Source organism: Oncorhynchus masou, chromosome 31, assembly GCF_036934945.1.
Source record: "Oncorhynchus masou masou isolate Uvic2021 chromosome 31, UVic_Omas_1.1, whole genome shotgun sequence".
Taxonomy (NCBI): domain Eukaryota; kingdom Metazoa; phylum Chordata; class Actinopteri; order Salmoniformes; family Salmonidae; genus Oncorhynchus; species Oncorhynchus masou.
Window position 1 is genome coordinate 1,877,391 of NC_088242.1, and position 63,096 is coordinate 1,940,486.

Below are 63,096 nucleotides of genomic sequence, written 5' to 3' on the forward strand. Positions count from 1 at the left end.
TTATATTGGTGTATGGTGTAATAGTTATATTGGTGTATGGTGTAATAGTTATATTGGGGTGTATGGTGTATAGTGTTATTATTGGTGTATGGTGGAATAGTTATAATGGTGTAATAGTTATATTGGTGTATGGTGGAATAGTTATATTGGTGGTGTAATAATTATATTGGTGTATGGTGGAATAGTTATATTGGTGTATGGTGTAATAGTTATATTGGGTGTATGGGAATACCTATTGGTGTAGGATAATAATCCTAATCTCAACCCCCTTATATTTAGGTGTATGGTGTAATAGTTATATTGGTGTATGGTGTAATAGTCATAATGGTGTAACATTTATATTGGTGTATGGTGTAATAGTCATATTGGGTGTAACAGTTATATTGGTGTATGGTGTAATAGTCATATTGGTGTATGGTGTAATAGTTATATTGGTGTATGGTGTAATAGTCATATTGGTGTATGGTGTAATAGTCATATTGGTGTATGGTGTAATAGTCATATTGGTGTATGGTGTAATAGTCATATTGGGTGTATGGTGTAATAGTCATATTGGTGTATGGTGTTATAGTTATATTGGTGTATGGTGTATGGTGTAATAGTCATATTGGTGTATGGTGTAATAGTCATATTGGTGTATGGAGTAATAGTTATATTGGTGTATGGTGTAATAGTCATATTGGTGTATGCTGTAATAGTTATATTGCTGTATGGTGTAATAGTTATGTATATGTACATTATTGTTATTATTATATATATGTGTGTGTTTGTTTTCCTAAAATAAAGATGTACAACTCGTCCACCCTGTCATCCCTGGAGCTGCCAGCAGACCCTGAGATCCTCGGCCTGAAGCACGTGGGCGGCACCATGGGCAGGACAGTGGCATGGGACAGGTAGGACACACACAATGTCCTCTCAAACACGCATGCAGACACACACACAGTGGTGTAAAGTACTTCAGTAAAAATACTTTAAAGTACTACTTAAGTCGTTTTGGGTGAATCTGTACTTTGCTATTTATATTTTTGACAACTTTTACTCCAATACATTTCTTAAGAAAATATTGTTCTTTTCTTTTAACTACATACATTTTCCTTGACACCCAAAAGTACTCGTTCCATTTTGAATAGTAATGACATGCTAATAACGCATAGTAATGACATGCTAATAACGCATAGTAATGACATGCTAATAACGCATGTCTCACTGCTCGATGGTCGCCTAGAATGGTAACCACCCCCAAGCCAGTTAAAACACACACCACCCCCAACACAGTTAACACACACACCACCCCCAACACAGTTAACACACACACCACCCCAACACAGTTAACACACACACCACCCCCAACACAGTTAACACACACACCAGTAACACACCATCCCCAACACAGTTAACACACACACCAGTAACACACCATCCCCCAACACAGTTAATACACACACCACCCCCAACACAGTTAACACACACACCATCCCTAAAACAGTTAACACACACACCAGTAACACACCATCCCCAACACAGTTAAATCACAAATCATCCCCAACACAGTTAACACACACACCAGTAACACAACATCCCCCAACATAGTTAATACACACACCACCCCAACACAGTTTACACACACCACCCCCAACACAGTTAACACACACACCACCCCCAACACAGTTAACACACACACCAGTAACACACCATCCCCCAACACAGTTAACACACACACCACCCCCAACACAGTTAACACACACACCACCCCCAACACAGTTAACACACACACCACCCCCAACACAGTTAACATACACACCACCCCCAGCACAGTTAACACACACACCGTCCCCCAACACAGTTAACACACACACCATCCCCAACACAGTTAACACACACAACATCCCCAACACAGTTAACACACACACCACCCCCAACACAGTTAACACACACACCATCCCCAACACAGTTAACACACACACCAGTAACACACCATCCCCCAACACAGTTAATACACACACCACACCCAACACAGTTAACACACACACCAGTAACACACCATCCCCAACACGGTTAATACACACACCACCCCAACACAGTTAACACACAAATCATCCCCAACACAGTTAACACACACACCACCCCAACACAGTTAACACACACACCAGTAACACTCCATCCCCCAACACAGTTAATCCACATGATCCCCCAACACAGTTAACACACACACCATCCCCAACACAGTTAACACACACACCAGTAACACACCACCCCCAACACAGTTAACACACACACCACCCCCAACACAGTTAACACACACACCACCCCCAACACAGTTAACACACACACCATCCCCAACACAGTTAACACACACACCAGTAACACACCATCCCCAACACAGTTAACACACACACCAGTAACACACCATCCCCCAACACAGTTAATACACACACCACCCCAACACAGTTAACACACACACCACCCCCAACACAGTTAACACACACACCATCCTCAATACAGTTAACACACACACCACCCCCAACACAGTTAACACAAACACCAGTAACACACCATCCCCCCAACACAGTTAACACACACACCATCCCCCAACACAGTTAATACACACATCATCCCCAACACAGTTAACACACACACCATCCCCAACACAGTTAACACACACACCATCCCCAACACAGTTAACACACACACCAGTAACACACCATCCCCCGACACAGTTAACACACAAATCATCCCCAACACAGTTAACACACACACCATCCCCCAACACAGTTAATACACACACCACCCCCAACACAGTTAACACACACACCACCCCCAACACAGTTAACACACACACCATCCCCAACACAGTTAACACACACACCAGTAACACACCATCCCCCCAACACAGTTAACACACAAATCATCCCCAACACAGTTAACACACACACCAGTAACACACCATCCCCAACACAGTTAACACACACACCAGTAACACACCATCCCCCGACACAGTTAACACACAAATCATCCCCAACACAGTTAACACACACACCAGTAACACACCATCCCCCCAACACAGTTAATACACACATCATCCCCAACACAGTTAACACACACACCACCACCAACACAGTTAACACACACACCATGACCAACACAGTTAACACACACACCAGTAACACACCATCCCCCAACACAGTTAACACACACACCATCCCCAACACAGTTAACACACACACCATCCCCCAACACAGTTAATACACACACCACCCCCAACACAGTTAACACACACACCACCCCCAACACAGTTAATACACACATCATCCCCAACACAGTTAACACACACACCACCCCCAACACAGTTAACACACACACCAGTAACACACCATCCCCCAACACAGTTAACACACACACCATCCCCAACACAGTTAACACACACACCACCCCCAACACAGTTAACACAAACACCAGTAACACACCACCCCCAACACAGTTAACACACACACCATCCCCAACACAGTTAACACACACACCAGTAACACACCATTCCCCAACACAGTTAACACACACACCATCCCCAACACAGTTAACACACACACCAGTAACACACCATCCCCCAACACAGTTAACACACACACCATCCCCCAACACAGTTAACACACACACCATCCCCAACACAGTTAACACACACACCAGTAACACACAAATCATTCCCAACACAGTTCACACACACACCAGTAACACACCACCCCAACACAGTTAACACACACACCAGTAACACACCATCCCCCGACACAGTTAACACACAAATCATCCCCAACACAGTTAACACACACCAGTAACACACCATCCCCAACACAGTTAATACACACACCAGTAACACACCATCCCCAACACAGTTAACACACACACCAGTAACACACCATCCCCCAACACAGTTAACACACACACCACCCCCAACACGGTTAACACACACACCACCCCAACACAGTTAACACACACACCAGTAACACTCCATCCCCCAACACAGTTAATACACACATGATCCCCCAACACAGTTAACACACACACCATCCCCAACACAGTTAACACACACACCAGTAACACACCATCCCCCAACACAGTTAACACACACACCACCCCCAACACGGTTAACACACACACCACCCCAACACAGTTAACACACACACCATCCCCAACACAGTTAACACACACACCAGTAACACACCATCCCCCCAACACAGTTAATACACACATCATCCCCAACACAGTTAACACACACACCACCACCAACACAGTTAACATTACATTTACATTTAAGTCATTTAGCAGACGCTCTTATCCAGAGCTGACCCCCAACACAGTTACAAATTGGTAATTCACCTTCCCCATCACAGTGGAACAGCCACTTTACAATAGTGCATCCCCCAAATCATTAAGGGGGGTGGTGAGAAGGATTACTTATCCTATCCTAGGTATTCCTTGAAGAGGTGGGGTTTCAGGTCCCCCAACACAGTTGATTGACACCACTGTCCTGGCGTCGTGACAGTTTGTTCCACCATTGGGGGGCCAGACACAACAGTTTTGACTGGGCTGACAACCATCCCCTCAGTGGTAGGGACACACACAGGCCATCCCCCCACACAGTGGATGAACGCATGCCCAACACAGGGTGTAGGGCCTGACAGAGCCTGGAGGTAACTGCACCATCCCCACAGCTCCGTTAAAGCACCATGGTCTTGTAGCGGATCCCCAACTGGAAGCCAGTGGAACACACACACCAGGTGACGTGACCAGAACACAGTTAACACCACACCACCCCGTTCTGGATGAGTTGTAGGGTTTAATGGCACAGGCAGGGAGCCCAGCCAACAGCAGTTAAATCCACACGGGAGATGACACCATCCCTGGAGACTTAATAGGGAGTTGCCCCCAGTGAGGTTAGTGGAAGAACAGCATCCCCAGTAAAGATAAGGTCACGTATTGCCTGCCATCCCCCAAGGTGACAGGGTGAGGTCAAACCACCCCCAGGAGAGGAGTTAAAGAAGGAGGCAGAGAAATGAGTTAACACACACACCATCCCCAACACAGTTAACACACAGGACTGTAAGACACCATCCCCCAAACAGCTTATCAAGGCATCATCCCCAACACAGTTAACTCTCAGGAACCTGGAGGGCATAAATGATAAGAATGTTAAGCTTGAAAGGGCTGGTAACTGTGACAGCATGGAATTCAAACCAGGCCCATAGATAGATGGGTAAGGGACAGAGACCAGAATGACCACTTAGAGATGAGGATCCCGGTGCCACCACCCCGCTTACCAGAAGCTCTCGGGGTGTGCGAGAACACGTGGGCGGACGACAGTTAGAGACAGTAGGAGTAGCAGTGTTATCTGTGGTGATCCATGTTTCCGTCAGTGCCAGGAAGTCGAGGGACTGGAGGGAGGCATAGGCTGAGATGAACTCTGCCTTGTTGGCCGCAATCACAGTTCCAGAGGCTATCCCCAACCAGGAACTCCACGTGGGTCCCCAACACAGTTAACACAAACACCAGTAACACGTTTGTATGGTCTGTGCAGAGGAGAAACAGGGATAGATAGACACATAGTTAACAGGGTAAGAAGAGGCACCCCAATGCAAAGTTGGAATGACAACCAGTGGACTACACGTCTCGAATGTTCAGAAAGTTAACACACACACCAGTAAGAATCTTATTGACTAAAATGATTGAAATGATACAGTACTGCTGGAGTAGGCTAGCTGGTAGTAACACATGTTGACACTACACTAATCAAGTCCCCCAACACAGTCCGTCAGTGTAATAGTTTCTACAGTGCTGTTAACACACTACCAGTAACTAGCTAGCAAGGTTGATTAACCGTTACTTTAAAAGAACGACAATAGCTGGCTGGCTAACCTAGAAAATCGCTCTAGGCTACACAATTGTCTTAGATACAAAGACGGCTATGTAGCTAGCTAGCTACGATCAAACAAAACAAACCGTTGTACTGTAATAGTTACTACAGTGCTGGTATTCCCTGGCAACACAGTTAGAAGAACGACAATAGCTGGCCAGCTAACCTAGAAAATCGCTCTAGGCTACACAATTGTCTTAGATACAAAGACGGCTATGTAGCTAGCTAGCTACGATCAAACAAAACAAACCGTTGTACTGTAATAGTTACTACAGTGCTGCTATTCGGGGGCTAGCTGGCTAGCTACGTTAGAAAAACGACAATAGCTGGCCAGTTAACCTAGAAAATCGCTCCCCCCTACACAATTGTCTTAGATACAAAGACGGCTATGTAGCTGGCTAGCTACGATCAAACAAATCAAACCATTGTACTGTAATGAAGTGAAATGAAAATGTGATACTACCTGTGGAGCGACGCGGAATGATGACCGGGTAGTTAACACACACACCATGACCAACACAGTTAACACACACACCAGTAACACACCATCCCCCAACACAGTTAACACACACACCACCCCAACACAGTTAACACACACACCATCCCCCAACACAGTTAATACACACACCACCCCCAACACAGTTAACACACACACCACCCCCAACACAGTTAATACACACATCATCCCCAACACAGTTAACACACACACCACCCCCAACACAGTTAACAGACACACCAGTAACACACCATCCCCCAACACAGTTAACACACACACCATCCCCAACACAGTTAACACACACACCACCCCCAACACAGTTAACACAAACACCAGTAACACACCACCCCCAACACAGTTAACACACACACCATCCCCAACACAGTTAACACACACACCAGTAACACACCATTCCCCAACACAGTTAACGGTTAACACACACACCATCCCCAACACAGTTAACACACACACCAGTAACACACCATCCCCCAACACAGTTAACACACACACCATCCCCCAACACAGTTAACACACACACCATCCCCAACACAGTTAACACACACACCAGTAACACACCATTCCCCAACACAGTTAACACACACACCATCCCCAACACAGTTAACACACATACTACCCCCCAACACAGTTAACACACAGTATTCATATGAACTGCTATGTGGGTGTATTAAAACCTTGACAGAGATGGGTACCACCACGGCGGTCTTCATACAGTGATCAGAGATCCTGGCCACAGCACCTCCGCTACCCTGGGCCACCTGGGGGGACGACTCGGCATCCCCAACACAGGTAGGATACACACTGTCACACACACACACACACACACACACACACACACACACACACACACACACAACACACTGTCACACACACACACACACACACACACACACACACACACACACACACACACACACACAGGTAACACACTGTCACACACACACAGGCAGTGGAGAACTGTGACAATAGGACCTAGGCCTTCAGAGAGAACAAAGATCTTCCAATACATTGTACAAAGGCAACAACAACAAAAAATAAAAACAGAGCGTCACTTAATGTGATATCTTCTGTAGTCGGACCATTGTAGTGGTAGTGAAGGAGGAGCAGCGATTTAATAAGATGACGTTATGAATGAACAGTCTGCAGCACCCGGGCCTCACTAGATTCAGATTAAGCCACTCCGTATTCAACATATTTATTTATTTTTTTTACCTTTATTTAACCAGGTAAGTCAGTTAAGAACAAATTCTTATTTTCAATGACGGCCTAGGAACAGTGGGTTAACTGCCTGTTCAGGGGCAGTTAAATGAATTGGCGAGGGCACTAGAACAGTCTGCAGCACCCAGCCTCACCCTACTAGAATATGAAGTCTAATGTCTGCTGTTTGCTGATGATCTGGTGCTTCTGTCACCAACCAAGGAGGGCCTACAGCAGCACCTAGATATTATGCACATATTCTGTCAGACCTGGGCCCTGACAGTAAATCTCAGTAAGACCAAAATAATGGTGTTCCAAACAAGGTCCAGTCACCAGGACCACAAATACAAATTCCATCTAGACACAGTTGCCCTAGAGCACACCAAAAACTATACATACCTTGGCCTAAACATCAGCGCCACAGGTAACTTCCACAAAACTGTGAACGATCTGAGAGACAAGGCAAGAAGGGCATTCTATGCCATCAAAAGGAACATTAAATTCAACATACCAATTAGGATCTGGCTAAAAATACTTGAATCAGTCATAGAGCCCATTGTCCTTTATGGTTGTGAGGTCTGGGGTCCGCTCACCAACCAAGACTTCACAAAATGAGACAAACACCAAATTGAGACTCTGCATGCAGAATTCTGCAAGAATATAGAGCAGAATAAGGCCGATACCCACTAATGATGTGTGTGTCCTGGAGCTCTGTTCACAAACACAAACACACCCCACAGAGCCCCAGGACAGCAACACAATTAGACCCAACCAAATCATGAGAAAACAAAAAGATAATTACTTGACACATTGGAAAGAATTATTTTAAAACAGAGCAAACTAGAATGCTATTTGGCCCTAAACAGAGAGTACACAGCGGCAGAATACCTGACCCAAAATTAAAGAAAGCTTTGACTATGTACAGACTCAGTGAGCATAGCCTTGCTATTGAGAAAGGCCGCCGTAGGCAGACATAGCTCTCAAGAGAAGACAGGCTATGTGCTCACTGCCCACAAAATGAGGTGGAAACTGAGCTGCACTTCCTAACCTCCTGCCCAATGTATGACCATATTAGAGACACACATTTCCCTCAGATGACACAGATCCCCAAATAATTTGAAAACAAACCCAATTTTAATAAACTCCCATATCTACTGGGTGTAATTCCACAGTGTGCCATCAGAGCAGCAAGATGTGTGATCTGTTGCCACGAGAAAAGGTCAAACACCATTGTAAATACAACCCATATTTATTGGGGTGGCAGCCTAGTGGTTAGAGCGTTGGACTAGTAACCGGAAGGTTGCAAGTTCAAACCCTCGAGCTGACAAGGTACAAATCTGTCGTTCCAAATCTGTCGTTAACCCACTGTTCCTCGGCCAGTTAACCCACTGTTCCTAGGCCAGTTAACCCACTATTCCTAGACCAGTCAACCCACTGTTCCTAGAACAGTCAACCCACTGTTCCTAGACAGAATTTGTTCTGAACTGACTTAACTCCTCCCTCTCCTCCCTCTCCCCTCTCTCTCTCTCTCTCCTTCTCCTCTCTCCCCTCTCTCTCTCTCTCCTTCTCCTCTCTCTCCCCTTCTCTCTCTCCTTCTCCTCCCTCTCTCCAGGTGTGAGTCTGTTGGTTCCAGCTGGTACTATTCCACAGGGGAAGTTCTATGAAATGTACCTCATTATCAACAAGTCTGAGAAAACTACGTAAGTCTACACAAACACACACTGGTCAAAAGTAGTGCACTAGGGACGTTTGGGACGCCACAATTTTAAAGTTGACCTTGATTTTCAGTTCATAACTTCTCGATGACATTTTCGACAGTAGAGTTGATCAGCTTGGAGTCGAAGTGAAACGACTGTCTGCATTCAGAAACAGTTTCAAATCCAATCTATTTGCTGAAGGATGTTTTTTTATTTAACCTTTATTTAATTAGGTTATGGTAAACAGTAATTGGAGAGAGAAAAACAGCACACTGGTATACTCTCTGTGTGGCTTCCAGGTTACCATAAAGCAGTGAGACAGTGTTATTACTATGTGTTGTTAACATGTTATTACTATGTGTTGTTAACATGTTATTACTATGTGTTAACATGTTATTACTGTGTTATTACTATGTGTTATTAACATGTTATTACTATGTGTTGTTAACATGTTATTACTGTGTTATTACTATGTGTTATTAACGTGTTATTACTATGTGTTATTAACATGTTATTACTATGTGTTATTAACATGTTATTACTATGTGTTGTTAACATGTTATTACTATGTGTTATTACTATGTGTTGTTAACATGTTATTACTATGTGTTATTACTATGTGTTGTTAACATGTTATTACTGTGTTATTACTATGTGTTATTAACATGTTATTACTATGTGTTGTTAACATGTTATTACTGTGTTATTACTATGTGTTATTAACGTGTTATTACTATGTGTTATTAACATGTTATTACTATGTGTTATTAACATGTTATTACTATGTGTTATTACTATGTGTTGTTAACATGGTATTACTATGTGTTGTTAACATGTTATTACTATGTGTTATTACTATGTGTTGTTAACATGTTATTACTGTGTTATTACTATGTGTTATTAACATGTTATTACTATGTGTTATTAACATGTTATTATTATGTGTTATTACTATGTGTTGTTAACATGGTATTACTATGTGTTGTTAACATGTTATTACTATGTGTTATTACTATGTGTTGTTAACATGTTATTACTATGTGTTATTACTATGTATTGTTAACATGTTATTACTATGTGTTATTACTATGTGTTGTTAACATGGTATTACTATGTGTTGTTAACATGTTATTACTATGTGTTGTTAACATTTTATTACTATGTGTTGTTAACATGTTATTACTATGTTGTTAACATGTTATTACTATGTGTTAACATGTTATTACTATGTTGTTAACATGTTATTACTATGTGTTGTTACTATGTATTATTACTATGTGTTGTTACTATGTATTATTGCTATGTGTTAACATGTTATTACTATGTGTTGTTAACATGTTATTACTATGTGTTATTACTATGTGTTGTTAACATGTTATTACTATGTGTTATTACTATGTGTTGTTAACATGGTATTACTATGTGTTGTTAACATGTTATTACTATGTGTTATTACTATGTGTTGTTAACATGGTATTACTATGTGTTGTTAACATGTTATTACTATGTGTTATTACTATGTGTTGTTAACATGGTATTACTATGTGTTGTTAACATGTTATTACTATGTGTTATTACTATGTGTTGTTAACATGTTATTACTATGTGTTATTACTATGTGTTGTTAACATGGTATTACTATGTGTTGTTAACATGTTATTACTATGTGTTATTACTATGTGTTGTTAACATGTTATTACTATGTGTTATTACTATGTGTTGTTAACATGTTATTACTATGTGTTGTTAACATGTTATTACTATGTGATGTTAACATGGTATTACTATGTGTTGTTAACATGTTATTACTATGTGTTATTAACATGTTATTACTATGTGTTATTACTATGTGTTATTAACATGTTATTACTATGTGTTATTAACATGTGTTATTATTATTACTATATATTATTCTAGGTTACCTTCGGAGGGCAGTCAGACAGTGCTGAGCCCGGTGGTGAGCTGTGGTCCATCAGGCATGCTGCTGAGTCGACCTGTGGTCCTCACTCTGCCACACTGTGCCCAGCTAGATACCCCAACACCAGACTGGACCCTCACCCTCAAGACACAGACTCACCAAGGGGCATGGGAGGTGAGACATGAAACCTAGTTATACACAAACATCGTTGGGTGAAACATGTTAAGAGGGATAGAAGGAGGGGGTCAGGGGAGAAAGAGAGGAGGGAGGAAAGGGGAGACAGAGAGGAGGGAGGAAAGGGGAGACAGAGAGGAGGGAGGAAAGGGGAGACAGAGAGGAGGGAGGAAAGGGGAGACAGAGAGGAGGGGGAGGAAGGAGGAGGGAGGAAGAGGAGAGGGAAAGGGGAGACAGAGAGGAGGGAGGAAAGGGGAGACAGAGAGGAGGGAGGAAAGGGGAGACAGAGAGGAGGGAGAGAAAGGGGAGACAGAGAGAGGAGGGAGGAAAGGGGAGACAGAGAGGAGGGAGGAAGGGGGAGACAGAGAGGAGGGAGGAAAGGGAGACAGAGGGAAAGGGGAGACAGAGAGGAGAGGAGGAGGAAAGGGGAGACAGAGAGGAGGAGGAAAGGGGAGACAGAGAGGAGGGAGGAAAGGGGGAGACAGAGAGGAGGGGGAGGGAGGAAAGGAGACAGAGGAGAGAAAGGGAGACAGAGGAGAAAAGGGGAGACAGAGAGGAGGGAGAAAGGGGAGACAGAGAGGAGAGGAAAGGGGAGACAGAGAGGAGGAAATGGGAGACAGAGAGGAGAGAGAGGAGGACAGAGGAGGAAGGAAATGGGAGAGAGGAGGGAGGAAAGGGGAAACAGAGAGGGAAAGGGGAGGAGGAGGGAGGGGGAGAGAGGAGGAAAGGGAGGAGAGGAGGGAGGAAGGGAGACAGAGAGGAGGAGAAAGGGGACAGGAGGAGAGGAAAGGGGAGACAGAGAGGAGAGGAAAGAGACAGAAGGAGGGGGGAGACAGAGAGGAGGGAGGAAAGAAAGAGGGAGACAGAGAGGAGGGAGGAAAGGGGAGACAGAGGAGGGAGGAAAGAGACAGAGAGGAGGGGAAAGACAGAGAGGAGGGAGGAAAGGGGAGACAGAGAGGAGGGAGGAAAGGGGAGACAGAGAGGAGGGAGGAAAGGGGAGACAGAGAGGAGGGAGGAAAGGGAGACAGAGAGGAGGGAGGAAAGGGGAGACAGAGAGGAGGGAGGAAAGGGGAGACAGAGAGGAGGGAGGAAAGGGGAGACAGAGAGGAGGGAGGAAAGGGAGAGAGAGAGGAGGGAGGAAAGGGGAGACAGAGAGGAGGGAGGAAAGGGGAGGAGGGAGGAAAGGGGAGACAGAGAGGAGGGAGGAAAGGGGAGACAGAGAGGAGAGGAAAGGGGAGACAGAGGGAGAGGAAAGGGGGGACAGAGAGGAGGGGAAAGGGGAGACAGAGGGAGGGAGGAAAGGGGGAGGAGAGAGGAGGGGAGGAAGGGGAGACAGAGAGGAGGGAGGAAAGGGGAGACAGAGAGGAGGGAGGAAAGGGGAGACAGAGAAGAGTGAGGAAAGAGAGGGAGGGTAAATAGACTAGAGGTGACAGAGATGAAAGAAAATATGGAGGTCACAGAATCAGTATTATGGAAAAATATTGAGATTTACGATGAGAAGTTGGAACATAATCTAGACCTGTTCCCCTGGCCTCCTCCTCTGCTGTCTCTACCAGGCGGGATGCGTTTGTGTGTCCTATACTATTCTAACCTGTCACTACCTCTATTCTGCCACTAGGAGGTGCTGACGGTGGGGAAGGAGAGTCTATCGTCCCCCTGCTACCTCCAGCTAGAGGAGTCGAACTGCCACGTGGTGATGGAGCAGTTGGGGACTTACGGTCTAGTGGGCCAGTCCTGCCCTCCCCAGCCCGCCTGTAAGAGGCTACAGCTGGCCCTGTTCGCCCCCAGAGCCCCCTGTCTCTCCCTGGACTACATCCTGAGGATTTACTGCACGCAGGACACGCCACACGCCCAGAGGGTAGGGAGGGGAGGGACACGCCCTGAGGGTAGGGAGGGGAGGGACACGCCCTGAGGGTAGGGAGGGAGGGAGGGACACGCCCTGACGCGCCCCTGAGGGTAGGGAGGGGGGAGGGACACGCCACACACCCTGAGGGGAGGGAGGGACACGCCACACGCCCTGAGGGTAGGGAGGGGAGGGACACGCCACACGCCCTGAGGGTAGGGAGGGGAGGGACAAGCCCTCAGGGTAGGGAGGGGAGGGACACACTACACGCCCTGAGGGGAAGGAGGGAGGGGAGGGACACGCCACACGTCCTGAGGGGAGGGAGGGGAGGGACACGCCACACGCCCTGAGGGGAGGGAGGGGAGGGACAGTCTGATGGCTATTTAGCAGTCTGATGGCTATTTAACAGTCTGGTGGCTATTTAACAGTCTGGTGGTTATTTAACAGTCTGGTGGCTATTTAACAGTCTGGTGGCTATTTAACAGTCTGGTGGCTATTTAACAGTCTGGTGGCTATTTAACAGTCTGGTGGCTATTTAACAGTCTGGTGGCTATATAGCAGTCTGATGGCTATTTATCAGTCTGGTGGCTTCGGGGTAGAAGCTGTCTTGGAGCTTGTTGATCCAAAAGCCGCTGCTCCAGTAACGTTTGCCGGACACCGCCTGATATAGAGTTCCGAGATGGCGGAGAGCTCGTCCCCAGTGATGATGTACTGGGCCGTCCGCATCACCCTCTGTGGCACTTTATGGTCGAGGTCGGAGCATTTTCCATACCAGGCGGTGATGCAGCCAATCAAGATGCACTCGATGGTGCAGCTGAATAACTTTACTAGGATCTGAGGACCCGTGCCAAATCTTTCCACCTTCCTGAGGGGGAAGAGGCGTTGCCATGCCCTCTTCACAACTGTCCAGGTGTGTGTGGACCATGTTAAGTCCTTAGTGATGTGGATGATGGCGTGCTCTCCCCTCTTTGTCTTGAAGTCCACAATCAGTTCCTTGGTCTTACTGACGTTGAGGGAGAGGTTGTTGTCCTGGCACCACACTGCCAAGTCTCTGACCTCTGTAGGCTGTGTCATCGCTGTCGGGGGATCAGGCCTACCATCATCGTGTCAACAGCAAACTCGATGATGGTGTCGGAGTCGTGCGTGGCCACGCAGTCATGGGTGAACAGGGAGTACAGGAGGGGACAAAGCATGCACTCCTGAGGGGCCCCCGTTTTGAGGGTCAGCATGGCGAAGGTGTTGTTACCTACTCCCACCACCTGGGGCCGGCCCGACAGGAAGTCCAGTTGCAGAGGGAGGTGTTCAGTCCCGGGGACCATGGTGTTGAACGCTGAGCTGTAGTATATCAACAGCGTTCTCACATAGTTATTTCCTCTGTTGTCCAGGTGGGAGAGGGCCGTTTGAAGTCATGACCAGCCTTTCAAAGCACTTCATAATTACAGATTTGAGTGCTTCAGGGCGTTAGTAATTTAATAATGATAATACATGGGACTTAAAATAGGGCTTTTCAAGGTCCCAAAGTCACTTTATTGTAGAAATGAAAACAAGTCAAAACAAAACATCAGACTAAACAAAAACATAAATTAAGAGAGAGGTGAGACATAAATAAGAGAAAGAACATGATGTATCAGTGTATGAGGAGGAGGGGTTTGGATACAACCCCAGTTTATGATCAGGGGCGGGAATTGGAGTTATGATACCTTGGTGCAGGTTACCTCGGAGTTCTTGTGAACAGGGACAATGTTGGTTTTGAAACATGGATGACCGATATGGATATGGAGAGATTGAGAATGTCAGTGAAGACACGTGCCAGCTGGTCTTGCGCATGCTCTGAGAACGTGCCCTGATATTCCGGGCCTTGTGAATGTTGTTGAAAAGTTTTACTCACATCGGCCACGGAGAGCAAGATCACACAGTCATCTGGAACAACAGGGGCTTTCATGCAGGACTCTGTGTTGTTTTTCCACATCCGATGAGCGTCCGGAGCCAGTGTCGGAGGATTTCGTCTTCCTCCTTTTCTCGCCGGAGGTCTTGTACATGTCCATGTCCTGTTCTATGCAAGCGGTAACTATAGCCTTTAGCGCAGCGTGGATATTGTCTGTAATCTACTGTTTTTATTTTGGATACGTTCGTATAGTCACTTTGGGGATGATGTCGTTTATGTACTTATTGATGAAGCCCGTGACTGATGTGGTGTCAATGCTATCGGATGGATCCCAGAACATATCCCAGTCTTTATTTGTTTTATTTTATTTTTATTTCACCTTTATTTAACCAGGTAGGCTAGTTGAGAACAAGTTCTCATTTGCAACTGCGACCTGGCCAAGATAAAGCATAGCAGTGTGAACAGACAACACAGAGTTACACATGGAGTAAACAATTAACAAGTCAATAACACAGTAGAAAAAAAGGTCTATACAGTCTATACAAAACAGTAGCCTTGTTTCTGATTCATTGGAACCACTTTCATATTAAGCGCGTCGACTTCCTGTTTGAGCTTTTGTTTGTAAGCAGAAAGCAGGAAGATCGAGGCATGGTGTGATTTGCCAAAGGGAGGATGAGGGAGGGCCTTGTATGTGTTTCTATGGGTAGATTGAAAGTGGACCGGAGTTTTAGCTCCTCCTAGTGGTGCAGCAGACGGATATTTGTAGAAGTAAGGACCGTTTTAAGTCTCCCCACTCGTCCCTGCTGGTCATCTCTGAACATTTGAACATCTTGGCCATGTTCTGTTATAATCTCCACCCGGCACAGCCAGAAGAGGACTGGCCACCCCTCAAAGCCTGGTTCCTCTCTAGGTTTGTTCTGGCCTTTCTAGGGAGTTTTTCCTAGCCACCGTGCTTCTACACCTGCATTGCTTGATGTTTGGGGTTTTAGGCTGGGTTTCTGTACAGCACTTTGTGACATCAGCTGATGTAAGAAGGGCTTTATCAATACATTTGATTGATTGATTGATTAATGTCTCCATGCCTCTGGGTGAATGTTTGTTTATGGCCCCATGCAGTTTGAGTGCCAAGGTGGTGTTGGCTTTGCGGAGCGATGTACACAGCCATGATAATTATGGATTGAATTCAATTCTTCTTGTTACCATGAGGTATTCTATATCAAGAGGCACAACTCCCCCTTTTGCTGCCGTTGTCCTGTTCTGTCTGTCTTGTTGGCTGGCTAGCTATCTATCCACATTCTATCTTCAGTATTAGTCTCTCTCTCTCTCTCTGTAGGAGGTGTTGGAATTGGAGAGGAGTCTAGGAGGGGTGTTGATGGAGGACCCTAAACCCCTGCTGTTTAAAGACAGTTACCACAACCTGCGTCTGTCCATCCATGACATCCCTCACTCACACTGGAGGAGCAAACTACTGGCCAAGTACCAGGTCAGACACACACACAAACTCTCTCTCACACACACACACACACACACACACACACACACACACACACGCTCTCACACACACACAGTAATCTAATCTAATACAATGTCTTCCCCCAGGAGATTCCATTCTACCACATCTGGAGTGGCAGTCAGAGACTCCTCCACTGTACCTTCAGCCTAGAGAGAGGCAGCCTGGCCGTGTCTCAGCTCTCCTGTAAGATCTGTGTCAGACAGGTGGAAGGAGAGGGACAGATCTTCCAGCTGCACACTGACATACAGGAGGTAACAGGGGGGAAGGGTTTCACTGTAACACACAGACATACAGGAGGTAACAGGGGGAAGGGTTTAACTGTTACACAGAGACACACAGGAGGTAACGGGGGGAAGGTTTTAACCGTTACACAGAGACACACAGGAGGTAACAGGGGGAAGGGTTTCACTGTAACTGTAACACAGAGACACACAGAGACACACAGGAGGTAACGGGGGAAGGTTTTACAGGACACACAGGAGGTAACAGGGGGAAGTAACAGGGGTAACAGGGGGAAGGGTTTAACTGTTACACAGAGACACACAGGATGTAACATGGGGAAGGGTTTCACTGTAGCACACAGACATACAGGAGGTAACAGGGGGAAGGGTTTACCCGTTACACAGAGACACACAGGAGGTAACAGGGGGGAAGGGTTTAACCGTTACACAGAGACACACAGGAAGTAACAGGGGGAAGGGTTTAACTGTTACACAGAGACACACAGGATGTAACATGGGGAAGGGTTTCACTGTAACACACAGACATACAGGAGGTAACAGGGGGAAGGGTTTACCCGTGACACAGAGACACACAGGAGGTAATGGGGGGAAGGGTTTAACTGTTACACAGAGACACACAGGAGGTACCAGGGGGAAGGGTTTAACCGTTACACAGAGACACACAGGAGGAAGGGTTTAACTGTTACACAGAGACACACAGGAAGTAACAGGGGGAAGGGTTTAACCGTTACACAGAGACACACAGGAGGTACCAGGGGGAAGGGTTTAACTGTTACACAGAGACACACAGGAGGTAACAGGGGGAAGGGTTTAACTGTTACACAGAGACACACAGGACATTACACAGAGACACACAGGAGGTAACAGGGGGAAGGGTTTAACTGTTACACAGAGACACACAGGATGTAACATGGGGAAGGGGGGAAGGGTTTAACTGTAACACACAGACATACAGGAGGTAACAGGGGGAAGGGTTTAACCGTTACACAGAGACACACAGGAAGTAACAGGGGGAAGGGTTTAACTGTTACACAGAGACACACAGGATGTAACATGGGGAAGGGTTTAACTGTTACACAGAGACACACAGGAGGAAGGGTTTAACCGTTACACAGAGACACACAGGAAGTAACAGGGGGAAGGGTTTAACTGTTACACAGAGACACACAGGAGGAAGGGTTTAACCGTTACACAGAGACACACAGGAGGTAACAGGGGGAAGGGTTTAACTGTTACACAGAGACACACAGGAGGTAACAGGGGGAAGGGTTTAACTGTTACACAGAGACACACAGGAGGTAACAGGGGGAAGGGTTTAACTGTTACACAGAGACACACAGGAGGTAACAGGGGGAAGGGTTTAACCGTTACACAGAGACACACAGGAGGTAACAGGGGGAAGGGTTTAACTGTTACACAGAGACACACAGGAGGTAACAGGGGGAAGTGTTTAACTGTTACACAGAGACACACAGGAGGTACCAGGGGGAAGGGTTTAACTGTTACACAGAGACACACAGGAGGTAACAGGGGGAAGGGTTTAACCGTTACACAGAGACACACAGGAGGTAACAGGGGGAAGGGTTTAACCGTTACACAGAGACACACAGGAGGTAACAGGGGGAAGGGTTTAACTGTTACACAGATACACATAGGAGGTACCAGGGGGAAGGGTTTAACCGTTACACAGAGACACACAGGAAGTACCTGTTGCATTCAGACTGCACCATTCTAGAGTGGGAGGACACTGACCTTAGCCCAGGACTTCGCCTTGGGGACTTTCAGGAACTAGTCAGTCACTGACTTCCTGCTGTCACTTCTTTTGAATATTGTAGTGGTTTCAGTTAGCCTGGGGTTAACAGAAGCTAGCCTTGGGCTAGTATTAACCCAGGGTTGAGGATAGCTCAGGGCTTTGTACATGTCAAAGCCCTGAGTCAGCTTTGTCCCGGATCCTAACTGCTATTTCTCTCCATCCACCCATCCTGACTCTACCTCCAGACCCTCCCGCCCTGCTCCCCTATCCCCTCCGGGGGCACCTGCCTGCCCTCCTCCCAGGTGGGGCCATATGCCTTCCGTCTGCCCAGCACCATACGACAGAAGATCTGTGCCAGTCTGGATGCCCCCAGCGCCCGCGGCTGTGACTGGAGACTGCTGGCTCACAGCCTGGACTTCGACAGGTGAGAGAGAAAATGTGTGTTTATAATTATCTGTGTTAAGTAGATCAGAAATGTTATACTTGCCTGTTTGTTATTCTGTCCATATGTGCTGTTGTTAACTCTCTCTCTCTCTCTCTCTCTCTCTCTCTCTCTCTCTCTCTGTCTCCCTCTCTCCCTCCCTCTCTGTCTCTCTCTCTCTCTCTCTCTCTCCCTCTCTCTCTGTCTCTCTCTCTCTTTCTCTCTCTCTCTGTCTCTCTCTGTCTCTCTCTGTCTCCCTCCCTCTCTCTCTGTCTCTCTCTCTCTTTCTCTCTCTCTCTGTCTCTCTCTCTCTCTGTCTCCCTCCCTCTCTCTCTCTCCCTCCCTCTCCTCTCTCTCTCTCTCTCTCTCTCTCTCTCTCTCTCACTCCCTCTCTCTATCTGTCTCTCTCTCTCACTCTCTCTATCTCTCTCTCTCTCTCTGTCTCTCTCTCTCTGTCTCTCTCTCTCTCTCTCCCCCTTCTTCTCTGTCTCTCTCCTCCCCTCCCTCCCTCTCCACCCCATCTCTCTCTCTGTCTCTCTCTCTCTCTCCTCCCCTCCCTCCCTCTCCCCCCCATCTCTCTCTCTCTCATCCTCCTCCCTTAATCCCTCAGGTATCTGAACTACTTTGCAACAAAGCCCAGCCCCACAGCTGTTCTGTTGGACCTATGGGAGGCCTGTCACCAAGGTGATGCGGACCTGGTGTCCCTGGCGACAGCTCTCGAGGAGATGGGCAAAAGTGAGGTGATGGTTGTCATGACGACAGACGGGGACTGCTGATTAGTCAAGGGAGGGGGGGAGGGAGAGAAAAAAATAAGTAGGGAAAGAATCTAGAAAGGAAATTAAACCAATACTTGCCTATGGATATGCACAAGGACACATGCCCAGTACACAGCTTGTGGACAGATCTATCACTCACAGACTACTAGGATGAATGATCTCACCTCTGTCCCATGGCCCATCTCCACTCAGTGTCCCCCTTCATCAGCCTCCCTATGCCCAGCACACACACCCCATCCTGGGCTAGCTCTGCTACCCGCTGCCCAGGCTCACCTTGAGGCCTACCTCCCTCTGCTGAAGGTGTAAAGTATGAGGTGTTTATTTGTACATAACCCCACACTGCTTGGAGACAATCACACACACACACACACACACACACACACACACACACACACACACACACACACACACACACACACACACACACACACACACACACACACAGTGAGCGGCAGGCAGTGCGGATCTGTCTGTCTCAAACCCCTCAGGCTTCGGATACGCGGACAGATCACAGACACATCTACAGTCAGAGTCACAGACACATCTACAGCCAGACCACAGACACATCTACAGTCAGACCACAGACACATCTACAGTCAGACCACAGGCACATCTACAGCCAGACCACAGACACATCTACAGTCAGACCACAGACACATCTACAGCCAGACCACAGACACATCTACAGCCAGACCACAGACACATCTACAGTCAGACCACAGACACATCTACAGCCAGACCACAGACACATCTACAGCCAGACCACAGACACATCTACAGCCAGACCACAGACACATCTACAGTCAGACCACAGACACATCTACAGCCAGACCACAGACACATCTACAGCCAGACCACAGACACATCTACAGCCAGTCACAGACACATCTACAGTCAGAGTCACAGACACATCTACAGCCAGAGTCACAGACACATCTACAGCCAGACCACAGACACATCTACAGCCAGAGTCACAGACACATCTACAGTCAGAGTCACAGACACATCTACAGTCAGAGTCACAGACACATCTACAGTCAGAGTCACAGACACATCTACAATCAGAGTCACAGACACATCTACAATCAGAGTCACAGACACATCTACAGCCAGACCACAGAAACATCTACAGCCAGATCACAGAAACATCTACAGCCAGACCACAGACACATCTACAGCCAGATCACAGCCAGAGTCACAGACACACCTACAGCCAGATCACAGACACATCTACAGCCAGATCACAGCCACACCTACAGCCAGATCACAGCCAGAGTCACAGACACACCTACAGCCAGGATGGAGAGAGAGGAGAGAGAGAGAGAGAGAGAGAGAGAGAGAGAGAGAGAGAGAGAGAGAGAGAGACTATAATAGGGAATCCAAATGATATGCCAAAAATCAATCCGTCTAGACTGACAACGCACCCACACATTAGCATGCACTAGTTCTGCGTCCCCTTTTCCTATGGGCTTCTGGTCAGAGCTAGTGCACTATATAGAGAATAGGGTTTTATTTGGATTGTCTCTCCTCCTTCATTTCCTTTCATCCATCTCTCTCTCCATCTCTCTCTCCATCTCACTCTCTGTCCCTCTCTGTCCCTCTCTCTGTCCCTCTCTGTCCCTCTCTGTCCCTGTCTCTCTCTCTGTCTCTCTCTCCATCTCCATCTCACTCTCTGTCCCTGTCTCTCTCTCTGTCTCTCTCTCCATCTCCATCTCTCTCTCTGTCTCTCTCTCTCTCTCTGCCTCTCTCTCTCTGCCTCTCTCTGTCTCTCTCTGTCCCTGTCTCTCTCTCTGTCTCTCTCTCTGCCTCTCTCTCTCTCTCTCTCTCTCTCTCTGTCCCTCTCTCTGCCTCTCTCTCTCTCTCTCTCTCTGTCCCTCTCTGTCCCTGTCTCTCTCTCTGTCTCTCTCTCTCTCTCTCTCTCTCTCTCTCTCTGTCTCTCTCTGTCTCTCTCTCTCTCTCTCTCTCTCTCTCTCTCTCTCTCTCTCTTCTCTCTCTCTCTCCTCTCTCTCTCTCTCTCTCTCTCTCTCTCTCAGTATATTAACAGCTGGACAGGTTTGTGGTCAACCCGGTTATGTTTCCAATAGGGAACCCTATGTGGGTTCCATGTGGATCCTTCTTTTTTTTGTCATTCGTTGATGTCATTACCGTTATACGATGTCATCGCTGTTATGATGTCATGATCATTGGGTTGTTTTCTCACTTGTGTTTTAGGATGATTACTGAGCTGTTTCTGCTGCTATACTGTACAATGGTAACACAGTGGAGAGGTACAATGCAGTGATATTGGTTATTGAGTTCCCTTTGGTTTTATTCTAGTAAAAAGCCACAGTACAATACACTGGGGGCACAAAGGAGGAACCATCCATTGTGGACAACAAAACAATGTTTGCCTATATGATTGGTGATTTTCAATACTGTGTCTGTCCTCTTCTCAAAGTGGTTGAAACTAATCTGTAAAACAACAAACATTTTGATTTGCTGTGTTGACATTCTACTTTGCTGTGTTGACATTCTACTTTGCTGTTTTGACAATCTACTTTGCTGTGTTGGCATTCTACTTTGCTGTGTTGACATTCTACTTTGCTGTGTTGACATTCTACTTTGCTGTGTTGGCATTCTACTTTGCTGTGTTGACATTCTACTTTGCTGTGTTGACATTCTACTTTGCTGTGTTGACATTCTACTTTGCTGTGTTGGCATTCTACTTTGCTGTGTTGACATTCTACTTTGCTGTGTTGACATTCTACTTTGCTGTGTTGACATTCTACTTTGCTGTGTTGACATTCTACTTTGCTGTGTTGACATTCTACTTTGCTGTGTTGACATTCTACTTTGCTGTGTTGACATTCTACTTTGCTGTGATTGAGCAGAAGGGAGGGAGGCCTGTCTGTACTGGTATTGATGGGAGAAGGATTTTGCATATTTGCAGGTTAATGTGGCCTTGTATTGAACCACTGGCAGCAGTGGAGCAGAAACTTGACCTTCAACTTTTTATGCTGTTTCCCTTTACTTGTTTCTGCCTTTCCATCTCTACCTGTCTGTTTGTTGACCTCTTTTAGTCATTCTCTTTCACTCTTTACTTGTTTCTGCCTTTCCATCTCTACCTGTCTGTTTGTTGACCTCTTTTAGTCATTCTCTTTCACTCTTTACTTGTTTCTGCCTTTCCATCTCTACCTGTCTGTTTGTTGACCTCTTTTAGTCATTCTCTTTCACTCTTTACTTGTTTCTGCCTTTCCATCTCTACCTGTCTGTTTGTTGACCTCTTTTAGTCATTCTCTTTCACTCTTTGATTTCTATCTGTCTCTCTCTCTGTTTCTCTGTCGAACCTTCCTCTTTGTTCTTCTTCTTCTCTTTGTTCTTCTTCTTCTCTTTGTTCTTCTCCTTCTCTTTCTTTGTCTTCTCTTTGTTCTTCTTCTTCTCTTTGTTCTTCTTCTTCTCTTTGTTCTTCTCCTTCTCTTTGTTCTTCTCCTTCTCTTTCTTTGTCTTCTCTTTGTTCTTCTTCTTCTCTTTGTTCTTCTTCTTCTCTTTGTTCTTCTCCTTCTCTTTCTTTGTCTTCTCTTTGTTCTTCTTCTTCTCTTTGTTCTTCTTCTTCTCTTTGTTCTTCTTCTTCTCTTTGTTCTTCTCCTTCTCTTTCTTTGTCTTCTCTTTGTTCTTCTTCTTCTCTTTGTTCTTCTTCTTCTCTTTGTTCTTCTTCTTCTGTCATGATATTATTATTTAACCATCTGCTTTCTGATCAGGGTCTTCATGCTACTTCATGCTACTTCATACTTCATGCTACTTCATTCTACTTCATGCTACTTCTTGCGTTGTCAGAATATTGTTGTTCCAATCATTACTGTCAAACACAGCAGGATGTCTGTGCTTATTGTTCAAATACTTTATATTTCTATCTACAGTACGTTAGCATTATTATCCCTAGAAGCCAAAAAGTATTCAAAAACTGAGTATGCTTCCCAAATGGCACCCTATTCCCTTTATAGTGCACTTCTTTTGATGCTATGGGCCCTGGTCTAAAGTAGTGCACTACTTTGGATGCTATGGGCCCTGGTCTAAAGTAGTGCACTACTTTGGATGCTATGGGCCCTGGTCTAAAGTAGTGCACTACTTTGGATGCTATGGGCCCTGGTCTAAAGTAGTGCACTACTTTGGATGCTATGGGCCCTGGTCTAAAGTAGTGCACTACTTTGGATGCTATGGGCCCTGGTCTAAAATAGTGCACTACTTTGGATACTATGGGCCCTGGTCTAAAATAGTGCACTACTTTGGGTCCTATGGGCCCTGGTCTAAAGTAGTGCACTACTTTGGATGCTATGGGCCCTGGTCTAAAGTAGTGCACTACTTTGGATGCTATGGGCCCTGGTCTAATGTAGTGCACTACTTTGGATGCTCTGGGCCCTGGTCTAAATTAGTGCACTACTTTGGATCCTATGGGCCCTGGTCTAAAGTAGTGCACTACTTTGGATGCTATGGCCCTGGTCTAAAGTAGTGCACTACTTTGGATGCTATGGGCCCTGGTCTAAAGTAGTGCACTACTTTGGATGCTATGGGCCCTGGTCTAAAGTAGTGCACTACTTTGGATGCTATGGGCCCTGGTCTAAAGTAGTGTACTACTTTGGATGCTATGGGCCCTGGTCTAAAGTAGTGCACTACTGTGGATGCTATGGGCCCTGGTCTAAAGTAGGGTACTACTTTGGATGCTATGGGCCCTGGTCTAAAGTAGTGCACTACTGTGGATCCTATGGGCCCTGGTCTAAAGTAGTGCACTACTTTGGATGCTATGGGACCTGGTCTAAAATAGTGCACTACTTTGGATGCTATGGGCCCTGGTCTAAAGTAGTGTACTACTTTGGATGCTATGGGCCCTGGTCTAAAATAGTGCACTACTTTGGATGCTATGGGCCCTGGTCTAAAGTAGTGTACTACTGTGGATGCTATGAGCCCTGGTCTAAAGTAGTGCACTACTGTGGATGCTATGGGCCCTGGTCTAAAGTAGTGCACTACTTTGGATGCTATGGGCCCTGGTCTAAAGTAGTGCACTACTTTGGATGCTATGGGCCCTGGTCTAAAGTAGTGTACTACTTTGGATGCTATGGGCCCTGGTCTAAAGTAGTGCACTACTGTGGATGCTATGGGCCCTGGTCTAAAGTAGTGTACTACTTTGGATGCTATGGGCCCTGGTCTAAAGTAGTGCACTACTGTGGATCCTATGGGCCCTGGTCTAAAGTAGTGCACTACTTTGGATGCTATGGGCCCTGGTCTAAAATAGTGCACTACTTTGGATGCTATGGGCCCTGGTCTAAAGTAGTGTACTACTTTGGATGCTATGGGAATGGACAGAAAATGATTGGTTGATCTGGTCTAAAATAGTGCACTACTTTGGATGCTATGGGCCCTGGTCTAAAGTAGTGTACTACTGTGGATGCTATGAGCCCTGGTCTAAAGTAGTGCACTACTGTGGATGCTATGGGCCCTGGTCTAAAATAGTGTACTACTTTGGATGCTATGGGCCCTGGTCTAAAATAGTGCACTACTTTGGGTCCTATGGGCCCTGGTCTAAAATAGTGTACTACTTTGGATGCTATGGGCCCTGGTCTAAAATAGTGCACTACTTTGGGTCCTATGGGCCCTGGTCTAAAATAGTGTACTACTTTGGATGCTATGGGCCCTGGTCTAAAATAGTGCACTACTTTGGGTCCTATGGGCCCTGGTCTAAAGTAGTGTACTACTGTGGATGCTATGGGCTCTGGTCTAAAATAGTGCACTACTTTGGGTCCTATGGGCGCTGGTCTAAAGTAGTGTACTATATAGGGAATAGGGTGCCATTTGGGATGCGCCCTTTCTGAGTCACTTTCTCTTCTCCAAGGAAACGATGAACCATTTCACTGTTGTTGTGCGAAATGAATGGACAGAAAATGATTGGTTGATCTCCGTCTGTCTGTGTGTCTCATATCTCGACAGCTCTGTGTCATATCGCTGTACCTAAGCTACAGTACTATGCAAGTACAAACAAACAAAAAGAACAGTGATATGTTTGGTTCCCTGAAATAGTATGTATATATATTTTTCTCTGTGAGAGTTCAGATCAAGGCATATAGACACACAGAGGTGATGAGTTAAGTCCTCACTAAGGTGGTATATTCAATTAATGGGGCTTCGCTCTGTGGGAGTAACTATAGCTGACAGGATCAGAACTGCTGACTAAAGAATACACAACAAGGATGAGGAGTATGACGATGAAGAGGAGGAGGAGGACAATGATGATGACGAACATTTTGCTCTCCTATAGGATCCTTTCCAACAGAAAAAGACATCTGAAACACAGGCCGTGGAACCCTGAAGTACTACTGAAGTACTACTGAAGTACTACTGAAGTACTATTGAAGTACTATTGAGTACTACGGAGTACTGTTCTCTCTCTCTCTCTCCTAAACCTTGAACTGTGTGATGCAGAGGTGAGGTTGGCTAGAAGTAGCTCTTAGAGGCCGGTGTGCTGACAGATCAGATGTCATGTTGTGCATCCACTGGTCCATTCTTTCCCCTGTGGGGGTGGGAGACAGCTGACGTTTGATGGAGCCCCTAAAAGGACGATACCTAGAACTGCGTCTGCCTCCTCCACATTGCTGTCTGGTCAAAGAGAAAACAAGGAATACGCTTTTGATTATGATCCAAACCCGTGTCATTTTGTTACTAGAAAAACAGACAGCAGACATACATTTGTTTTCATTTAACTCTGTAATACTGCCCATTGTAAATAAAGCATCTAGCCTTCTTAACCTGTAACTAAATATACTTTTTATGTAATAAATGATATTTCCTAGTTTAACGAGAACATCATTAATGTTGTCTGTCTGTAGTGGAGATTGAATGTTAACATGTCAACTCAATCAGACACCATTACATTTATATAAATCAATGAGATACCATTAGATTTATATCAATCAGACACCAATACATTTATATCAATCAGACACCAATACATTTATATCAATCAGATACCATTACATATATATCAATCCGATACCATTACATATATATCAATCCGATACCATTAGATTTATATCACTCAGATACCATTACATTTATATCAATCCGATACCATTACATTTATATCACTCAATGAGATACCATTACATTTATCTCAATCAGATACCATTACATTTATATCACTCAATGAGATACCATTACATTTATCTCAATCAGATACCATTACATTTATATCAATCAATCAGAAAACATCACATTTATATCAATCAGACACCAATACATTTATATCAATCAGATACCATTACATTTATATCAATCAATGAGATACCATTACATTTATATCAATCAGATACCATTACATTTATCTCAATCAGATACCATTACATTTATCTCAATCAGATACCATTACATTTATATCACTCAATCAGATACCATTACATTTATATCAATCAGATACCATTACATTTATATCAATCAATGAGATACCATTACATTTATCTCAATCAGATACCATTACATTTATCTCAATCAGATACCATTACATTTATATCACTCAATCAGATACCATTACATTTATCTCAATCAGATACCATTACATTTATATCAATCAATCAGACACCATTAGATTCATATCAATCAATCAGATACCATTACATTTATATCAATCAGATACCAATATATTTATATCTCTCAATCAGATACCATTACATTTATATCAATCCGATACCATTACATTTATATCACTCAATCAGATACCATTACATTTATCTCAATCAGATACCATGACATTTATATTACTCAATGAGATACCATTACATTTATATCAATCAATGAGATACCATTACATTTATCTCAATCAGATACCATTACATTTATATCAATCAGATACCATTACAATTATATCAATCAGACACCATTACATATATATCAATCAGACACCATTACATTTATATCAATCAGATACCATTACATTTATATCAATCAATCAGATACCATTAGATTCATATCAATCAATCAGATACCATTACATTTATATCACTCAATCAGATACCATTACATTTATATCAATCAGATACCAATATATTTATGTCTCTCAATCAGATACCATTACATTTATATCAATCAGACACCATTACATATATATCAATCAGACACCATTACATTTATATCAATCAGATACCATTACATTTATATCAATCAGATACCATTACAATTATATCAATCAGACACCATTACATTTATATCAATCAATCAGATACCATTAGATTCATATCAATCAATCAGATACCATTACATTTATATCACTCAATCAGATACCATTACATTTATATCAATCAGATACCATTACATTTATATCACTCAATCAGATACCATTACATTTATATCAATCAGATACCATTACATTTATATCAATCAATCAGACACCATTACATTTATATCAATCAGATACCATTACATTTATATCAATCAGATACCATTACAATTATATCAATCAGACACCATTACATATATATCAATCAGATACCATTACATTTATATCAGTCAGACACCATTACATTTATATCAATCAGAAACCATTACATTTATATCAATCAGACACCATTATATTTATATCAATCAGACACCATTACATTTATATCAATCAGACACCATTACATTTATATCAATCAGATACCATTACATTTATATCACTCAATCAGATACCATTACATTTATATCAATCAGATACCATTACATTTATATCAATCAATCAGACACCATTACATTTATATCAATCAGATACCATTACATTTATATCAATCAGATACCATTACAATTATATCAATCAGACACCATTACATATATATCAATCAGATACCATTACATTTATATCAATCAGACACCATTACATTTATATCAATCAGAAACCATTACATTTATATCAATCAGACACCATTATATTTATATCAATCAGACACCATTACATTTATATCAATCAGATACCATTACATTTATATCAATCAGACACCATTACATTTATATCAATCAGACACCATTACATTTATATCAATCAGATACCATTACATTTATATCAATCAGATACCATTACATTTATATCAATCAGATACCATTACATTTATATCAATCAGATACCATTACATTTATATCAATCAGACACCAATACATCTATATCAATCAGATACCATTACATTTATATCAATCAGATACCATTACATTTATATCAATCAGACACCATTACATTTATATCAATCAGACACCATTACATTTATATCAATCAGACACCATTACATTTATATCAATCAGACACCATTACATTTATATCAATCAGACACCATTACATTTATATCAATCAGATACCATTACATTTATATCAATCAGACACCATTACATTTATATCAATCAGACACCATTACATTTATATCAATCAGATACCATTACATTTATATCAATCAGATACCATTACATTTATATCAATCAGATACCATTACATTTATATCAATCAGATACCATTACATTTATATCAATCAGACACCATTACATTTATATCAATCAGATACCAATACATCTATATCAATCAGATACCATTACATTTATATCAATCAGATACCATTACATTTATATCAATCAGACACCATTACATTTATATCAATCAGACACCATTACATTTATATCAATCAGACACCATTACATTTATATCAATCAGACACCATTACATTTATATCAATCAGACACCATTACATTTATATCAATCAGATACCATTACATTTATATCAATCAGACACCAATACATTTATATCACTCAGATACCATTACATTTATATCAATCAATCAGACACCATTACATGTATCATCAATCAGATACCATTACATGTATATCAATCAATCAGATACCATTAGATTTATATCACTCAATCAGATACCATTACATGTATATCACTCAATCAGACACCATTACATTTATATCAATCAATCAGATACCATTACATTTATATCAATCAGACACCATTACATTTATATCAATCAGACACCATTACATTTATATCAATCAATCAGACACCATTACATTTATATCAATCAGACACCATTACATTTATATCAATCAGACACCAATACATTTATATCACTCAGATACCATTACATGTATATCACTCAATCAGACACCATTACATTTATATCAATCAATCAGACACCATTACATTTATATCAATCAGATACCATTACATTTATATCAATCAGATACCATTACATTTTTATCAATCAATCAGACACCATTACATATATATCAATCAGATACCATTACATTTATATCAATCAGATACCATTACATTTATATCAATCAATGAGATACTATCAATTTATATCACTCAATCAGATACCATTACATTTATATCAATCAGATACCATTACATTTATATCAATCAATGAGATACTATCAATTTATATCACTCAATCAGATACCATTACATTTATATCAATCAGATACCATTACATTTATATCAATCAGATACCAATCCCATAGTTTACCTTGATGTGTATGTTGTGAGAGTGCTCCTACCTCCTGGTTTGAGAGTGCTCCTACCTCCTGGTTTGAGAGTGCTTCTACCTCCTGGTTTTAGAGTGCTCCTACCTCCTGGTTTGAGAGTGCTCCTACCCCTGGTTTGAGAGTGCTCCTACAACTGGTTTGAGAGTGCTCCTACACCTGGTTTGAGAGTGCTCCTACCTCTTGGTTTGAGAGTACTCCTACCTCCTTGTTTGAGAGTGCTCCTACCTCCTGGTTTGAGAGTGCTCCTACTTCCTGGTTTGAGAGTGCTCCTACCCCCTGGTTTGAGAGTGCTCCTACCCCTGGTTTGAGAGTGCTCCTACCTCCTGGTTTGAGAGTGCTCCTACCCCTGGTTTGAGAGTGCTCCTACACCTGGTTTGAGAGTGCTCCTACACCTGATTTGAGAGTGCTCCTACCTCTTGGTTTGAGAGTGCTCCTACCCCTGGTTTGAGAGAGCTCCTACTTCCTGGTTTGAGAGTGCTCCTACCCCCTGGTTTGAGAGAGCTCCTACTTCCTGGTTTGAGAGTTCTCCTACCCCTTGTTTGAGAGATCCCCTACTTCCTGGTTTGAGAGTGCTCCTACCTCGTAATCTTTACGAATACATTTTCTCCTGGTTAATGTCAACTCAGTGAATTTCCAGGTTTCTATCGCGAGGAGAGTGGCCGTGGGAAGAGACTCCCCCCCCTGCATCAAAGGTTGTTGCTGCCGTTGCTACCAGATATAAACGGACGCAGTTTTTTTTTCTCCCTCGACCAACAGACCGAACCCCTAAACGATCGCAGGAGATTTGCCTGCTTGAAGCGGGGCTGGGAACCAGATGAATAACTATGGCTGGTGGATGGAAGCCATTAAGAGGTGAATGTGATTTTTAAGGGTATTTGTTTGTTGTTTGATACGACAGAACTCGATTACATGCTGTTGTAATTATTGCTGCCTTGTCTGCGTCGAGTGGACCATGGCAGTCTGACTACATTTTGAACTACTGAATTGAATGAGACCTCTAGTTTGGGGTGGTTAATCCCATAGTTTACCTTGATGTGTATGTTGTGAGAGTGCTCCGACCTCCTGGTTTGAGAGTGCTCCTACCTCCTGGTTTGAGAGTGCTCCTACCTCCTGGTTTGAGAGTGCTCCTACCTTCTGGTTTGAGAGTGCTCCTACCTCCTGGTTTGAGAGTGCTCCTACCTCCTGGTTTGAGAGTGCTCCTACCTCCTGGTTTGAGAGTGCTCCTACCTCCTGGTTTGAGAGTGCTCCTACCTCCTGGTTTGAGAGTGCTCCTACCTCCTGGTTTGAGAGTGCTCCTACCTCCTGGTTTGAGAGTGCTCCTACCCCTGGTTTGAGAGTGCTCCTACCTCCTGGTTTGAGAGTGCTCCTACCTCCTGGTTTGAGAGTGCTCCTACCTCCTGGTTTGAGAGTGCTCCTACCTCCTGGTTTGAGAGTGCTCCTACCTCCTGGTTTGAGAGTGCTCCTACCTCCTGGTTTGAGAGTGCTCCTACCTCCTGGTTTGAGAGTGCTCCTACCTCCTGGTTTGAGAGTGCTCCTACCTCCTGGTTTGAGAGTGCTCCTACCTCCTGGTTTGAGAGTGCTCCTACCTCCTGGTTTGAGAGTGCTCCTACCTCCTGGTTTGAGAGTGCTCCTACCCCCTGGTTTGAGAGAGCTCCTACTTCCTGGTTTGAGAGTGCTCCTACCCCCTGGTTTGAGAGTGCTCCTGCCCCCTGGTTTGAGAGTGCTCCTACCCCTGGTTTGAGAGTGCTCCTACCTCCTGGTTTGAGAGAGCTCCTACTTCCTGGTTTGAGAGTGCTCCTACCTCGTAATCTTTACGAATACATTTTCTCCTGTTTAATGTCAACTCAGTGAATTTCCAGGTTTCTATCGCGAGGAGAGTGGCCGTGGGAAGAGACTCCCCCCCCTGCATCAAAGGTTGTTGCTGCCGTTGCTACCAGATATAAACGGACGCAGTTTTTTTTTACTCCCTCGACCAACAGACCGAACCCCTAAACGATCGCAGGAGATTTGCCTGCTTGAAGCGGGGCTGGGAACCAGATGAATAACTATGGCTGGTGGATGGAAGCCATTAAGAGGTGAATGTGATTTTTTAAGGTATTTGTTTGTTGTTTGACAGAACTCCATTACATGCTGTTGTAATTATTGCTGCCAAGTCTGCGTCGAGTGGACCATGGCAGTCTGACTACATTTTGAACTAGTGAATTGAATGAGACCTCTAGTTTGGGGTGGTTAATCCCATAGTTTACCTTGATGTGTATGTTGTCTTCTCTTCAGTCTGTTAACCAGGACAGCATGTTGTCTTCTCTTCTCAATCTGTTAACCAGGACAGCATGTTGTCTTCTCTTCTCAGTCTGTTAACAATGACAGCATGTTGTCTTCTCTTCAGTCTGTTAACCAAGACAGCATGTTGTCTTCTCAGTCTGTTAACCAGGACAGCATGTTGTCTTCTCTTCTCAGTCTGTTAACCAGGACAGCATGTTGTCTTCTCTTCAGTCTGTTAACCAGGACAGCATGTTGTCTTCTCTTCAGTCTGTTAACCAGGACAGCATGTTGTCTTCTCTTCTCAGTCTGTTAACCAGGACAGCATGTTGTCTTCTCTTTAGTCTGTTAACCAGGACAGCATGTTGTCTTCTCTTCAGTCTGTTAACCAGGACAGCATGTTGTCTTCTCTTCAGTCTGTTAACCAGGACAGCATGTTGTCTTCTCTTCTCAGTCTGTTAACCAGGACAGCATGTTGTCTTCTCTTTAGTCTGTTAACCAGGACAGCATGTTGTCTTCTCTTCAGTCTGTTAACCAGGACAGCATGTTGTCTTCTCTTCAGTCTTAACCAGGACAGCATGTTGTCTTCTCTTCTCAGTCTGTTAACCATGACAGCATGTTGTCTTCTCTTCAGTCTGTTAACCAGGACAGCATGTTGTCTTCTCTTCAGTCTGTTAACCAGGACAGCATGTTGTCTTCTCTTCTCAGTCTGTTAACCAGGACAGCATGTTGTCTTCTCTTCAGTCTGTTAACCAGGACAGCATGTTGTCTTCTCTTCAGTCTGTTAACCAGGACAGCATGTTGTCTTCTCTTCAGTCTGTTAACCATGGCAGCATGTTGTCTTCTCTTCAGTCTGTTAACCATGGCAGCATGTTGTCTTCTCAGTCTGTTAACCAGGACAGCATGTTGTCTTCTCTTCAGTCTGTTAACCATGGCAGCATGTTGTCTTCTCTTCAGTCTGTTAACCATGGCAGCATGTTGTCTTCTCAGTCTGTTAACCAGGACAGCATGTTGTCTTCTCTTCTCAGTCTGTTAACCAAGACAGCATGTTGTCTTCTCTTCAGTCTGTTAACCATGGCAGCATGTTGTCTTCTCTTCTCAGTCTGTTAACCAAGACAGCATGTTGTCTTCTCTCAGTCTGTTAACCATGACAGCATGTTGTCTTCTCTTCAGTCTGTTAACAATGACAGCATGTTGTGTTCTCTTCAGTCTGTTAACCAGGACAGCATGTTGTCTTCTCAGTCTGTTAACCAGGACAGCATGTTGTCTTCTCAGTCTGTTAACCAGGACAGCATGTTGTCTTCTCAGTCTGTTAACCAGGACAGCATGTTGTCTTCTCAGTCTGTTAACCAGGACAGCATGTTGTCTTCTCTTCAGTCTGTTAACCAGGACAGCATGTTGTGTTCTCAGTCTGTTAACCAGGACAGCATGTTGTCTTCTCTTCAGTCTGTTAACAATGACAGCATGTTGTGTTCTCTTCTGTCTGTTAACCTGCCGCCCCTACCGCTCATGTTATGTAACTACCAAGTAAAGAAGGGAGATAACGTCCTCAACTTTTATCCTCTACATCAGGGCTCCCCAACCCTGTTCCTGGAGAGGTATCATCCTGTAGGTTTATATCAGGGCTCTCCAACCCTGTTCCTGGAGAGGTACCCTCCTGTAGGTTTATATCAGGGCTCTCCAACCCTGTTCCTGGAGAGATACCCTCCTGTAGGTTTATATCAGGGCTCTCCAACCCTGTTCCTGGAGAGGTATCATCCTGTAGGTTTATATCAGGGCTCTCCAACCCTGTTCCTGGAGAGGTACCCTCCTGTAGGTTTATATCAGGGCTCTCCAACCCTGTTCCTGGAGAGATACCCTCCTGTAGGTTTATATCAGGGCTCTCCAACCCTGTTCCTGGAGAGGTACCCTCCTGTAGGTTTATATCAGGGCTCTCCAACCCTGTTCCTGGAGAGGTACCCTCCTGTAGGTTTATATCAGGGCTCTCCAACCCTGTTCCTGGAGAGATACCCTCCTGTAGGTTTATATCAGGGCTCTCCAACCCTGTTCCTGGAGAGGTACCCTCCTGTAGGTTTATATCAGGGCTCTCCAACCCTGTTTCTGGAGAGATATCATCCTGTAGGTTTATATCAGGGCTCTCCAACCCTGTTCCTGGAGAGGTACCCTCCTGTAGGTTTATATCAGGGCACTCCAACCCTGTTCCTGGAGAAGTACCCTCCTGTAGGTTTATATCAGGGCTCTCCAACCCTGTTCCTGGAGAGGTACCCTCCTGTAGGTTTATATCAGGGCTCTCCAACCCTGTTCCTGGAGAGGTACCCTTCTGTAGGTTTATATCAGGGCTCTCCAACCCTGTTCCTGGAGAAGTACCCTCCTGTAGGTTTATATCAGGGCTCTCCAACCCTGTTCCTGGAGAAGTACCCTCCTGTAGGTTTATATCAGGGCTCTCCAACCCTGTTCCTGGAGAGATACCCTCCTGTAGGTTAACTCCAACCCTCTTCCTGGAGAGAGACCCTCGTGGTTGCACAAGACGACCTTGTGTCTCCTGGGTAGGATCTATGGGCCCAACGTGGTGGTCTCCGGGGTAGGATCTACGGGCCCAACGTGGTACCACAAGACCTGGCAGAGCCCGTTGGCATGGTGATGAGCTTCTTCCAGACCTTAGGACTGGCTGTGGGCTCAGCTTTTCTCTGTGCTGACAGTACACTATCTTAAGAGACGGGTGGAACTTGGAGACTGGCTGTGGGCTCGGCCACTACGGCATGTAATAAACTGACTTGACTGAAGACAGGATTTGAGACAGTGAGGACGAGAACAAGTCCAGTTCAATTTCATCCCCCCCATGAAAAGATTGAACAAATATTATGGCTCGAACTCAAATATGCTGGTTGATAAAATACCTGTATTGATGGGAAAGATGTTTGAAAATGGTATTTTGTTCTTAAATGATATTAGAAATTGTAATAGCAGAGTTGTCTTTCATTGACTTATCAGATTTGTATGGGAAGGTCTGCTCAATACAAGAGTACAACCAATTGATTACCCCAAAAATGGGGGAGGGTGGCAGCGGGAGGAGGTAGAGAACTGGTCTGTCTGCTCAATATAAAGGATCAATACTGGAGGAGGCAGAGAACTGGTCTGTCTGCCCAATATAAAGGATCAATACTGGAGGAGGAGGGTGGCAGCAGGAGGAGGTAGGGAACTGGTCTGTCTGCCCAATATAAAGGATCAATACTGGAGGAGGCAGGTGGGAGGAGGTAGGGAACTGGTCTGTCTGCCTAATATAAAGGATCAATACTGGAGGAGGTAGGGAACTGGTCTGTCTGCCTAATATAAAGGATCAATACTGGAGGAGGAATACAAATGGCATCAATAGGAAAGTATACCAGTTTCATATGAGGACCAGGATGTTGACAACTGTGCCATACAGATTGCAAAATAGTTTGGAAGAGATTCTTGATGTACCGATTCCACGGTACAGGGTGTATGAGTTGATATATAAAGCCATGCAAGATTCAAGACTTTGTGCTTTTCAGCTAAAATTATATGGAATTCTTGCCACCAACAAAATGTTGAATATTGGGGCATAAAATCATCAAAGCTCTGCAGATTTTGGTTGTGAGGATCAACATACCATGTATTTAGGTATTGCCCTCAGGTAGCCCTTTTCTGGTCTCAGGTTCAGGAATGACTGAAAATGAACAGCATTGAACTAAGTGACCCTAGAAATAGTACTGTTAGATCTGGAGAGACTGGGTCAGTCAATTACTAATATACTAATACTCTTAGTTAAAGTATTGATCTGGAGAGACCGGGTCAGTTAATTACTAATATTCTAATACTCTTAGTAAAAGTATTGATCTGGAGAGACCGGGTCAGCCAATTACTAATATACTAATACTCTTAGTTAAAGTATTGATCTGGAGAGACCGGGTCAGTTAATTACTAATATTCTAATACTCTTAGTAAAAGTATTGATCTGGAGAGACCGGGTCAGCCAATTACTAATATACTAATACTCTTAGTAAAAGTATTGATCTGGAGAGACCGGGTCAGTCAGTTACTAATATACTAATACTCTTCGTAAAAGTATTGATCTGGAGAGACCGGGTCAGTCAATTACTAATATACTAATACTCTTAGTAAAAGTATTGATCTGGAGAGACCGGGTCAGTCAGTTACTAATACTCTTAGTAGAAGTATTGATCTTAGGGGATCTGGAGAGACCGGGTCAGTTAATTACTAATATACTAATACTCTTAGTAAAAGTATTGATCTGGAGAGACCGGGTCAGTCAGTTACTAATATACTAATACTCTTAGTAAAAGTATTGATCTGGAGAGACCGGGTCAGTCAGTTACTAATATACTAATACTCTTAGTAAAAGTATTGATCTGGAGAGACCGGGTCAGTCAATTACTAATATACTAATACTCTTAGTAAAAGTATTGATCTGGAGAGACCGGGTCAGTCAATTACTAATATACTAATACTCTTAGTAGAAGTATTGATCTGGAGAGACCGGGTCAGTTCATTACTAATATTCTAATACTCTTAGTAAAAGTATTGATCTGGAGAGACCGGGTCAGTTAATTACTAATACTATTAGTAAAAGTATTGATCTGGAGAGACCGGGTCAGTCAATTACTAATATACTAATACTCTTAGTAAAAGTATTGATCTGTGGATTCGATCCAATTAGATAGATTGGAGGGGCTGAGGGACGCTGAGGGTTGGGATGGACTGAGGGAAGCTGAGGTTTGGGATGTGATATTGGAGACAAAAGTATTGGGCTGAGGGACGCTGAGGGTTGGGATGGGAGGGGCTGAGGGAAGCTGAGGGTTGGGATGGACTGAGGGACGCTGAGGTTTGGGATGTGATATTGGAGACAGGTGGGAGGGGCTGAGGGACGCTGAGGGTTGGGATGGGAGGGGCTGAGGGAAGCTGAGGGTTGGGATGGACTGAGGGACGCTGAGGTTTGGGATGTGATATTGGAGACAGGTGGGAGGGGCTGAGGGAAGCTGAGGGTTGGGATGTGCTGAGGGGAAGCTGAGGGTTGGGATGTGATATTGGAGACAGGTGGGAGGGGCTGAGGGAAGCTGAGGGTTGGGATGTGATATTGGAGACAGGTGGGAGGGGCTGAGGGACGCTGAGGGTTGGGATGTGATATTGGAGACAGGTGGGAGGGGCTGAGGGAAGCTGAGGTTTGGGATGTGATATTGGAGACAGGTGGGAGGGGCTGAGGGAAGCTGAGGGTTGGGATGTGATATTGGAGACAGGTGGGAGGGGCTGAGGGACGCTGAGGGTTGAGATGTGGAATTGGAGACAGGTGGGAGGGGCTGAGGGACGCTGAGGGTTGGGATGTGGAATTGGAGACAGGTGGGAGGGGCTGAGGGACGCTGAGGGTTGGGATGTGGAATTGGAGACAGGTGGGAGGGGCTGAGGGACGCTGAGGGTTGGGATGTGGAATTGGAGACAGGTGGGAGGGGCTGAGGGACGCTGAGGGTTGGGATGTGGAATTGGAGACAGGTGGGAGGGGCTGAGGGAAGCTGAGGTTTGGGATGTGATATTGGAGACAGGTGGGAGGGGCTGAGGGACGCTGAGGGTTGGGATGTGGAATTGGAGACAGGTGGGAGGGGCTGAGGGAAGCTGAGGGTTGGGATGTGGAATTGGAGACAGGTGGGAGGGGCTGAGGGACGCTGAGGGTTGGGATGTGGAATTGGAGACAGGTGGGAGGGGCTGAGGGAAGCTGAGGGTTGGGATGTGGAATTGGAGACAGGTGGGAGGGGCTGAGGGACGCTGAGGGTTGGGATGTGGAATTGGAGACAGGTGGGAGGGGCTGAGGGAAGCTGAGGGTTGGGATGTGGAATTGGAGACAGGTGGGAGGGGCTGAGGGACGCTGAGGGTTGGGATGGGAGGGGCTGAGGGGAGCTGAGGGTTGGGATGTGGAATTGGAGACAGGTGGGAGGGGCTGAGGGACGCTGAGGGTTGGGATGGGAGGGGCTGAGGGATTGAGGGTTGGGATGGGAGGGGCTGAGGGAAGCTGAGGGTTGGGATGGGAGGGGCTGAGGGAAGCTGAGGGTTGGGATGGGAGGGGCTGAGGGACGCTGAGGGTTGGGATGTGGAATTGGAGACAGGTGGGAGGGGCTGAGGGACGCTGAGGGTTGGGATGTGATATTGGAGACAGGTGGGAGGGGCTGAGGGACGCTGAGGGTTGGGATGTGGAATTGGAGACAGGTGGGAGGGGCTGAGGGACGCTGAGGGTTGGGATGTGGAATTGGAGACAGGTGGGAGGGGCTGAGGGACGCTGAGGGTTGGGATGTGGAATTGGAGACAGGTGGGAGGGGCTGAGGGACGCTGAGGGTTGGGATGTGGAATTGGAGACAGGTGGGAGGGGCTGAGGGACGCTGAGGGTTGGGATGTGGAATTGGAGACAGGTGGGAGGGGCTGAGGGACGCTGAGGGTTGGGATGTGGAATTGGAGACAGGTGGGAGGGGCTGAGGGGAGCTGAGGGTTGGGATGTGGAATTGGAGACAAGTGGGAGGGGCTGAGGGAAGCTGAGGGTTGGGATGTGGAATTGGAGACAGGTGGGAGGGGCTGAGGGACACTGAGGGTTGGGATGTGGAATTGGAGACAGGTGGTAGGGGCTGAGGGACGCTGAGGGTTGGGATGTGGAATTGGAGACAGGTGGGAGGGGCTGAGGGACGCTGAGGGTTGGGATGGGAGGGGCTGAGGGAAGCTGAGGGTTGGGATGGGAGGGGCTGAGGGAAGCTGAGGGTTGGGATGGACTGAGGGACGCTGAGTGTTGGGATGTGGAATTGGAGACAGGTGGGAGGGGCTGAGGGACGCTGAGGGTTGGGATGTGGAATTGGAGACAGGTGGGAGGGGCTGAGGGACGCTGAGGGTTGGGATGTGGAATTGGAGACAGGTGGGAGGGGCTGAGGGACGCTGAGGGTTGGGATGTGGAATTGGAGACAGGTGGGAGGGGCTGAGGGACGCTGAGGGTTGGGATGTGGAATTGGAGACAAGTGGGAGGGGCTGAGGGACGCTGAGGGTTGGGATGTGGAATTGGAGACAAGTGGGAGGGGCTGAGGGACGCTGAGGGTTGGGATGTGGAATTGGAGACAAGTGAGAGTGAGAGTGACCCCCAATTTGTAAGTCGCTCTGGATAAGAGGATAAGAGCGTCTGCTAAATGACTTAAATGTAAATGTAATGAGTTGCTGGGTGGGAGATTGACCATCATTCTAACAATCTCAGTTCTTACGAAATAGGAAACCAAAACAGGGAAGGACTGCCTGAGCTTGACCAATAAGAAAAACAGATTAGTGTGAAATGTTTCAACAATGAATACCACACATTAGATAACCAAGTGGATTTGGGATCATTTTATTTCAGTTAAAATTGACCGATCGATCAGTTTCAGACTGAACAGCGAGGCCGTCAGCCAGTGATTATTGGTCACAACAAGCTCTCCATCATTACATTAGAAACATTGATTAGCATAAACAGGGTGAGGTCAGTCAGCACATTGGTTGGCTGAGTGGGACACTGCAAAACAGGCTTGACGGGGGGGGGGCACACGAGCATGTTGTTAGAGATGTCTCCATTGCACCTCGTTCCCTTTATAGTGCACTCCTTTTGACCAGGGACCAAGGTGCCGTTAGGGACACAGGGCAGGGAGTCACATTTTAGAGTAGACCACACCCCTTGGTGCTACAGTGGGCCACCCACGGCAATGGACGAGCCAACAAAAATGTACACTGGTCGCAACTTTTTTTAAAAAAAACTGCCACTTTACTCCCTATATCAAATGCACTACTTTAGGGACAAAGGTGCCATTTCAGAACCACCCAATTTAATAATAAAACTATTCTACACAAGTCAACAGTTTCTACAAACTAGAGATCTCAATTTGCTTTAAGGAGACGAGACTTCGTTAAACAGAAAACATCCCAGAAAAGGTCAGATATATACCGTCCCTGCAAGGGATGGTGGTAGGTAGGGCAACGAGTCGGCGCGAGGGCAACAGGACCCACGAAGACTCAACTGGAAGTATCCAAGCACTCTTTCACACAGACACAGCAGAGACTGTCTGCTTCACATACTTGAAACGGGCCAGTTTCTTGAACTTAGGAAGCAATCCGTGCGTTTCAGTCCAGGACAAGGCTTAAACATGTGAAAATATAATGAGAGCTTTACACAAACCCAGGAATAGTAAAATAATCAGTACAGTATCGGTTTGTCCCTGTAACTAAACAGTCAAGTAGGTAGATTCCCTCTCGAAGCCCCAAACCCACCTCTTCCCCCACATTAACTGAAAAGGTGTCCACTCCCTCCTCTCAAACCTACCTGGTAAATTCATTTAGACAAGAGCAAAAAAACAACATTAAATTCCACATGTTTACAGAAAAAAAAAAAAGTTGTATTTATTGATTTAAAACTCAAGCAGCGCTAGTGTTTCTCCTTAATTTCCTAAAGGGTCAGAACGTTTAGGGAGGTCTCCTCCACTCTATTCCCACACGTGACGCCTGCAGTGTGCCACCGCCTGAGAGAGGAAAGACAAGACCAACAGGTTAGAGGCCGCCTACGGAATAGTTCCTCCTGTAGTTTATGCCTCTGCTGTGACAATAAATATTTTAGACAAGAAAAGATCTGGATGAATTTCCCAGTTAATCATAAATTAATAAAAGTTTCAGATAGACATTTATTGCATTATTATTATTATTAATTTATTTTTTAAATCACTGATATTTATCAAGGCAACCCTGGAATGAAACATTGATCACTGCTGTTACTAAACTCAAGAAAAAAATTGTAAAAAAATCCAAATAACTTCAAAGATCTTTATTGTTAAGGTTAAACACTGTTTCCTATGCGTGTTCAATGAACCATAAACAATTAATGAACATGCACCTGAGGAATGGTCGTTAAGACACTAACAGCTTACAGACAGTAGGCAAGCAAGGTCACAGTTATGAAAACTTAGGACACTAAAGAGGCCTTTCTACTGAAAAACACCAAAAGAAAGATGTCCAGGGTCCCTGCTCATCTGTGTGAACGTGCATTAGGAATGCTGCAAGGAGGCATGACTGCAGATGAGGCCAGGGCAATACATTGCAATGTCCGAACTGTCCGAACTGTGAGACCCCTAAGACAGCGCTACAGGGAGACAGGACGGACAGCTGATCGTCCTCGCAGTGGCAGATCACGTGTAACAACACCTGCACAGGATCGGTACATCCGATCACCACACCTGCGGGACAGGTACACGATGGCAACAACAACTGCCCGAAATACACCAGGAATGCACAATCCCTCCATCCAGTGCTCAGACTGTCTGCAATAGGCTGAGAGGGGCTGGATTGAGGGCTTGTAGGCCTGTTGCAAGGCAGGTCCTCACTAGACATCACCGGCAACAAAGTCGCCTATGGGCACAAACCCACCGTCACTGGCCCAGACAGGACTGGCAAAAGTGCTCTTCACTGACGAGTCTAGGTTTTGTCTCACCAGGGGTTATGATCGGATTCCCGTTTATCGTCGATGGAGTGAGCGTTAGACCGAGGCCTGTACTCTGGAGCGGGATCGATTTGGAGGTGGAGGGTCCATCATGGTCTGAGGTGGTGTGTCACAGCATCATCGGACTGAGCTTGTTGTCTCTGCAGGCAATCTCAATGCTGTGTGTTACAGGGAAGACATCCTCCTCCCCTTCCTGTAGGATCATCCTGACATGACCCTCCAGCGTTACAATGCCACCAGCCATACTGCTCATCCTGACATGACCCTCCAGCGTTACAATGCCACCAGCCATACTGCTCATCCTGACATGACCCTCCAGCGTTACAATGCCACCAGCCATACTGCTCATCCTGACATGACCCTCCAGCGTTACAATGCCACCAGCCATACTGCTCATCTTGACATGACCCTCCAGCGTTACAATGCCACCAGCCATACTGCTCGTCCTGACATGACCCTCCAGCGTTACAATGCCACCAGCCATACTGCTCATCCTGACATGACCCTCCAGCTTTACAATGCCACCAGCCATACTTCTCATCCTGACATGACCCTCCAGCGTTACAATGCCACCAGCCATACTGCTCATCCTGACATGACCCTCCAGCGTTACAATGCCACCAGCCATACTGCTCATCCTGACATGACCCTCCAGCATGACAATGCCACCAGCCATGCTGCTCGTTCTGTGTGTGATTTCCTGCAAGACAGGAATGTCAGTGTTCTGCCATGGCCAGCGAAGAGCCCGGATCTCAATCCCATTGAGCACGTCTGGGACCTGTTGGATCGGAGGGTGAGGGCAAGGGCCATTCCCCCCAGAACTGTCTGGGAACGTGCAGGTGCCTTGGTGGAAGAGTGGGGTAACATCTCACAGCAAGAGGAACATCTGGTGCAGTCCATGAGGGGATGCACTGCCGTACTTAATGCAGCTGGTGGCCACACCAGCTACTGACTGTTACTTTTGATTTTGACCTCACCCCTTTGTTCAGGGACACATCATTCAATTTCTGTTAATTTCTGTGGAACTTGTTCAGTTTATGTCTCAGTTGTTGAATCTTTTCATGTTCATACAAATATTTACACATGTTAAGTTTGCTGAAAATAAACGCAGTTGACAGTGAGACGAAGTTTCTTTTTTTGCCGAGTTTGAGCCAGTGAGCACATGAATAGTTCCTGTTGCCTGTGTATTGACTCACGTTGCAGCGTTTCGCGGAGTCCATGTCCTTGCACCAGAAGGCGGGTCCCCAGCTACACTGCTCCATACCCAGAAGCCTTTGCACTGCCTCAGGACAGACCCCCAACTTCTGTAACCAGGGACAACCACACAGAGCGCACTGTTAGACAAGCATTCATAACCTTTGATTAGGCAAGTCCTTTTTTACCAACCCCGAGACAGAGATGTTATTCTAGATTGTCCCCCTCATAACTTCACTCCTCCCACACCTATATTAAAAGATTGAATTCCAGTGCTCACCATGCAGACAAAGTCAGGGTCCAACATCTGCAGGAGGAGCTGAATCAGCATGGGCTCATACTGCTCAACCAGCTGGTCACACTGGAGGAGATAGACAGTGGTTAACACCAATGATAGAGAGACACACCCAGTCAAGTTTACACACCTACTCATTCTAGGGGATTCTTTATTTTTTGTTTTGTTTTACATTTTAGAATAAGTGAAGACATCAAAACTATGAAATCATGTAGTAACCAAAATATTTTATATTTGAGATTCTTCAAAAAAGTAGCCACACCTTTGCCCTGAGAGCTTTGCACTCGTGGCATTCTCTCAACCAGTTTCGTGAGGTAGTCACATGGAATGCATTTCAATTAACAGGTGAGCCATGTTAAATTAATGTGGAATGTGTTTCCTTCTTAATGCGTTGGAGCCATTCAGTTGTGTTGTGACATGGTAGGGGTGGTATACAGAAGGTGGCCCTATTTGGTAGAATACCAAGTCCATATTATGGCAAGAAATAAAATAATCAAATAAGCAAAGATAAAGTAATGACGGACTGTCATTTAAGACTTAAAGGTCAGTCAATCCGGAATATTTCAAGAACGTTTCTTCAAGTGTAGTCGCAAAAACCATCAAGAAACTGGCTCTCATCAGGTCCGCCACAGGAAAGGAAGACCCTGAGTTACCTCTGCTGCAGAGGAGAAGGTCATTAGAGAACTACAACTCAGATTGCAGCACAAATAAATGCAGTTCAAGTAAGACATTAACATCAACTGTTCAGAGACTGTGAATCAGGCCTTCATGGTCAAATTGCCGCGAAGAAACCGCTGCTGAAGGACACTAAACAAGGAGACGTTCATGGGCCAAGAAACGAGAAATTGACACTTGATCAGATGAATCTCAAATATGAGATTCATAGTTCCAACCGCTGTCTTTGTGAGACGCAGAATATGTGAACGGCAGATCTCTGCACGTGGTTCCCAGGTGGAGGTGTGATGGTGATTTAACTCAAGGAAGACTTAACCAGCATGGCTACCATTCTGCAGCGATGCATCATCCCATCTGGTTTATGCTTAGTGGGACTATCATCTGTTTTTCAACAGGACAATGATCCAACACACCTCCGGGCTGTGTAAGGGCTATTTGACCAAGAAAGAGTGCTGCATCAGATGACTGGCCTCCACAATCACCAGACATCAACCCAATTGATGGTTTGGGATGAGTTGGACCGCAGAGTGAAGGAAAAGCAGCCAACAAGTGCTGCGCATGTGGGAACACCTTTGAGACTGTTGGAAAAGCATTCCAGGTGAAGCTGGTTGAGAGAATGCCAAGAGTGTGCAAAGCTGTCAGAAGCAAAGGGTGGTTACTTTGAAGAATCCAATATATTTTAAAGTTGTTACTAAATTATTCCATACGTGTCATTTCAGAGTTTGCCTCCAATATTATTCTTCAATGTAGAAAACAGTGTATATACACGATGACTGGCGCTGTGTTGAAGCCACCATGTCTCCATCTTGGCTCTCCCTCTAATATTTTAGAAGCTGCAGAAAACCATTCATTTAGGCTTACATTCATGCCAATATGGCCGACTGGTAGCGTCAAAGTCTGTCTCAAAGTATCAGTATTCCAGGGTGTGTGTGTTTGTGTGTATATATATATAAATAAATAAATACTAAATTGAATAAATACACAATAATAAATAAATACACATACATATAATAATAAATAAATACACACACACATACATATAATAATAAATACATACACACATATATATATATACACACATACACATATATATACATATACACATACATACATATACATATATATGTACATATACATACACACACTGGAGGACGATAGACTATCGTGTCCAGGAAACACTTAACTGACAGATCGATCCCCCATCACTGTGACAAGCAGATACAAGGGTCTCTCATTTAACCAGGATGGAGTCTCCCAACTCACCTCGCTCCTCACGGTCTCCGGGACAAAGCTGCAGACTTTCCTGACTGCGTCTTCGATCTGTGCCTCTGTGGCGTTCTGTTCCAGGATACCGTCGATGTACTGCACAGCCACCTTACACACCTCACAGAACCCACCCGCCTCCACCCGGGCCATGTTCAGCACCGCTGAGAGACGGGGACAGAGTTAACTAACTTAATCTGGGCCATGTTCAGAAATGACACTTGCGTCCCTTGTACCCCACATTCACTTCCTTTTAGCACAATGAACACTACTCACGGATGAAGGCGCGGCTGGCGTCCTTGCAGAGCCCCAACACGGTGCAGATAGTCTTGGGGTCAGCCTCCTGCACCAGCAGCTCAATGATGGCCTGGCCGTAGGCTTCAATCAGGTCCTTACACTGGACCGACAGGGAGGAGGGCAGCACAGCGCACACCTTCTCCACAGCACGCACCACATCTTGCTGAGAAAAGAGAGGGAAGGAGAGAGCACAAGGGTGAGGCATGAACCCTACCATTTCATTTTACTTTTTTTTCCCTAATCAACCAATCCTATTCTGGCTCAACCAGTAGAGGACTTGGCCACCACTGGGACTAGTTGCCCCAGGTTTCTGTCTTTCTCGGGAGTGTGTCCCCCCCCCCCCAGACAACACATCTGCATTGCTTGTCTTCAGGACTTGTAGGCCGGGTTTTTAATAAAAGCACTTCATGACAACTACTGTTGGAATAAGGGTTTCTATATATATATAAAAAAAAATACATTTGATAAATAATTTCATCTCCTAGTTTAAGTCATTGATTACACACTATTTATATACGGCTGACAGAATTCACATAAGACAACAGCTTGGCTACCAAAATAGCTAGCTAGACACAACAAGGTGTGTCACGGTCAACACTTCCCTCTGTTGCTTAAACAAACATCCTGCCATCTGTCCGCGTAACGTTGGTACAAAGACATTATTACAATAATAACAGTGTTATTCCTGTGTGTCAAGGACTAACAAACACTTGGGTCTGAGGGAAGTTTATGAAGACCAAAAAAAAAAACATTTAGGGTTATGAGTGACTCACTTAAAATAAATCAAATACATTCTGGCTGCACATTGCAGACAATAGTCTCTCCGTTCCGTTTTAGCACCATGGGGACATTTAAGTCACCTGCTAGGATTACTCAAAACTGAAAGATGAAACTGATCCTTCCGATCGGGATATGGTGATCAAATATCCCCTTTAAATAAGGATGACAATTTTGTTGTTGTTGCATTGTTCAAAACTCAAAGGAAGGCAGAGACTAGCTGAAGAGCAGATCAACAAGTGGCCTGGCTCACAGATAAATGCATTTGCTGACTTCAAGCACACAAGTGCCTTGCTCAAGGGCACAACGGCAGTAGGTAGTATAGAGGATATTGAATCTGGTAACCCTCTAGCTGCAACCTAATCCCTGCAGAATTTCCCAGCAGGCAGCTCAGGGGGATTGAACCGGCAAACCTCCGGTTACCGCACCCCTTATCAAACCGATCCTGGAGTGTAAGGATTACAGAATCCAGATCATTTCATAAATTTATTTTTAAAGTTGCCAAACTGACGAGAAGCAAACGGATCAGAGTCATGATCAGCAGCGTCTCAGGTCTTCATTATCTAGAATACCAGAGGTGAAGCACAATCACATTTATAATACAGATCTCATATCTATTATTTATTTATTTTTTTAAAACAGTGTCTACTCCGGTTTGAACAGGAAACCCCCTCAGTACTTTCACCAGTCAGTGTTCTATATCCGGTCGTGACTCATGTGCAACACGTCAGGTAAAACCTACCTCCGTTTTCTCATCCTGCAGCATGCTCTCCAACTCCTTCATCATGAACTCACACATGGCACATTGAGGAGAGTCACGGGCACGCACCATGTTCTATAGAAGAGACTAGTTAGTATAGCAATAACACAGTACCACATGAGCCAGACAAATCTAGCTTCTGGAAAGAGGAACAACCTTTACAGAAAATGGCACTGATGAACAGAGTACCTGCAATGTAACAGTGTCTTTGTCATAACGTGTTCAGTTCATACAAGTTTTCAAATAATCTGTGAGTATGCAAACTGGCCAGTAGCCTTACTATTATTAGGAGGTTACCTACCTTGGCAGGCTTAACAGCCTCCATCTTAGTGGCAGGAAACAGTTTGACAGCGGGGATGGTTTTGGCAGCCACCAGCTTCATCATGGGGACAGAGCTCTTCACATCAGCAGAGCAGAAGCCAGCAAAGGTACAGACATCCTTGGGTTGCTGGGGGGGGAAGAGAATGTCAGAATGGACACATTCATACCACAGAGAATACCCTGTTCCATAGGCCACGCTAGAACCCCTTCTACCAGTCCCCTGTTCCATAGGCCACGCTAGGACCCCTTCTACCAGTCCCCTGTTCCATAGGCCACGCTAGGACCCCTTCTACCAGTCCCCTGTTCCATAGGCCACGCTAGGACCCCTTCTACCAGTCCCCTGTTCCATAGGCCACGCTAGGACCCCTTCTACCAGTCCCCTGTTCCATAGGCCACGCTAGGACCCCTTCTACCAGTCCCCTGTTCCATAGGCCACGCTAGAACCCCCTGTTCCATAGGCCACGCTAGGACCCCTTCTACCAGTCCCCTGTTCCATAGGCCACGCTAGAACCCCCTGTTCCATAGGCCACGCTAGGACCCCTTCTACCAGTCCCCTGTTCCATAGGCCACGCTAGGACCCCTTCTACCAGTCCCCTGTTCCATAGGCCACGCTAGGACCCCTTCTACCAGTCCCCTGTTCCATAGGCCACGCTAGGACCCCTTCTACCAGTCCCCTGTTCCGTAGGCCACGCTAGAACCCCTTCTACCAGTCCCCTGTTCCATAGGCCACGCTAGGACCCCTTCTACCAGTCCCCTGTTCCATAGGCCACGATACGTTCTAGAAACAGAGGCATGCATAGGGCAACATGCACCCAAATCAGATGGTTCCAGACACTAATGACGCAATAAGACACTAACAAACATGTTTGTGGCATGAAAAAAATAAATAGTGGAAACAGCGCCATCTGCAGTCCAGCATGAAGACATGCACATCAAATACATTTCAAAAAGAAGGTTGATAGCTTGCGACCTAAAATAAATATTTGCATCCGGCACAACTAAACAGACAAACACAGATTCAGATCTAGAGCAGTAGAGGTGAGTCTGAAGTAAGCAACACTAATACACAGCCAGTACAGGAAGCAGATGCTAAAGCTGTGGCCAGACAGATGAGATGTCAGTCTTCATGAATATGCAACTTGACCTTTCGCCGGACAATGAATCCATAATACAATTTCATCCAAGTCACTGTGTGGCCACAGCCTCAAGGGTGAGAAACTCAAAGCTGAACACAGAGACAGAGAGACACCTACCTGTTCCTAGAGACCAGCAGCAACCAGAAAAACCCCAGAGGATGGGGGGGGGGAAAGAGAGCAGAAAGGCAAATAAATGGATGGAGGAGGGAATGAGGAGAGGGAAGAATTTTTTTTAAATCAGCAGGCTTGGAGTTGTTTGGGCTAAATGTATCTATTGTGCTGAACCAAATCACATGATCCTCCACCCCCCCCCCCCCCGTTTCCCTTTCCTGTAACTACATCTCAGCCCAGTAGTGGGAAATGTTTGCTCTTGCTCCATATCACCCTGCAGTCTGTTTATTATCGGTCATGTGATATTCAGTGGTGGAGAAAACACCTGTCATACCAGAGTCATTTTCTGTTATTAAACGGCACCTAGTTATTAGTGCTCAAGTAAGTCACCCAGTAAAATACTACTTGAGTAAAAGTCTAAAAAAGTATTTGGTTTTAAATTTACTGAAGTATCAAAAGTCAACGTAATTGCTAAAATAAATTCATATATATATATACTTAAGTATGAATCATTTAAAATTAAAACAATCTAGACGGCACAAATTAGTTTGTTAATTTACAGACAGCCGGGGGAGGGGGGGGGGGGGGGTGACGACATTCCAACACTGTTTACAGACTAAGCATTTGTGTTGTTCTCTGTTTAGCGAGTCCTCCAGATCAGAGGCAGTAGGGATGACCAGGGATGTTCTCTGTTTAGTGAGTCCTCCAGATCAGAGGCAGTAGGGATGACCAGTGATGTTCTCTGTTTAGTGAGTCCTCCAGATCAGAGGCAGTAGGGATGACCAGGGATGTTCTCAGTTTAGTGAGTCCTCCAGATCAGAGGCAGTAGGGATGACCAGGGATGTTCTCTGTTTAGTGAGTCCTCCAGATCAGAGGCAGTAGGGATGACCGGGGATGTTCTCTGTTTAGCGAGTCCTCCAGATCAGAGGCAGTAGGGATGACCAGGGATGTTCTCTGTTTAGTGAGTCCTCCAGATCAGAGGCAGTAGGGATGACCGGGGATGTTCTCTGTTTAGCGAGTCCTCCAGATCAGAGGCAGTAGGGATGACCGGGGATGTTCTCTGTTTAGTGAGTCCTCCAGATCAGAGGCAGTAGGGATGACCGGGGATACTCTCTGTTTAGTGAGTCCTCCAGATCAGAGGCAGTAGGGATGACCGGGGATGTTCTCTGTTTAGCGAGTCCTCCAGATCAGAGGCAGTAGGGATGACCAGGGATGTTCTCTGTTTAGTGAGTCCTCCAGATCAGAGGCAGTAGGGATGACCGGGGATGTTCTCTGTTTAGCGAGTCCTCCAGATCAGAGGCAGTAGGGATGACCGGGGATGTTCTCTGTTTAGTGAGTCCTCCAGATCAGAGGCAGTAGGGATGACCGGGGATGTTCTCTGTTCAGTGAGTCCTCCAGATCAGAGGCAGTAGGGATGACCAGGGATGTTCTCTGTTTAGTGAGTCCTCCAGATCAGAGGCAGTAGGGATGACCAGGGATGTTCTCTGTTTAGTGAGTCCTCCAGATCAGAGGCAGTAGGGATGACCGGGGATGTTCTCTGTTCAGTGAGTCCACCAGATCAGAGGCAGTAGGGATGACCAGGGATGTTCTCTGTTTAGTGAGTCCTCCAGATCAGAGGCAGTAGGGATGACCAGGGATGTTCTCTGTTTAGTGAGTCCTCCAGATCAGAGGCAGTAGGGATGACCGGGGATGTTCTCTGTTCAGTGAGTCCACCAGATCAGAGGCAGTAGGGATGACCAGGGATGTTCTCTGTTTAGTGAGTCCTCCAGATCAGAGGCAGTAGGGATGACCAGGGATACTCTCTGTTTAGTGAGTCCTCCAGATCAGAGGCAGTAGGGATGACCAGGGATGTTCTCTGTTTAGTGAGTCCTCCAGATCAGAGGCAGTAGGGATGACCGGGGATACTCTCTTGATAAGTGTGTGAATCAGACCATTTTACTGTCCTGCTAAGCACTGTTGGGTAAATGGAGTAAAAAGTACATCTCCTTCTCTACATTCCTAAAGAAAATAAAGTCTTCAAATATATAAATAGTAAAATACAGATAACGCCAAAAAAAAAAAAAACTACTTAAGCAGTACTTTAATGTATTTTTTACACCACTAGTAATATTATGCAGATCCCCCGGCTAAATGAGGCCTAGTTATTAGTGCTAACTGTGAACGTAACAGATCCCCTGGCTAAATGAGGCCTAGTTATTAGTGCTAACTGTGGAACGCAACAGATCCCCTGGCTAAATGAGGCCTAGTTATTAGTGCTAACTGTGGAACGTAACAGATCCCCTGGCTAAATGAGGCCTAGTTATTAGTGCTAACTGTGGAACGTAACAGATCCCCTGGCTAAATGAGGCCTAGTTATTAGTGCTAACTGTGGAACGTAACAGATCCCCTGGCTAAATGAGGCCTAGTTATTAGTGCTAACTGTGGAACGTAACAGATCCCCTGGCTAAATGAGGCCTAGTTATTAGTGCTAACTGTGGAACGTAACAGATCCCCTGGCTAAATGAGGCCTAGTTATTAGTGCTAACTGTGGAACGTAACAGATCCCCTGGCTAAATGAGGCCTAGTTATTAGTGCTAACTGTGGAACGTAACAGATCCCCTGGCTAAATGAGGCCTAGTTATTAGTGCTAACTGTGGAACGTAACAGATCCCCTGGCTAAATGAGGCCTAGTTATTAGTGCTAACTGTGGAACGTAACAGATCCCCTGGCTAAATGAGGCCTAGTTATTAGTGCTAACTGTGGAACGTAACAGATCCCCTGGCTAAATGAGGCCTAGTTATTAGTGCTAACTGTGGAACGTAACAGATCCCCTGGCTAAATGAGGCCTAGTTATTAGTGCTAACTGTGGAACGTAACAGACCCACTGGCTAAATGAGGCCTAGTTATTAGTGCTAACTGTGGAACGTAACAGATCCCCTGGCTAAATGATGCCTAGTTATTAGTGCTAACTGTGGAACGTAACAGATCCCCTGGCTAAATGAGGCCTAGTTATTTGTGCTAACTGTGGAACGTAACAGATCCCCTGGCTAAATGAGGCCCAGTTATTAGTGCTAACTGTGGAACGTAACAGATCCCCTGGCTAAATGAGGCCTAGTTATTAGTGCTAACTGTGGAACGTAACAGATCCCCTGGCTAAATGAGGCCTAGTTATTAGTGCTAACTGTGAACGTAACAGATCCCCTGTAGGGAGGTACTCACCATGGACATCAGCTGCTGGACGATAAGAGGGGCGTACTGGCTGACGTACTGCTTGCACTGAAACAAGAGGAGGACAGGAAGTGGTACAAAAAATGTGCTCTGCTAGCATCATAGATTAAAAGTAACAGGGGGGGGGGGGTTACATAAAGCCAGCTTGTCACTAGGCCATAACGCTCTCCAACCCTGTTCCCACTGTAGAGTTACCCCTTTGTCACTGACCTGGTTCAGTTAATCAAACAGATAAATTAGTAGCATTAGGTGTGCTAGAATAGATTTGGAGTGAAAACCGACAGGACCGTCCAGGAACAGGGTTGGAGAGCCCTGATCATGGGCAAGAACCCACAGGATCTGTAACTAACTAGATAACAAGGCCTCTCACCAGGTCAGAGATACCAGGCCCCAGCAGGTCACACTGGTCCTGGATCTGCTCGATCAGAGAGTTGACAAAAGTAGAGTTGCTCTTCGCCTCCTCCTGAGTGTCTGTGATGAACTTCACACAGTCCTCACACACGTCTCCAGTCTCCTACAAGTAGACAGAAAACATTCACTAGGGAATAAGGAGTAGCAGTTATCAACACGCATCCCAGTATGAATCAGTAGTAGTTTGAAGTTGCTACTGTGTTAGTGTTCAGTAGAGGGAAAATGTTTTGAAAACATGGCTGTACAGACAGAATTTGTCCAATGACAAAAACAGATTTCAGTTTCCCGTTGCGAAACAATTTGGTACTTTGTGCCCTACTGAACACAACCCAGACGCATCTAGATTTAGTATAATAGGAAGTCAATGGCAGAATCACATGTCGTGTGTCCCCCCCCCCCCAAGCCCTTTTAGGCACCACAAAGAATATGACCATGTACCTGTGCTGCGGCAGGTTCCTGCTTGGTGTTATCCTGCGCCTGAGGGTAGAGGAGCCCAGGGACGTTGAGGAGGAAGGGGGCGACCCTCTGGGCTAGGTCTACCTGGGGGATCTCATTGGACGTGAGCTGGGGGATCTGGTTGGACGTGAGCTTAGCCAGCCTGGCCAGAGCTGCCTGCTGGGAGTCACACAGCCCCATGGCGCCACACGCCACCTGAGGATCCTCCTGGGAAACCACCATCACCGTCCACTTTAGGTCACGACAACCTGCATCTCACTACACTGCATAAATAGAAGCCTAGATCCTCACACTGCTACAGATGACGGCTCATAAAAAAAAAATGGTACCAACCACAGAAACCATTCAATTGATTGATTTCCAGCCATTATCATGAGCCCATCCTCTCCAATTAAAGATGTAAACCAACCTTCTGTGACAAAACAATTGAACTCCGGGGCAGTTTCCCCCCCAGACACCAGATTAGGCCAACTCCTACATTAAAAACAATCTACATTGAAAAGGGTGTTTGTCCAGGAACTATCGATATGTATTGTCGTCCATCTGGTGCAGAAGCCATGGCAGGTTGAACTGAGAGGGATGAGGCCTTTTGGCCCGTTAGTCACAGGAAGGAGGTTCACAAAGACCCGTCTGTCTGTGTGACCAGAGATCCAGCCAGCATCCTAAATGCCTCCCATTCAACTCGTCTCCAGCCAACACAGACACGCTACTGTGTGGCCCTTGAGTTTACAAACAGAGTCTGATAAGGAGAGAGTAATACATTTACTTTTCTACAGAGAGAGCAACTCTGAATGCAAATCTAATGCCTAAGATGGCCCTACGAAAGGCTAAAATCCATTAAGTGCATAGGATTGCATGGGCCACAAGGTTGCTCAACCTCACTGTCAAAATGTGAACCTTTATCCCACTCTAATTCATTCAGTAACAGATCTCTGTCCACGGACCAGACTGTATTAAAGTCATTTGATAAGACTGTATGGTAGACCCAGACATTCAGTCCACTTTTACACATTAGTTCAGCTGTCTACCATCTTTTTAACACGAATAAGCATTAAAAATCACCACTTCATTTTTTTTTTTTAAATAGTATTTATTTTATTTTAACTAATGTTATTATACAGTGTTTGGTACGTACCAGTTCTCCAGTGATGATACCCATAATGATAGGATAGTAGCTGTCTACCAGCTCCTTACACTCTGCAGACAGATTCTTGTCAGGTACCAAGGCACAGGCCTTCTCCAGGTAGCCCAGGATCTCACCCTGGGAACGCACAGATCTCAGAGCCTCAGGACACATTGTTGTTGTCTGGTCTGACGTCTCCTCTGGGAGAACAACTACGACAGCCTACTCAGAGAACTGTTGTGAACAATGGTAGCTATGGCCGGGGTATCTTACGAACTCAATTAGGGACTGGAAAACGGTTCTGGCAAAAATGCACCGATAGTTTACGCTGGTTGGATGAGTGGTAAAATAAAAACAGATTAGTCAGTTAACAACAAATTATTATTTACAATGACGACCTACCAGGGAACAGTGGGTTAAACTGCCTTGTTCAGGGACAGAATGACAGATGTTTACCTTGTCAGCTCGGGGATTTAATCCAACCACTAGGCTACCCCCCCCGCCTCCAACCACTAGGTTACCCCCCGCCTCCAACCACTAGGCTACCCCCCGCCTCCAACCACTAGGCTACCCCCCCTCCAACCACTAGCCTCCAACCACTCTACCCCCGCCTCCAACCACTAGGCTACCCCCCCGCCTCCAACCACTAGGCTACCCCCCCCGCCTCCAACCACTAGGCTACCCCCCCAGCCTCCAACCACTAGGCTACCCCCCCCAGCCTCCAACCACTAGGCTACCCCCCCCCGCCTCCAACCACTAGCCTCCAACCACTAGGCTACCCCCCAACCACTAGGCCCCCCCCGCCTCCAACCACTAGGCTACCCCCCCGCCTCCAACCACTAGGCTAGGCTACCCCCCCCGCCTCCAACCACTAGGCTACCCCCCCCTCCAACCACTAGGCTACCCCCCGCCTCCAACCACTAGGCTACCCCCCCTCCAACCACTAGGCTACCCCCCCGCCTCCAACCACTAGGCTACCCCCCGCCTCCAACCACTAGGCTACCCCCCGCCCATGAATTTGTTTTCAGCGGCAAAAGTTGTGGAACAATCTTCATCCCCCATGACGCACCTCAGTAGCATTGTCTTTCAGCAGCTGGTCCACCACAATCAACACCTCCTTACACAGGTCACACGGCACAGATTTCTGAAACAGAAGGAGGGGGAGATGATTAAAGAGTAACAAAACCCCAAGGCCAGGTTAAACAATGCCCACCTGTTGAGCCATTTAACACAGTGAAAGACAAGGGCTTAGAGCAGCATTTACCCAAACTCTGTCGTCGTCCCACCCTGGGTGCACCAACGTTACCAAAACTCTGTCCTGCCCCCCCCCCCCGGGTGCACCCTGGGGGCGGGGCCCAGGACAAAGCTTGGGTAACATTGGTCAAGACCTTCTCTGCTCCTTTAGTAGCCAATAACTTGCTAGATGGAGCAGGCTAGAATCTCACCATCTGGGGTTGGTTCCATACGTTCTGTTGGCAGTGGACCACGGCGCCACAGATAGAGGCAGTCTTCACATTGTGGCACCAGTAGGGAGGACCACGGGCACACTGTTCAGTACCCAACAGAGGGGTGGCGACGGCTACGAGGACAGAAAAAAAAAATCTAGCTGTTTATTTCAACGCATATCCATCTAACCACACTGTTGTCAGAGTGTTACACAATAGTACTAGTAAAGTCACTGCCCCATTCTAGAATAAAACAGTGTTACGTTTGACACACTGTCATTTAGCCTCGTATCCAGAGTGACTTACAGTAGGCAATGAGAGCATAGATTTCCGTACCGGTCCCCCGTGGGAATCGAACCCAACAACCCTAGTGTAGGAAGCACCATGGTCTACAAGCTGAGCAAGTCATTTGTTTAGAAGTAAAACCTACAGTAAAACGGCAATAAACCTCAATGAATTTAGCATTCACTGCTATAGGAAAGAGAAGAAAAAAACTGCAGAACAGTATAAATAAATCCCAAGGAATAAGGTTTTGAAGTGTCCTATAGCTAGGAGACAAAGATCAAATATTTTTAGCACATATTTACACCTCTTGTGGGGGGGGGGGGGGTTACCTTAAGAAAACGTCCATAAAAACAGTTTAAACCAGTAGCAGGTGACTTTCAGACAAGTCCTGTAGTAACAAAAAGTCTCCTCTGTGCATAGAGTGGTCAGATTAGTTTGCATAAGGGCCTCCCGAGTGGTGGCAGCGGTCTAAAGCACTGCATCGTATGGCTAGGGGTGTCACAACAGCCCCGGGTTCAATTCCAGCCGGCCGTGACCGGGAGACCCATGAGGCGGCACACGATTGGCCCAGCGTCGTACAGGTTAGGGGAGAGAGCTAGGACGGCATTTCCTTGTCAAATAAACCAGCAACGTGATAGATGGTTAATCATGTGACAACAATTTCAGCAGACATGACATAGATCACCTCGTGCTGCTGGAGCAATAGTCTACATACTGAGGCTGGACCCGTATGAGTGGGTCATTGTGACAACAGCCTAAAGATAGATTGGAGATAGGACACGGCATGTGTCTAGTAAGCACAAAACATCCAGAAAGGGGGGGGGGGCACTATCTGTACTTGTCCAATGAGAAACGCAAATATTCTGTTGCAAAACCTTATCTACAGTATGCCCTAGGAATCTAAGGCATTAGGAAACACAACTGAAACACCCCGTCATGTTCACATGCTGATAATACCCACCCACCCCTCCCGCTTCTCCTCAGCGGTCAGGTCACATGACTAGGCAGATAAAAACAAGCTATTGCTCAATATGATGTAATGGGCCAAGGCATCACAAGGACATGTTTCAGCGTTGTCGAACTCCCCAAAGAGCAAAGTCTTTAAGCTACTGTTTCAGTGAGTCAGCATAGATAAAGTATAATTAAACAATAAGGCCCAATGGGCATGGTATATAAACCCCCCCCCCCTCCCCGACAGCAGGCCTAATGAATAGCCTATGATGAACATCTTGTCTACAGAGCAAGAATGACTCCTAATGACGTAGGAGTGGCAAATCACTATTCTCATAGTGAATGGAATTATTGTGCGGTTAGCTTTGCAAACTGGGTGCTCTAAAACATTTCCCCAAAACCAAAGGGGAACAAACACAAGAGCAAATGTATTGCAGAAATGGCAAACATGAGTAAGCATGTGACAAAAACAATTTAATGCTTAGGTGTAGATCAACACTGAAAGGCTTACTTATGGGCCATGGTAATAAAGACCTTGTTCTTACCCGGCTTGCCCAGTTAAATTAAGGTTAAAAAACACACACACACACGTGGTACCAGGATTACATCAATGTGTAGGGGTCAAGGTAATTGAGGTAGCTATGTACATATAGGTCAGGATAAAGTGAGGAGGCAACAGGATATATAAACAGTAGCAGCTGAGGAGTCATAAGAGTTCCTGCAACAACAACAAAAAAAGGGTCAATGCAGATGGAGGCTGATGGGTAATCATATAACTGGCCGTGTCGTAAAGATAAGTGGATCGTCTACTAGACGGTCTTTATGTCAGTGTGATCCAATTCCAAAATACAACACAAGGAGTCAAGGAGGAAGAAAAAGGATTAGCCATTGTCACACACCGCAGCAATAAGCAACTCTCGATCTACTGACCAAACCAGGACACAAAAATGGAACTAGCTTGTGCATGTTTATTACAACAAAGCCCTTGTAACAATACTAGCCTCCACGGAAGTGAGTTTTGCTTCTCTAGAACCCAGTTTGTATAAGGGGTTCTATAGGGGACGTGACAGACTGCATGATTGATTTATTGAATGTGTTCGGCAGTATTCAGCAAAAAAAAAGCCAAAGCGCTGGGCGATTACTGATTTTCTAGGTCAGACACATTTGATTAAAAAAAAAAAAAAATTAGTGTAACATCAGTTTCAATTTCTTTGAACTTTAAATGCATTATGCAAGAGTGACCAATTGGAGATTTTTCATGGAAATTCCAAAACCAAAGTTAAGTGAACATTCCAATGCCAAAACATAGAAAATATTCCATGATCTAGCCGCTCCACATTGGGTAGACACCAATAGAACAGTACATTAAATGGAGAGCATCCTGGCCCGTTACAGCCCCGCCTGGTATGGCAACTGACCAGAGGGTCACGCATACGGTCCAGACTATTTACATTGACAACCCCCCCCCCCCTTTCATTTCTACACTGCTGCTACTCGCTGTCTACACATAGTCACGTTACAAATTACCTCAACTAACCTGTACTTTGACTCAGTACCAGTATACCCTTTATATAACCTTGTTATTGTTACTCTAATTGATTTAGTAATTAAAATTAAAAAAAAAAAACTCAATTTCTTGAACTGGATTGTTGGTTAAGGGTTTTGTAGGCAAACAATTCACTAAGGTCTATATACACACACACACACCTGTTGTATTCAGCACATGTGATAAATACAATTAGATGGGACTGCATTTGTTTAGATGATAAACACACCTTTTTCCATGCACTTGTTCAAAACTGTCTCAGTTGTGGATGGATTACATCAAGCGTAGACCCTATTCTATTTTCTCTGCATTGTTGGGAACGGCCCGTAAGTACTGTTAGAATAAGATATAATAAATAAAATACGGTGAATAGGAAGTTAGAGGGGTGTGATTGTTTAAGACAACAGAACCACACAACCACACTTTTGTTTTTCCCATAAAGAATATGTGCATAAGAAAAGTGCAGACTCACTGTACATTTGTTTACATAAATGGTGATATAACAGTTGTGCAATCACTGCCATTTACCTGCGCAAACGGGTGTTAATGATTTAGTTATTTCCTAAAACAGGATAGGTGAAGAGAAAAACATTTGGCAGGGCTAGCTACTCTGCTTAGATAGCTAATGCGTCACACCAATGTCTGAGCTATACAACATTTTAAAAAGTAGCTATCATGAGTTGCTTTGATATTATATATCGTGGCTTTATTTTATTTTTTAAATTACTTTTACATTGTGTCCTTTGGCTAAAAGTTCAATCAACCGGACCACAGCTAACCTTGCCAGAGTACCTTGCTGGCTAATAACCCCCTGGCCAAGTATCTATAGTTAGTTAGCTATAGCAGCTAGCTAACAGGAAGTTACCTAACAGTACACTAGGCTACAGTGAAGTTAGCTCCGATTCATAACGTAGAAATAAGACAAGTTATCTAGCACAAAGTCAAAAAAATAATAATTCTCTAGTTACACATCTTGAATGTTCAGAAAGTGAAGTTTAAAAAAAACGTTACTAAAATTGTATTTAACCGATGGTTGCTACAGTAACGTTAGCTGGCTAAGCTAACGTCGATACGTATTCTCTATACTACATATTTATCTATGATACAACAACAAAAAACAACTATGTACCTAGTTAACGTTACACTAACCAAATCGTTTTCCAATGTAATGTGTATCGTATTACCTGCGGAGATGAAAAACAAAGCGAGGTACAGCATGACTGCGCTGTTTATGTCCGGTTGAAAGCTGTTCTTGTTCTGGCGACTGTGTGAATTTGAATGGCGACTGTTCGGTTTTGAGCACTGCACTGCAGGGTGGAGGAGGAGCCTGTCCAGGGTCTGAGCACTGCGATGCAGGGTGGAGGAGGAGGAGGAGCCTGTCCAGGGTCTGAGCACTGCAATGCAGGGTGGAGGAGGAGCCTGTCCAGGGTCTGAGCGCTGCACTGCAGGGTGGAGGAGGAGGAGGAGCCTGTCCAGGGTCTGAGCACTGCACTGCAGGGTGGAGGAGGAGGAGCCTGTCCAGGATCTGAGCACTGCAATGCAGGGTGGAGGAGGAGGAGCCTGTCCAGGGTCTGAGCACTGCAATGCAGGGTGGAGGAGGAGGAGCCTGTTCAGGGTCTGAGCACTGCAATGCAGGGTGGAGGAGGAGGAGGAGCCTGTTCAGGGTCTGAGCACTGCAATGCAGGGTGGAGGAGGAGGAGCCTGTTCAGGGTCTGAGCACTGCAATGCAGGGTGGAGGAGGAGCCTGTCCAGGGTCTGAGCACTGCAATGCAGGGTGGAGGAGGAGCCTGTCCAGGGTCTGAGCACTGCAATGCAGGGTGGAGGAGGAGGAGCCTGTTCAGGGTCTGAGCACTGCACTGCAGGGTGGAGGAGGAGGAGCCTGTTCAGGGTCTGAGCACTGCAATGCAGGGTGGAGGAGGAGGAGCCTGTTCAGGGTCTGAGCACTGCAATGCAGGGTGGAGGAGGAGGAGCCTGTCCAGGGTCTAAGCACTGCACTGCACTGCAGGGTGGAGTGGGGGTGGTGGAGGAGGGCTGCACTGGGTTTATTGCATGTCTCATAGTCAGGTGACTTCTGAGCCCAGACATGTGATGGTCTTGTCTGGGTCTATTTGATTGATCAGCGTTTACCTCAACAAATAAACATGTACTGTTTTTTTTTTGCCTTTGAAAAAATAGTTAGTAGATCATTATGTAAGGTATCATTATTGTAGTTATGTGTAGACAAACATAGCCTACTTATTATTCCCCCCCCCCCCCCCCACACACACACACACACACACACACACACACACACACACACACACACACATATGACTAAAACGGTCGCAGTTGTAAATGAGAACTTGTTCTCAACTAGCCTGCCCAGTTAAATTAAGTTGAAATAAAAAAATCAATCAATCAAAAGGCTATAAGGTCTTTATTTCACCACACATTGCCTGGATTGAGACAAATTAGTAGCCTATGATAATTAGGAGTGCAATTAAAGCACATGATAAGATCACTGAGTCCTGTGGGTGATCACTGTATTCAAATATTTAACTGATCTAATGAAACTTGATTTGATTTCTACTGAGTGTTGGTACTCAATTTAGTGAATTTACATGCAAATAATCAAATGTTGACATACCGAGGAGTTTAGTTTGGGGTTATCTTTGCATAGCCATTCCCATCCTCTCCCCAGGGAATATGTAGGCCTACTACTGTCATGTATTTGCTCCAGGCTCTACATTTATTTTATGTGATTACGTTTTACAGGATGGAATGTGAGAGAGAGAACAGACACATTTCCTCAAATATAGGCTCGGCCTACATTGCCTTATGACAGACTGTTAAAGAGCCATCACTAGCATATTAGAGGCTGCTGCCCCATAGACAATAGACTTGAAATCTATTGTAAAGTGGCTGTTCCACTGGATGTCATAAGGTGAATTCACTTTAATAAATGGAAAATGTAAATGTAAATGTAAATCACTGGCCACTTGAATAAATGGAACACTAGTCACTTTAATAATGTTGACATATTTTGCATTACTCATCTCATATGTATATTCTGTATTCTATCCTATTCTACTGTATCTTAGTCTATGCCACTCTGACATTGCTCGTCCAAATATTTAGATATTCTTAATTCCATTCCTTTACTTTAGATTGTGTGTATTGTTAGATGTTACATGTTAGATATTACAAGAAACACAAGCATTTCGTTACACCCGCAATAACATCTGCTAAACACATGTATGTGACCAATAACATTTGATTTGATTTGATGTGGTGCAACAGTACAAAACCTCAAGCTGATGGTCCTCAAACGGAACTAATATTTTTTCCTTTTGTATTTTACTGCTGTGAAATGTTTCAATCAGGGATTCACCATGTTTTTTTATACCAACATCAGTATGTATTTTATCGGAAATTGAATTAAATTATTAATAACTTAAGTTTATCTTGTATAGCACACAATTGATATCTGACTTGTGTGAATTTAAATGTTTCTGTTGCAGTGCCCTCAGAAAGTATTCATACCCCTTGACTCATTCCAAAGGTTGTTGAGTTATAGTCTGAATTTAAAATGGACTACATTTTTTATTTTTTGTCTCACCCAATCTACACACAAATCTAAATTGAATCATTGTTAAATTCAAGCTGTAACACAACAAAATGTGAAGAAAAAGTCAAACGGATGTGAATGCTTTTATGTAAAGTTTCCCTTGTAAAAGTTAAAAAAAAGTAGTCAGTGTCACATCTACTCCCTCTCCTCCCCTCCGGCGTTCGACGTCGCCGGGATACTAACTGTAATATTTGTGTTGTGGAGAAATGACCAGGCAGGAGATGGGAGTACAGTTAGTTTTCGTTTAGTGGAAACCCCTCGTGCTCTACAGTTCCCGGCACCCCAGTGAGCATGTGCATCTCCTATTAGGTGTAGTAACGTAACACTGCCGTAATGCATTACTGCTTAGTAACAGCACAGTAACTAATATAAACAGATGTAGATCCCAGATACTACACAAACCACCAGTCCTGGCAACCCATCATTACTCACACCTGGCAACCCATCTTTACTCACTCCTGGCAACCCATCTTTACTCACACCTGGCAACCCATCGTTACTCACACCTGGCAACCCATCGTTACTCACACCTGGCAACCCATCGTTACTCACACCTGCCAACCCATCATTACTCACACCTGGCAACCCATCGTTACTCACACCTGGCAACGCATTGTTACTCACACCTGGCAACCCATCGTTACGCACACCTGGCAACCCATCGTTACGGGCGGTGGCTTCTCTCCTCACGTTCATCTCCATTTCCAGTTCAAGCGTCGTATGGTCGACCCCTGGGATCCGGGAATGTCGAACACATCACAACACCACTCACCCTCACTGTGCCCCCTTACACCTATGCACCAGGAAAGCCTTCCTCATCATCATCATCATCACGTACAAAGCCACAGCCTCCCGTGGCTTCAACATCATAGCCATCTCCTGGGCGAGGATGAGAATCACCGTGCCCAGGATACCGGAGGACCTGCATTCCCTCACCTTGTGGTTCCACGTCTGTTGAGAGTCTAGGTAGCGCCCACCAGCCTCCAGCCCATCCCTCCCGTGTTTTGGGACATGGATGTGGGACATCCGCCGGGCTCCGGAGAAGGAACCCGCGCCCGTTACCTGCCCACCTGAACGCATTTATTGTACGTTCCCTGTTG

The 63,096-nt window shown here is 45.3% G+C and overlaps 2 protein-coding genes across 2 annotated transcripts in view; one reads left to right on the plus strand and one right to left on the minus strand.

The window, feature by feature from the left end:
• The window catches only part of LOC135524871 (netrin receptor UNC5B-b-like), a 98,749-nt gene extending 78,914 nt beyond the window's left edge, over positions 1–19,835 (plus strand). The window contains exons 9-17 of the mRNA XM_064952726.1: positions 787–893; positions 7,099–7,205; positions 9,226–9,313; positions 11,228–11,402; positions 13,021–13,260; positions 16,464–16,613; positions 16,730–16,894; positions 18,884–19,062; positions 19,670–19,835. Coding sequence (XP_064808798.1) covers positions 787–893; positions 7,099–7,205; positions 9,226–9,313; positions 11,228–11,402; positions 13,021–13,260; positions 16,464–16,613; positions 16,730–16,894; positions 18,884–19,062; positions 19,670–19,835 — 1,377 coding nt within the window. The remainder of the gene's footprint in view (positions 1–786; positions 894–7,098; positions 7,206–9,225; positions 9,314–11,227; positions 11,403–13,020; positions 13,261–16,463; positions 16,614–16,729; positions 16,895–18,883; positions 19,063–19,669) is intronic.
• A 20,155-nt stretch (positions 19,836–39,990) lies between these two features.
• Positions 39,991–59,700, minus strand: LOC135523350 (prosaposin-like). The gene is made up of 14 exons (XM_064949971.1): positions 59,574–59,700; positions 55,608–55,741; positions 55,232–55,306; positions 54,175–54,300; positions 53,022–53,246; positions 52,543–52,686; positions 52,164–52,220; positions 47,699–47,845; positions 47,380–47,472; positions 45,840–46,023; positions 45,564–45,727; positions 43,611–43,691; positions 43,333–43,440; positions 39,991–41,165 (listed from the first exon to the last, which is right to left on the minus strand). The coding sequence occupies exons 1-14, from the start codon at positions 59,605–59,607 to the stop codon at positions 41,130–41,132; spliced, it is 1,608 nt and encodes a 535-aa protein (XP_064806043.1). The 5' UTR covers positions 59,608–59,700; the 3' UTR covers positions 39,991–41,129.
• Between the last annotated feature and the right edge of the window lie 3,396 nt (positions 59,701–63,096).

Bases quoted from the DNA above. Each gene is read 5' to 3' on its own strand.
- LOC135523350 (XM_064949971.1), bottom strand. From the start codon at position 59,607: ATGCTGTACCTCGCTTTGTTTTTCATCTCCGCAG. The intron at 55,742-59,573 runs GTAATACGATAC...CTGTCCTCGTAG, and splicing joins TTTGTTTTTCATCTCCGCAG to CCGTCGCCACCCCTCTGTTG. The intron at 52,687-53,021 runs GTACATGGTCAT...GTCTACTTGTAG, and splicing joins AGGAACCTGCCGCAGCACAG to GAGACTGGAGACGTGTGTGA.